At 36.6% G+C, this 72,089-nt stretch overlaps 1 protein-coding gene across 1 annotated transcript; it reads left to right on the top strand.

Moving 5' to 3' along the window:
• Positions 1-30,312: 30,312 nt before the first annotated feature.
• On the top strand, positions 30,313-64,072 carry LOC131041890 (thiamine pyrophosphokinase 1). The gene is made up of 6 exons (XM_057975120.2): positions 30,313-30,632; positions 30,762-30,858; positions 34,832-34,904; positions 62,800-62,901; positions 63,294-63,543; positions 63,697-64,072. The coding sequence occupies exons 1-6, from the start codon at positions 30,449-30,451 to the stop codon at positions 63,813-63,815; spliced, it is 825 nt and encodes a 274-aa protein (XP_057831103.1). The 5' UTR covers positions 30,313-30,448; the 3' UTR covers positions 63,816-64,072.
• Positions 64,073-72,089: the final 8,017 nt, after the last annotated feature.

Below are 72,089 nucleotides of genomic sequence, written 5' to 3'. Positions count from 1 at the left end.
ATGTGAGATTTGTGAGTATGGTGCTAGGTTACAAGACTACACATGCAAACAGGCTAAATTTAGTTTCTAGTCTTTGTATTAATAGTGCTTATGAGATGGTTAACAATAATGCAATGATAGATGTGTGTGAGTGGCTAAAAGATGAACTCATTGATAATTTAAAAAAGATTAAAGGAGATAAGAAAGGGACATTCCGCTTTGGAAATATTTTGGTATGTTTAATGTTGTATTTCACTAAGGAAATCCCCGATACAAGACCTAAAGACTTTGGATATGACGTACCGGTAGGAAAAAAATTATAGGAAGCTTTTACCAGCATGGGAACATCAAGGGACAACAACACAATTGAATACTTCAAAACTTTCCAAGCTAAAATGAAAACTAGAGAAAGGCTACCATAGAGTGTAGTGGACAAATATAACAAAGAAATTTGTTTTGTTATCAAGAGAGATGAGACATGGATGGAGGTTGTACTCCCTAGGACTATCTGGGTAACTAAAATGGGATATGAAGTAGATCTTAACATTTTGGAGACATATGCTAAAGCTTTATTGGATGCACCGAGAGAACCATCAGAACAAGTTTTTGGTAATGCTGAGACTATTGAAAGTGATGTAAATACATTGAAGAAAAGGAAGAAAAGAGAAAAGTTTATTAGAGATGCTTCTAAGCAAGTTAAGGAAATAAAGGAAAATGTAATGAACAGTAGTGGGATATCGGTCAGTGAACTTGAAGGACTTCAACCAAAGGTACATATTTCACCGGTTGGCACATCATCTGGAACCAACAATGACAAGGCAGCTGAATTCAAAAGAGTTGAAAGGAGGAAGAGAAAACCTTCACCGGTACCCTCTCCTTCACCTAAGAGAACAAGGACTTTAAGGAAGAAACAACAGGCAGTAAGGGGACCACCAAAGAAACTGACACCAAATAAGAAACAACAACTTGTTACCCCTTCCTTGAATGATTTACTAAATGAGATAACTGATGATGGAAATTTGGCCAATGTGCACCAACTGTATAACACATTTAATGATTTAGACAGAGAAAGCATTGAGAATAGTATAATTTTACATCTGGACATATACAAAAAGGTCTTAATTAAAGTTGTGGATGACCTACCAAATGATCTGTATAGGAGATTAGAGGCAAAAAGGATTGCAATGATGGAATTAGATAAGAAACTAAAGGTTGAAAAACTTCTAGCTGTACATCCTATAAATTCAAAAGAGGAAATTGATGAATTAATCTCTGAGGCTAATCAATCTATTTTTGCCAGTGGACACTGGCAAGTAAGTTTAATGGCAGGTTGAGTGAAAGAGATTGTAGATGAGACTGCTAATAATTGGGATATATTTTTTGTGGAGAAGGAAAAACAAGAGGAAATGAACCGACCAAAGAAAACATTTATAGTATATTAGAAGGATAAGGACAAGGGCAAAGGTAAAATTGGTGGTATTCCAAACATTAAGATTATTGACAACTTACTGCCACCTTTGAATACTGCACCGGTACATATTGATGATCCACCGGTTATTGACACTAAAGGTGTTACACATGATGACACTAATCCTGAATCTGAAATACTCTTCACCATGAATGTGGATACTTAGGAAGTGAATATTGTTGTAGATAAGGACAATGTAGAGGTTAAGGAAGACAATGTTGATAGTGGCAACTTGGCTGAGAAATCGGTAGAGACTGTTGAGGTTGAGATCCCAACCCAAACAGAGCAACCATTAGAAACAAAGAAACCTACTGAAGGAACAGATGTTGGCACAGGGCCACCGGAGACTGAGATACCAGCAGAACTTACTGAGAAACCTATTGAAGCAGAGAAACCTACTGAGGCAGAGGTACATACTAAGGCAAAGGTACACACTAAGGCAGAGAAACTGACAATCACTGAGACATCAAAACAACTTGAGAAACCCTTGCTAGTAGAGATGCAAACACAGACTGATCCACCGAAGGTAAACACAAGTAAAATGGTTATAACTGATGGAAGCACAGAGGTAATAAAGGCAATTGGTCAGACATCCGACACTTCAACAAGTGAATTCAGACCTACCAATGTTACAGAGGTACTTTTGGATTCAATTAAAAAGATAATGAATTGCAATGCTTTGGTCTACAAGGCAATCAATAACACTATACCTATTCTTAAATTGATTGCACCAAATTGTAATTTAGAACATATTAAGGATTCTTTAGGCAAATTGGACACATTTTTTCCAAATTTATTGCTGACAATGTAATAACGATTGATAAAGTGAATGAGGATACAATAAAGGAGAGAGTTGAAAAATAAAAGAACAAATTCTTTGATGACACCATTAAGAAGTGCACAAAACAACTGAATACATTATTTTTGACACTGAACTCTACAATTTTGGAGTACAAAGAGCTATACAAGGAAACATGCAAACCTCACCTTCTGACAGAGGACATAGACAAGGAGATCAGTAAAACACAAAAGGAAATCGATGACATAGTTGATAATATAATTGGTTCATCTGATCACATATCAGTTTTTGAGCAAGAAATGGCAAGTTTTGAAGAAAAATTAGAGAAACTTGAGAAAGAAAAGGGAAGGATAAGGTCTAATGCCAGAGAGCTTAAGAATAAACTTGGTCCTAAGTTGGAAAATCTTATTTCTCAGAGAATGGAAATATCTAAGGCATTACTTCAGGGAGAATGATAACTGGAAGATCACATGCATCATCTCACTTGCATGATCCAACAGACCAAGGCAACCCTGAATGACAAGAAAAGGTTTATGTAGAATCTAAATTTGGTTTTAGCAGATATCTTTCAGATTGTAACCAACCGGTTATAGACTTTGAGGTGAAATTTTTGCACTCATTTGACTATTTTTGACAACCTTTGTCATTGATGTCAAAGGGGGAGTAGTGGAGGGGAAAATACTTATTCAAAGGAGATCATTTGCTCAAGGGGAGCACATCTTTTTGGACCTCATTTTTTGGAACAATTTTTGGATTTTTCTCATTAGTGTTGCCATCAATGCCAAAGGGGGAGATTGTTGGCATTCTACACTCTTATGAGAATAGTCGATGTTGTCATTGATGGCAACCAACTAGGCAACCAACTGGCAACCAAATGGCAATCACCTGGCAACCCACCGACAGTTACTGGCACTGGCAATAGACTTCTACATACACTAACAGACACTTCACCGACAACGGCAATAATGCATACCGACACTCAAGACGACATGGAATAAACTTTGTTTATTGTTTTATATTGTAATTATCTTTTATAAAAGCCGACTTGGAATATTGTAAAAGACTCATATATATGTATGAGATCTTATAGGTCATTAGATGAGAGATGGATGATAAGAAATATATAGATGATATTTTGTATAAGGTGATATAGTTGATAGCGAAGGTTTTGGTAATAGACTGAGCTTAAACCGATATTGAACCTAACATAGTTGATGTTGATCTAAAGCAGTACATTGTATTGGATTTTGATAATCCATTTTGTAAGTTAGTGAGACTTATATTTTGTGATTGAGCAGTGAGCTCTAGGCTGCTAGCCTTCCTGCATGTGCAGGCCCCTCATTGTAAGTAATATTTATTCATTGGCCAGTGAGTGAATATTGTGGGTCACAAATCCCACTGAGGTTTTTCCCACACCGGGTTTCCTTGTTAAATATCTTGTGTTATGGTGTATTCTCTATGTTGTCTCTGTTATTCTTATTTGCTGCATTAATTCTTATTTACCGATACACTATTTTGGGATACAAAGTTCTTACTAAGGTTAAATATTCTGCTAACCGATTAGACACTGATTCACCTCCCCCCCCCCCCTCTCAGTGTCTTTGGGACCGTCAATGATTCTAATAGGTATGCTGTGTGGATGATCAATAGCATGACTCCCACTGGATAAAGATCTAGTCACCATATGAAGAGATGACTGACAGTGAATGTGCCCAACTAGATCATATGTGCCTATTTGAGGATATGCCTACTCAGACAAGGAAGCCATATTGGTGCATTGTTAAATGCAGATAACAAGGATCCACTCCCACTGGTAAGTGGAGCTTATCTCCTATTATGCATGGAATACATCATAGTTCTCCAAGATAAGACAAAAGAGTTAAAGGCAGGAGATTGAAGACTCACACTGGATCAACTGGTGAAACACTAAGTTGCCTTAGGTGCATGAGATCAGAGATATGCACCGAATCAGCTAGGTAGACGTGATGAGTTGTCGGTACAAAGAAGGAAGAATGGGTTTGTCACCTTGACAAACTGGTTGAGATGATGTATGGGCTAATGAAGAAAAAGGGAATGGTGAACAGTTGCAAATAGAGAATGTTGCAGGAATACAAATGGAGTTTGGTGCCACCGATATGCATGGTATGTTACCTGTATACATGCAGAAGATATCACCGGTATAGATGTCCACCGGTAAGAGAGAAAAAGGTGCAGAAGTGAAAGGCTCTTATTTAATTGAAGATGTGTATGAGGTAGGTTGGCAAGAGTGTCGACCAGTTTAGGTGTTCCACCAGAAGAGAAGCAAAGTGCAAGGTTGAAGACACACTGGTTAGGGTATAATCGACAGGATTTGTGAACCGGTAGTCGAACCTGATTGTGTGGTTGGTCGGTGATCTTGTTTAGACCAACACAGAAGACTTAGCAGAGGTGGATGTCGATAAAGGGGCCACACGGAGTTGAAGTGGCATGCATGTATAGGTCAGTGTGTTGTGTCGGTGAGATTGTTGGCGATTGGTCCAATATTTAATAATGACTGTGAAGCTTGACGAAGTATGGCAGAGGATTGCGGCTTGAGATCAAGGAAAGAACAAAGATCTAGGACATACTGATCTAGTAGATCAAAGTGGGTGAAGGAGACCACATCATGCACATGATTGACCAGACACAAGGCCAAAAATCATGCTACAGATGACTAAAGATAAAAGACGTAAGTCGTAAGAGATCATATTGGATGCAGATTCAGTGCATGGCGGAAACCCTAGCGTGCAAATGTTGAAACCAACATTTAGGTGGGAAAATCTGGCTATAAGAGTATGAGCCAAAGATGTAGTTGGTGTTGCTGCATGAGAGAGTAAGGCTAGTGAAGAGATCCAATTAGTCAAGTGCTCAATGACAATCAAAGAAGAGACTGAGTGTATGAGAGAAAATTGGGTTGAATAGTTCAATCGATAAGGGTGAGGCAATCGATAGATTGCCATTAAGTCTGACAAAGGAGTGCACCAGTAGTGATTGAGATGGCCTAGAAGATAGCAGTGGAGATTGCAGTGAAGAATTGGTTTGATGAGAACTAGCAGCAATCAGATAGTAGACAACTAACTGAGAGAAGAAGGTCGATGGTGGCTAGCAATAGTATGACAGAGAAAAGAGAACCGGTAAAGAGCAGAACCTGCAGAGAAGAAGAAGAGGCTGCACCGATAAGGTTGCAGTAGAGAGTGAGTTGCAGAAGGAGATAAGGTTACAGCAATGAGAGGGTGAGCAGAGAACCGACAAAGAATTGGAGAGAGGATAACTGGTGGAAAGACTTGCATAAGAGTTACAAAGTTCTTTTGTAACAAGGATATTACTTTTGTATTTGATATATGTTTATTGTAGATCACTGAGTTGGAGCTCGGTGCAAGGGTTGGTACTGCTTGGTTTGGTGCCCAAAAATTTGGGGTTGGTGCTCCTTGGGTTGGTGCCCTAAACCAGGAGTGGTACTCCCTGGGTTGTTGCCCTAAATTTTGTAACTGAGATTTTCATTGTGAGGTTGGATTGGAGCAGTAGACTCCAGCAGCACTTCTCACCGAGGTTTTTCCCATCTTGGGTTTTCCTCATACATTTGGTGTTATGTGATGTCCCTTTTATGTGTGGTTGCATTTGTGTCATGCTCCCATCTAACCAGTATGTTTTCTTTATGTTAGATCAGTTAACTGATGTAGTCACATAAATCTGTCCATTTTAATTAAATGAATATTTGCTATTTATTTGATTAAAAACCCACTAGCCACCAGTTAATTAAATTAATATTTAATTAATTCATCTTCAAGCATTCTCCTATTAATTAAATAAATTATTCAACTTATTTTAGTTAATTCATTAAACCAAATTCACAATCAATTAAATGAATAAATCCTATTTATTCAATTTAATCCCCTTTCCTCTTTTAAACAAATTAAATAAAACATTTATTTAAATCATTAAATCCCCCCCCCCCACTTGCATTCTCCTAAAAATGCAAGTTGCACCTATTTGTTGAAATAAATGAATTTTATTTTAATAAAAATCCTATTTTCCCTCACCCACCAAACCCACTCGCAATCCTAAATCCCCTTTCCTAATTAGCTTAATGCATCCCCTAAATATTGTCACATTCCTAAGCAACTTGGAGTCACTTCTCAAAGACTTCAAAGTCTTTGAAAAGCATTAAATGCTTTGTGTGTTCAACAATTTAACCTCTAAAGTCTTCCAAACCACTTATGGCTCTTACATGACCATTAATGGTTAAATCCACTTGCACCCATGGTTAGGGACTTTGACCCCTAACTCAACCCTCATGTGACCCATGTGGCTCCTCGAGCATTTATTGCTTTGACCATGGTTATCCTCACTAACTCTTGCACTAAAGTTTATCCATTGGGTAAAAGCATTATTCTTTGAATGATGAATTTATTCACTCAACCCAACCTTAACCTTACCTCCCAAGTTAACTCTCAGATCATGTCAAGCATTTAATGCTTCTTCCTTCTCCTCTCAACCTATCTCATATCAACACTTGTCAACCTGGGATTGGGTTGAAAGTCCTCACATGGATTGAATATCATTCAATCCTGACCCTTATTGAGATTACTCAATCTCAACCATCCATTGCTCCATTTTTCCTATAAATAGAGCTCATTTCTTCATAATCCAGATCCTGAAAACTTGTATGCATTTACATTATAGCTATTTTTAGAGAGCATTTAGCATAAATCAATCATATTCTCTCTTTTGGTTTAAAATCAACACTAGCTAATTAGGTAATCTCTCATTTTTAGCTTTTGTTCACACTTGCATAGCATTTAGATTAATCATTTTCAATCTTGAACCTCCATAAGGTATCCATAGTGCAAAAAGCTACTGAGAGATACACTAATTTGGAACTTGGAGAGGAGAGGAACAAGGAAGGAGAAGCTACCAGCATGGTAGAGAGCATATGGAGATGTTTAGTTACTTTTTGTAGATTCCTTAAGCTTTCTATTTGTTTAGTAGTGTCTTTCTTGATATGCTTGCTTAGGATAGTATTCAATCTTTGATTTGCTAACACTAATGACTAGCTCTTGTCTCTTGTGTTTCCTTGTGTGTGTTTAGCTTTCAAACCAGGTTTTTACTAATCCTTCCATTTTGCAGAGCATCAACTGGTATACACACATAGGATAGAAAAGGGTTAAGTTTGGAAATCACTAATTCACCCCCCCCCCCCTCTCAGTGGCATCTTTTGTTCAACAATTGGTATCAGAGCCTAGGTTACCAATTGATAAGCTTTCTCTAGCTTGGGTAGATTCTGGTATTTGAACATAATGGTTTGTTTAGTGTCAACCCCTACTCCAGTGTTTGATGGTTCAAATTTTTTTGTTTGGAGTTATAGGATGGAAGTCTACTTGTCCTTCCTTGGGTTTGATGTATGGATGTTAGTAGTAAATGGTTGCCCTAGTAAAGTTAGTCCTCCCATCGATTTAGATGCAGGAGGAAGAAACTGGTGTAATGATGTAGCAATGAAGGCTATATTATGTGGGCTCACAGATGATATCTTCTCATAGGTGGACAGATGCAAATCAATAAAGAGCTTATGGGACAGATTAAATAAGCTCTATGGAAATGAGCCTAGCACTACAGAACCGGTTTGTGGAAGCAAGAAGGGAAATGCAACTCATGTATTTGTAGATGATGAAGGCAGATATGTTAGCAACCGCAACAATGATGAAGAAGGAACCCACCTCTTCATAGCTAATAATCAGAAGATGAGAGGCACACATCTGAGAATGATCATGCAAATCATTCCTATCGGCAAGATGTGGTAGTGATAGTGAAGATGAAGAAGAAGAAGATGAAACAGAAGTTGATCTTGAAGGAGAACTTGTAAGTGCACTCTAAGAGCTTAGTAGAGTGAGGAATGAATACAAGTTATTCAAGAATGCTGCGGTTGTGGAACAAATTCGCTTGATCAGATGCCTTAAAGAATATGAGAAATGTATCTCAGAGTTGAATACTCAACAAGAAAGCACCGAGGAGTGTCAGTGTAATGATCTAGCATCTGAGCTAGAGGCAAAAGATAAAGAATATCAGCAGCTAGTAGGAGAAACAGAGAGTCTTCAAAATGACCTTGAGAAATGTCAGGATGAGCTCAAGGTGAGAATCTAGTTTGATAGCAGCAGTGATGCCTTGGATAAGATGTTGAAAAGGCAAAAACACTCCAAGGACACCGAAGGATTAGGAAGTGGTGCCGGTGAATGCTCCACCAACAAGAATGTCCCCCACAATGACATTATATTTGTCTCCTCAAATGGAGGTAACAAGGGATAGACCTTCATTGTTCAGAATTCACTCCAGAAGAAGGTTGATCTAACCACAACTGGTGAAGACATGGAGTCAAGGATGAAGACCGGTGCTGTAAGAAGAAGGAACAATGCAGATCCCAAAGGAAAAGGAAAGATGGGAGAAGGCAACCTCACCAAAAGCAAGAACAAAAGAAGACAACATAGAAGACCCCCTACCAATAGAAGGCAAGGAAATGCTACTGCCCACAAGAAAAAGCAAATGTGGGAAAAGAAGAGATCGGATGGAAGAGCTGCAGAACATGGACATTCTAAGATCCATCCCCGGAGAAGAAGAAATGGAGATACTAAACCAACAAAATCTCCACAAGCATGGAAAAACAATTTTTTTTATGTGCCCCCTTTCACCGGTTACTATTTAAATGCAAAGAATATGGCCATAGGGCAAATGAATGTCTAATGAAGCCTAGGAATAAACAGTTTGCTCTTCCTAGAGACAATATTGTTGTCTGTTGGAGGTGTAATGGTTTTGGCCATAAAAGTCATGATTGCAGAAGGATGAACGTGAAGTCATATAGAGACCAGTATAGCATTTATGCTCAACATGGAAATGGATATAGAGCATATGAGAGACAAAATGTTGCATGGAACAAAAGGAGAAGAGGTTTTGCTCGTACAAGTTTAAGAGGTCCACCAGTTTTAGTAACTAGTTACAACAACATGACCAGAAAAAGATGGTCTAATCGGTTGGACAGAAGGTCCTCCAATCATGAGTATGGTAGAGCAAGGACCAATCAACAAAATAAGGAAATACCTGCTCCCAAGATTGAAAATGGGGAGAAGAATGAGACCAAGCAAATTTGGAGGAAGAAGCAAGAGGATGCAACCATGGACCGACACTGTGCATTCAATGCACAAGTGATATCTCCTAAGGCTTAAAGGAGATGCAGTACCTTAGGAAGAGTTACTCATTGATCACATTATTCACCCCCTTAGTAAAAACAAGCAGATAAAAGGATTATTTGTTGTCGCTATATAGGAAGAAAATGAGATGACAAGTGTGTGTAGTGGTTGCCTTGGCTACACAACTACAAATGAAAGATGGATCACCATTGCATGTGTCAATGGATGGAAAATTTGTATTTGGGATCGAAAGCTAATTGAAACAAGAAGGTAGGAGTTAGAGGAAGGTGCTCCAGTAGAGATGATGGATCGGTGCAAGAAACTAGTATTTGCAAGTTATATAAGACAATGAAGTTCAGGATCATTGCATTAACTTTGGTAGCATGGATTGAAGTGATTATGTCTCAGGTGGTATTGGAAAAGACCTGAATGACATATGTTGGCCCGATTGTTGATCATGTAAGCATGCATGTTTTTGGGCTAACTGGATTTGATTTATGGCATGATAAAGATATTGTATGGCTTTGTGTATATTTAGGATCATGTCATATGTTGTGGTGGAAATTGTAGAGTTGATAGATCATTAGTTGATCACATATGCATAGCTCAACCGGTATATGGTGCAACTAAACTTCGGATTTGGACCTGACAGGCAATAAGAACCTGATAACCATATCTTATGATTGTTATCAAACTTGCTAGACAGAGAGGGTGTGCAAGTGTCTATGGTTGTATCGGTAATGATTATGTCTTTGGAAGTGTCCGGGGTTGTGAAATATTTCAATGCCTATCCAATTGAAATCACAACTGGACCACTAGGTGAGTTGCCTGAAAAGAAGGAGAGTTACTTGCAAAGGAGAACATACAGTTGGTATTAGAGAAGATACAATTGGTATCAGTGTCAGCTTCAACAGTTGATATTGGCAAATTGGGGTTAGAAAGGATTTTGCATATCAAGGGGAGATGATGCAGTCTGACCAGCGGGTATGTTGTATTCACTGACACATGTGCCTTCAATTTCTTTTAGACTTGTATATGCATGTGTTTCTGGTTTGCATATACAACTTGGCTGTTGAGCAATTGGTGTCAGTTGGTGGTTGAGCCCTCCATCTCAAGTGTTCTAATTTGAGAGAATGCAAAGTATGAAGGTAAAAGGAGGAGAAGTGCCCGATAGAGAAAAAGGGAGAGAGAAAACTGTGTCAGTGCCCGGTAGACACAAGGAGGAGAGAAACCCTATCAGTGCCCTTTGCCATTATTGTCAAAGGGGGAGAGAGATTCTATAGTATGCCACATACTACATGTGTGAGAATCCATGGATCACACAAAGGGGGAGAGAGAGAATCTTTAGTATACCGGATAATACATGTGTTGACATCAATGCCAAAGGGGGAGATTGTTGGCATTATGTTGTCATTGATGTCAACCGGTATAGGATGGCAACCGATATGGGAGATGTATGTGCAATATTGTCATTGATACATATAGGATGTGATTCTTTGATGTCACCTAGCCTAGCAGGTCATTGGTAAGGAAGAGAGTGTCATCCAGCACAATGGCCATTGCAGTCACTGATACACAAGTTAGTGTTGACTTGTGTTGAAGACATAAGGACTGTAGATTAGTAAGTGACATGTTGGCAATGCATTGTTGCCAACCGACAAGAGAGAAAGATGTTGGGTTGTTGATTGTGATGAAGAGGCAAAATATTACAAAAATCACATCAACACAGAAGGTGAAGTATGTGCAAGCCATCGGTATGCTGTGTGGATGAGCAACATCAGGACTCCCACCGGATAAAGATGCAATCACCATATGAAGAGATGACTGATATTGAATGTGCCCAACCAGATCATATGTGCCTGTTTGAGGATATGCCTACTCAGACAAGGAAGCCGTATTGGTGCATTTCTAAATGTAGATAATAGGGATCCACTCCCATCAGTAAGTGGAGCTTATCTCCTATTATGCATGGAATGCATCATAATTCTCTGAGATAAGACAAAAGAGTTAAAGGCGGGAGATTGAAGGCTCACACTAGATCAATTGGTGAAACACTAAGATGCCTTAGATGCATGAGATCAAAGATATGCACTAGATCAGTCAGGTAGACATGATGAGTTGTTGGTACAGAGAAGGAAGAATGGGTTTGTCACCTTGACAAACCGGTTGAGATGATGTCCGGGCTAATGAAGAAAAAGGGAATGGTAAACAACTGCAGACAGAGAATGTTGCAGGAATACAGATGGAGTTTGGTGCCACCGGTATGCATGGTATGTTACCTGTATACATGCAAAAGATATCATCGGTATAGATGTCCATCGATAAGAGAGCAAAAGGTGCAGAAGTGAAAGGCTCTCATTTGATTGAAGATGTGTATGAGGTAGGTTGGCAAGAGTGCTGACCGGTTTAGGTGTTCCACCATAAGAGAAGCAAAGTGCAAGGTTGAAGACTGTATACACCTAAAAATGGTATGAAGATAATTAATTAAATAATAATTAATCCCCTTTCCCAATTTAATTGAATTCACTATCAATTTGATTAAATTCCCCCATTCACCTGCTTATTAATAAATCTAAGGATTTATTTAATAAGTTCATTTCAATAGTCCCCTTTGATTAATTAATCTGAATTAATTAATCCTCCCCCCATTTAATTCATTTCTTCTAATCCCCTAATTAATTAAAATAGATCAATTTATGAGTTGTTGAAAGTTAATTAACCTTTTCCTATTATTTGAATTTTTAAATTCAAATTCCCCACATGCCTCCTAACTTCTAACCACCTAACCTAATCACCCCCTAATCTAACCCATTCCACCTAATCCTGGGTTTATCTAACCCTATCCTATCTTGCACATCCTAACCTCCTTATCCTAACCTCCTATGGGGTGGATATCCTCCCCTTGAGACACATGACACTTATGCTACATGACTCCTCCTTTGGACACTTGCCCTCTTACGAGCAAGGCTCCTTGCCACTTGCCACCACAAAGATGACAAGTGTCCCTCCCTCCAACCTCTTCTCCAACCTCCTCCAATTTGACCCTTGATATCTTTAGACTCAATTTTGACCATTGATTCCTGCCACCTCACCCCTGGCCTTGGAAATCCTATAAATATCCCCCATTTTGGAGCACAAAGGATCTCATCTCATTTTCATCTCAAGCATTGTTATTATAGGCATATAATTTATAGCATTCTAGTTTTAAGCATTGTTATCATAGGCAATTGCATCTTAGATTTAGCTTAATTTGATCATCCTCTAGCATAATTGTTGAATCATATGGCATAATCAATCTCTTCATCTAGCTTAATTGCATCTATCATTTAGCATAATCATGCCTCTCATTAGCATAATTAGCATCTTGGATCAATCTAGCATAATCATGCATTCATATAGCTTGCACATCATATCATTTTAAATCCTCCATCTAGGTGTAGTCAAGTCACTGAGATTGCTCATCTAGATATGAGAGCAAATCCACACTCGCATCTCTTAGGAGGCGATAGGTCACTTTGTCATGGTTTATCTCTCATTTGATTTCAATTTTCTCACCATGCTTGTAATGATTTATCGAGTGTTTGTGTTGCAGCTGCAGGTATCCTACTTCACACATACGACAAAGATAGACTGGTTAGGGTATAACCGACATGATTTGTGAACCGGTAGATGAACCCGATTGTGCGGTTGGTCAATGATCTTGTCTAGACTGACACAGAAGACTTAGTAGAGGTGGATGCCGATAAAGGGGCCACGTGGAGTTGAAGTGGTATGCATGCACAGGTCGGTGTGTTGTGTCGGTGAGATTGTTGGCGACTGATCCAACATTTAATAATGATTGCGAAGCTCGAGGAAGTATGGCAGAGGATTGCGGCTCGAGATCAAGGAAATAACAGAGATCCAAGACAGACTGATCTAGTAGATCAAAGCGGGTGAAGGAGACCACATCATGCACATGATTGACCAAACACAAGGCCAAAAATCATGCTACAAATGACTAAAGATAGAAGACGTGAATCATAAGAGATCAGATTGGATGTAGATTCAGTGCATGGTGGAAACCCTAGCTTGCAAATGTTCAAACCAACATTTAGGCGGGAAAATCTAGCTATAAGAGTATGAGCCAAATATGTAGTTGGTGTTGTTGCATGAGAGAGTAACGCTGGTGAAGAGAGCCAATCAGTCAAGTGCTCAACAACAATCAGATAAGAGACTGAGTGTGTGAGAGAGAATTGGGTTGAATAGTTCAATCGACAAGGGTGAGGCAATCAATAGACTACCATTAAGTCTGACAGAGGAGTGCACCGGTAGTGATTGAACCGGCCTAGAAGATAGAAGCAAAGATTGCAGTGAAGAACTGGTAAGCTAAGAATTGACAATAATCAGATAGAAGACAACTGACTGAGAGAAGAAGACTAGTGGTGGCTAGCAACATTCTGACAAAGAAAAGAGAACCGGTAGAGAGAAGAACCTGCAGAGAAGAAGAAAAGGCTGAACCGGTAAGTTTGCAGCAGGGAGTGAGTTGCAGCAGGAGATAAGGTTGTAGTAGTGAGAGGGTGAGCAGAGAACCAATAGAGAATTGGAGAGAGGATAACCGATGGAGAGACTTGCATAAGAGTTACAAAGTTCTTTTGTAACAAGGATATTACTTTTGTATCTGATATATGTTTATTGTAGATCACTGAGTTGGAGCTCGGTGCAGGGGTTGGTGCTCCTTAGGTTGGTGCCCTAAAGTAGGAGTGGTACTCCTTGGGTTGGTGCCCTAAATGTTGTAACTGAGGTTTTCATTGTGAGGTTGGATTGGAGCAATAGACTCCAGCAACACTTCTCACTAAGGTTTTTCCAATCTTGGGTTTTCCTCATACATATGGTGTTATGTGATGTACCTTTTATGTGTGGTTGAATTTGTGTCATTTTCCCATCTAACCGATATGTTTTCTTTATGTTAGATCAGTTAACCGGTATACACACATATGATAGAAAAGAGTTAAGTTTGGAAATCACTGATTCACCCCCCCTCTCAGTGGCATCTTGTGTTCAACATGTGAAACCATAGCTTCACCATTTTTACATGGTGAAGTATTTTACAACATGACAAACAACATTTATTAATGCTTTTAGGTGGATTTTATAAAATCAAACAAAAAAATAATTTTTACATTGTTTTATGCATTGGCAAAAATTCGAGGGGGGCCGATGGCGGGGCCACTACTAATGCCACCCCAACTAGCGATAGTTGCTATGGACAAGGCTTATGGATACTGTCACCCTTGCAAGGGTAACAATACTTATAGGTACCGTCAGTACCCTACACAAGGGTGATAGGGGTACGGGGTTTGCGGACCCCCCAAATTTTTATTTTTATTTTTTTTAACTTTTTTCCAATCGACCCCCAAATGATTTTTTTTTCTTGTTTTTCAAATTGTAGGTAAAACATTTTTTTTTGCTCAACGAATTTTTTATTTTTACTTCCCTTCTCTGCAGGCCTATAACTTTAACAATCGTACAATGGTTGAGCTAAATTGTTTTGAAAATTTTCAACTTTAACCTACCATAGGTCAAATTATATATCAAAATTTGTCTCTTGATCATCATAGATCCTATGGTGAGGTCTGCTTTTTCCTAGGACCTCATTTTTGCAAACTCCCTATCAAAACCCTCATTTGAATGCACAACCAAGAAACCTATTTTTAACAAACATTTTTTGAACCCCAAATTTGCAAACAACCCATTATAGATGTAAACTCAAAATCCTCAAATTTATTATAAAAGTTCCATACCTTGTAATGTCTCAATCATTTCATGCATAGCCATGGCTTTAACTTTGCACCTTATCTACTCAAGCTAGGGTTAAGATTCCAAATCAACCATGAAAGCTCTGATACCAATTGTTAGGGAATAATGCTTGACACCCAATTAAGTTTAATCCATTTATTAAATAACCCATGAGAGAAAAGAATACATACAATATTACAACCACTAGATAACACGAAATACATCTTGAGAAAACCCTTGCGAGAGAAAAACCCAACCTCCAAAAGCATCCATACTCGATGTATTATTCAATTGTAAAGAAATACAAATCACTTAAAGAGTTATAATGAACACTCCTAAATTTTCAAGCCTCTCCCATGCTCCTCCATATGTCCAAGCATAAATCCATGTATCTCATGTCATGCTTCAGATATGCAGTCCTCAGAAGAACCCAATAATGACAACCGACTCAACCAACCAACCTAAACCTCTAATATGTATTTTCTTTCACAAACACAAGCTCACACAAAATACAACTAGTAGTAAAGCAAATTCACGTGAATACAATACCATTGATCCCTCATTTAATACCGGGTACTAAGTTTTCACTTTATTAAATTACTTTCTCCAATATTAAATTAATACAATATAATATATCAACATGATAGCCACATTAAATATAACTCTCAATGCTGCAATTTAACACATAAAGTGGCCCCACGAATCTTAACTCTTAGTGATGCACGTCCATCTAGGTTCCCCTGGGTGCAACACACATAATAATAAAGTAATTTATTATAAATAATATGAAAGGTGAACAACACCTTATCTTAACATAGCCTACAAATCTTACATAATTATAATTTATTGTTTCTCTAGATCTTTGGTGAGCCTAATTGGTCTTACACAATTCAATTTGCTTCTCAAATTTTCTTATTCACACTAGGGTTGCCCATACTCATTTTCTAATTTGAAATTCTATTTCCCCTTGCATGCTATTTTTATTTATTTTTTTGAAGCTTTATTGTGCTATCTTTTCCGTCCACCCATGGCCACCACATTAAGGTTTCACTTTTAGGTATGATAGCTCATTTATATTTCTATTTTTTCAATCGAAAAGTGAACCTATGAGTTTTATTTTTATTTTATTTTTTCACACCACTAGTTTCTCAAGATCCCAATCTATCATTGTGTGGGAGTGCTCATCTTAACTTTAATATGGCCCAAACCAATGAGAATGAACACTATTGTGATGGACATAATGAGAAAAATGAGAAGTGTTATTGTGAATCATTAATCTATTTCTAGCTTTCCTACTTTAACATTAACTCATTATCATGTCTTCCTTATACATTGGCTTATAGTTACGAGTCTCACTCAAAGCACAAGAAGAGCTTGGTGCCTTCTCAAGAAAGTGTAGGGAATCAAGTGTTTGTATATTAATCTTTATGATCGATTGCAGTCTCATGTATTCATTTAATGAATGTTGTAACGCCTCTGCATTTACATTATATCATTTGCTTTATTGTGATCCGAGTTCAACTTTGTATATGTTACATTTTGACTGTGTGTATATCATTCTTTTCCATTAACACCCATGTGTTGCATCTTGCTTGCAAATATATTCTTTTGGTCATATTGATATCATTGTGGATGTGGATAGTAGGTTATACTTGTAGTTTCAGTGATGACTCTACGATGATGTGACATGATGTTATATGATGATGTCTGGATTATATTATGAGGATATTTTGATGACATTGATTATGATGTGTTTAGATGATGCTTTGATGAGATATGATGTTACTAATCATGATTTAATTTGACCGTAGTTGAGGAATGATTATTTATGCTTTCAATTATAGTATTTGATATATGTATGCACAAGTATTTGTATGTTTTAGTTGGTGCAGGTGCAGGGCACCAACTCCACTTGGATCTATATGTCTGAGTGTGCCCATATCCTAGACCAGTGGTTACAAGAGATATCACAATGGCCAATTATGTCACCCAGCCTTAGGTATCATTCCTAATTTGGATAATTTTCATTTATTACATGCGATTACACCTTTGGTTACCATCCTGGTAATGTTCGGTTACCCTTATGCATTATTGTGAGACACTAGCAAAGATTGTATGTGCATAGTTAGTTAGTTGTCAATTGTCACTATTATAATATTTATATTAATGATATTTAATTACTATAGTGGCCATTTATTATTTAAATGTGTAATGTACCTTATATGTATTTGATTGATTGAGATTTGAATGATTTAGCTTGGGGGTCTTTTGGGAGTTTAATTTGAATTTTATTATTTTTATATTCCCACTCTAATAAGTGAGTTATAATTTGTAATTGGATTTTATATTTACAACACTTAGTTTTATTTTCCTACATTCTTACTCTCAAAACCCTACATATTGATTTTGATTTGATGAGATTAGGAGTTTGCTTGGGTATAATTTTGTGGGTAGAGGCTCAAAAGGATTGTGTTGGTCGACTCTACAAGCTATCCAGATTTCATAGCCTATCTTGGTGTGTGTGAATTTCATTTCAATTTTGAATTCTTCTCCAAATTCAAGGTATTTGAGTGTTTAAATCTTGTTTTAAGTGGTCCGTGGAATGATTTATAACACTTCCATCATTTAAATTTGGTATTTTATTTGGTTATTTGGATTTCTTATTTGAATTTTGAAATTATGTGTTTATATGGGGAAACTCTGTCCAAAGTTTCATGGATGGGTGTGTAGACACCTAAATTTGATCATTAACATTTGATCAAATTAATTGCCATAATCCCTTTCTTCTATAGTCGCACTGGTAAATAAATAATTTAATTATTTGGTTAATGTCTATTTTCTCTACAGTACCCAGGTGAATTAATTAATTTAATTTACCTATATTTCTTGGTCAAATTTGAATTAAAATAAATACCCATGTTCATTTATTAAATATCCTTGACCTTTTCTTCTAATTATGAAATTAATTTAATTCAAAATCCTCTCTTTTCCCCACTTGGAATTAAAATCAATTTTTATATCCCCCACTCATTCTCTCCCCAAATTTTAAATCCTCCTACATTATCCACTTGCACTCTAGTCCACCTTTATTAGCTTAATCCCCTCATCTAATCATGTGCACACCTTTAATAAAAAATATTAAGAAAAAAAGGTCAACTCATGCCATAAAGGGCTTTCTTCTCAAAGCCACCTCAATCTTAAATGCCAACCACTTTTTGGAAAGGATCCACATGGTGTTGGAGATTGTTGATAACTGAGCTTGTATGGTTGTCATTGATGTCAAACTTGGTTATTCGGATGGATGTTGGTCTGGATATGCTATCGGTTATTACAAAATTATGTCTCGTGGTGCACTTAATGTTTTTGGTGTTGGTTGTGTCATCATATATTCAGGGTGGTCCGAAAAGCTTTTGGTGCCATCTAGATATGTTGCTAATTGTGTTGCGATTTAGTGGATCATATTCTTTTGGTTGGGATATGTCGTTGGAAAATATTTTGAGATGTTCATTTGGATCTCACCATGGCGTGTGGAGATGCACATTAAGTATTTTGCATCAAAAGTGGTTATATGATCGACTACTTGATTATGTCTACACGTTAAGTTTGGTAATGCCTTTGGAGTATGTGTTAGCATGTGCAGATTGTTGGATCAATCATGGAAGAATGTTTTGCAATATGTTTTGGTTCCCTCTTTCTCCTAGAGTGGACCGATTTAAGTATTTTAGGTCTGGGTAGCTTATTTTGTGTAATATTGCTTATTTTACTTTGGTTGACCCTTAATTAGGATTTCAATGTTGTATCTCATATTGAAGATGTGCAGATGGATGGATTGTAGTGTGGATGGAAAGTGAATATTGTGAGAACTACATGTGAATGACTTGCAAGCAAATTTGAGTTTGTGTTGATGCAAAAGTCAATTTGAGAAGAGTTTTGAAGGTGATATATTTTGCAAGACAATGTGTTGTGACAGTGAAGATTAACATAGATGTTTTCCATGATGTTGGTCGCTTGATCTAGTTGTTCAAGGATAATTTCATGTTTAAGAGAATCCTTCTCAATTTCAACTCAGTTATTTCATTTGTTGTTGACTGACAATGAGTCCTTGAGTAGCAGTTTGCATATTCTCTCGAAGAAGTGATCTTTAGTTGAGAAAGTCCTCTTTATATCTTTCCTAAGGTTGTGCAACTTAGTTTTGTAAGTCCTTCAGGTGTTGGTGCTCCTTGGTAGTAAGCCTAAAATATTGTAAACATTGTTATTCATATTGTGAGTTATATTATCACCGTGATTTTTCCTTGTTTGGATTTTCCACGAAATTTTGGTGTTCATGTGTTGATGGTGTTGCAAGGTTAATCAGAATGAGTTGCTTATGCATTGTCATTTATGTCAACATTCTTTGGTTGTCATTAGTGACTGCTTGGTGTAAGTGTTATTGAGTTTTCTATGCAGTTGTATTGGATAGTTTTCTCCATATATCTTCTATGTTGCATATCTATTCTTACAGTTTAGACATGTTGTTAAGATATGTTTGGAGATGTTATATTCTGGATTTGGTGCTCTGAATTGCTACGATGAGGAAGTTGTGTTTACCAGTATGACTGATAGTGTTTATGTGTGAAATGCATGCTCCACATTTCTCCTTGTTATGGTTTTTGGCATTGTGTTTTTGGAGTTAGGATAATAATATCCTTAGCTTCATTCTATCTAGTCGGCACGTGTTTTTGGGCTTTAGAAGCATGATTTTCAAGTTTGGTGGTGTTTACTCTAGATTTGGGCGACCTTAGGTCTTTACAGTATACTTTGTTGCTTCGATGATTATGGACTTTTGTATAATGTGTTTGATGATTATTTTGGTCCTGATAAAGATGTGTTATGATCTACTCCTAAACAATGTTTATCAATTTCACTCCCTTTGGAGTATCAAGTCTAGACATTAAGGTGAGAAAGAACATGATGTTTATTTATGAGCTAATAATTTGCACATGTATATTTTAGATTTATGGGTAGTGTTTAGATCCATGGGTGTAGAAATTAGTTTTGCAAGTAGAGAAGTCAATTAGAGAAACATGCATAATTTTTTGGGTACAAGATGATTATTTGACATCTATTATGAAATTTTCAATTTGATGAATCAATTAATGACATCTATATTAAAATATTTTCAAGTTATGTTGTTTGATTTATTTAAATTTGAATATTTATTTTAGTACAACTATTATTCCAACTCATTAATTCTACAATTAAATGGTTGTATTGGTTAATTATTTATTTACTCTAAATTAATTTAAAATTAAATGGTTGCCTTGATTAATCATTTCTTTATCATATATTATTATTATTTTTTAATATTACATAATCATCAACAAAAACATGTTATAGTATGAATTGAAAATGTTGATAATAATTTGTCATATCAATACATATAGTAAAGAATATAAAGGAGAACAATAACAACACCAATACTACAAATAATACCAATTATTGAGGTTTTCAAAGTTTGCATTCTACTACAATAGTATTGATAGTCACATAAACTACTTGAACTCAATCCATGAATATAAAAAATATTTTTGAAGCTATTTTTAAGTATACTTAGGAGTTTCTTGATTTCCAAACCACCATCAAAATTTAAAAGTGTAGGTGTTGGTGCATCAACAACATGATTGCCAAGCTTGAATGCTTATGGATTGGATTGAGAGCTAACATAAACATTACAAAGCATGTTTATAATGAGAAAAATATTACCAACATCATTGGTAGGTTCAACATCTAGTCAATCATCATCATTATTTTTCTTCAAACCAAATGTTATTTTTTATCATGTTAGGCCACCATTCCACATAAGTCACATTCTTTTTATGTAATATTACTTTTCCAATATCTAATAACTAATAAAATTTACTTTTAGAAATATTAAAAATTAGAGTAACTTGTAAAACAATGCAAGAGAAGGTGAATTTGTTATAAGAGTCTTAAGGAATCTTGTCCTTTTTTAAAACACTTCGTTATTCCTTTCTCTCTAAAAGGGCAACAAGATTATAATAGAAAAAATTAATTAGTCAAGTCAAACTATTTTACAAAACTAGAGATGATTTCACACCATGTAATACCATTTGTCACCCCACACGTTTCTCATAAACATAAGCCAAACATTATTATAAAATTTATATAAAAGAGATAAACAATGGACCCATCACAGTTATAGAAAGGACAAAGATACAAACAAACATACAACCAAACTCCAAATGTGACATACATATAAACAAACTTCAAACATGACAAAAATAAAAACAAACTCCAACATTCATAAGAACAATATCAACAATAATCACTTTTAGAATTAAGAACCATCTAAAACATGACTCTTTAGGCTCCAACCATTCAACCCATATATAATCTAAAAAATAAAACCAATATTTACTAAATAGAGTTGCCGATAGCAACATCATTGAAAACAAAAAAACCTAGCTTTGCAACTTAGGCCGACTTCGAACGAGCCAAAGTCTGGGTGAAGCCGACCCTCGCTGGCCCGTACTATCGACATTTAATTCTCTCTCCCATCATGTGTGGGAGTGTATTGTATGGGAGATGGTTTCATTAATGGAACTTCTTGTTCTTCTTCGGAGGCGGTGGAAGGGAGATAACAAAATTTACAAGGGCTCATCGAATCTCCAAGATCCTCAGAAGGTGATCATTTCTTGGCTGTGCAGTCGGTTGCAGATGGAGTGCAAGCGAAAGACCGCAGAAGAGGTAATGTTTCTTCCAATGTTGTTTTGACCGTCATGCCTAATTCCAAAATGAATGCTTTATTGCACAAAGAGAGCACTAGGCTAAGGGATGTTGTCATTTTCTTGGTTGTCTTAGATCACAGTAAGATCCCATCTAAAAATTATATGAATGATTGGTTGCAAAAGGTTTGGGTTAATAAGCTAGGGTTTCATTTCAGTTTCTATTGAATGGTTCAGAAGCCGAATAGTCAGAAGGAAGGTGTCAAAAAAGAATTTTGGTCTGTTGGTAATGGATGCTTTCAAGCCATATGATGGACTCCCAAGACTAATAATGATGAAATCCTTGCCCTATCGTGCCCTAGATGGCTCAAAATGAAAAATGTTCCTCTAGTTATGTGGAATTGGCTTCTCAAGGTCCCAACTTCCATTGGCAATGTGATAAGTATGGATAATTCCTCCTCTCTCCTCCCTCGCATGAATTTTAGACTACCCATTTCCATTAAACTTGGAGTTGATATTCCAAGCGAACTTCGGTTTGAGTTGGAAGAAGAGGCATTTGCATGTCCAATTGAATACCTAAGCGACATTAATGCTTTCTTTTGTGTAAAAAAGAAGGGCACATCTAGAAGAACTACCCACTTCTGAGAAAACCTAGAAATTTGTCATCTGATGGTATAAAAACTCCCTCCTATGTCTTAGAAGAACATCCCTAATCAAGGTGATGAGGTGGATAATGCCCTGACTCAAATGGGCCTATGAAGATCCCAGTTTTCTTCCCTCCCTCTGGTTCTCAAGGGAAAGATGAGTCCTCACCTAAAAGAGACTTGACTAATAAAGCTGATCCTTGGCTCTCCTCCTCTATGTGTGAAGATAATACTCTATCTATGTTAGATGCTCTTCATGTTGCGGTTAAAGCAACTGTTAGAACCCCTCCCCATCCCATTCTAGATGATGTCGGTGAAGTCATGAATGGCAAAGAATCCTGAGAATCACTCTCTAAATCGATAAACTTGAATGCTCAGCAAACTGTGATGGAATTTTTTTTTAAATGATGGATACCAAGAAAAGAATTGAAGATCAAATTAATAATTTTGATCTGGTAGTTATCCCTGCCAAACATGTGGGCAACACCTTAGATAACCCTTCCCCTAAACCTATTTTTTGTGAACAGTGCAAGGATGCTAGTGAGGGGAATGACATCCCAGACAATAGGTGTAATTCTCAAAATAATTTTGACTCCATCAAAGGTTCTAAAACTGGCTTTGGAACCCTCAGTGTTTCTCCTGATTTGAATTTTGGGGATGTCAAGGCTTGTCCCCTCACTCATACCCTTGCTGGGAAAGAATTGGAAGGAAATAGGGGAAATGTTACCCAAGGTGTTGGGGCAAGTTTGGGAGGTTGTGTGGAAGCAACTAACTGCAAATATTCTCTTGAGAAGGGTCATGATGGCATTGAGCCTAGGGAAGACAAGAGATTCTCTTGGGTAATTGTCCCATACACTTAAGATCCCAACCAAGAGATTTTAGTTGAAGAAATGAAAGCCCATGACATTCAAAAAGTCAGTTTTAAAAAGGTGAAAAAAGAAGAAAGACAATAAAAAGAAGGTTGTCTCCTAGGACTTAGGAGCAGAGCAAATGTTTGTATTCAAAAGGAAGAGGGGTAGGCCAAATAACTCTATTGCCTCCTTGACTAACAAGAAAGGTGATCCTAAGTAGTTTCCTGAGTGCTATAAAACCTTTAGGGCACCCATGGTTACCTCTTCTTAATCCTTTATGATGAAGCTAAATAGTGTATCCTAGAATGTTAGGGGATTGGAATCCACCGATAGGAAATATGTGGTTAAGAGATTCCTCAAACTCTATAAGAACATTGATGTACTACTCCTCCAAGAGATCAAGGTAGTGCAATTCTCTCTAGACATCAGCCTAAAATGTATTTGGAGAGATGCAAAATATTTCACAACTAAGCATCAAAAGGGTAAGGGAGGGGCAACCATCCTGATCATTCATAGATGGAGGAATGCTATAGTGAGATGGAGGTGTTCTCCTTGCAATAGGTTGGTGTGGACGATTCTTAAGGTTAAGAAGGTTGAATTTGGAATCGACTTAGTCTATACTTCTAATGATGTCAGAGAGAGGATTGAGCTTTGGAGATTGGCTTCTCAGAGGGAAGTGATTCCTTGGTTGTTTGGTGGTGATTTCAATATGATAGAAAGGCCCTCTGATAAAATGGGAGGTAGCAAATAAGGGGATGAAAAGTTCTATTGGAACAGAGTGACTAACAAGCTCAAGCTATTTGATCCCATGGCCAATAAGAAGAGTGAATGCAATGATATTTGGTTTTCATGGTGTAACTTCTAGAAAGGTAGCAAAATAATATATTCCAGACTGGACAGATTTTATGCCAACAAAGAGGTGTTCCAATTCAATAAAATAACTCAGGATTTGGTGTTAGGGTGGTATCTTACTCCCTTTCAAACCACCACCCTATCCAAACTATGGTTTATCTAGGAAGTGTTGAAAGGGAGTCAAAGTGCAAAAGAGATTACTTTATCTTAAACTCTAGTTTACTCCTAGATGATGGTGTTGATCATGTGGTGCTATTAATTAGAATGTTCAATGAGCATAACACATTGCTAGTCTCTGAGATAGATAAGTGCAACCAAAATGTCAGTAGTTGGAGGAAGCCTTTTTAGACTGTTGAGAGGAAAAAAGCCAAAGACTCCAGGAGGTTAGAATCTGAGTGGCATGACTCATTATCAGCAACAAAAGGACAGTGTCAAAGAAACTCTAGCAATGCAACCCTTGTTGAAGCTGTATGGCGCCCCAGAGATGCCCTTAGAAGGTTACAACACCACAAGATACAAGGTCTTAGGACTAGGTCTAGGATTATTTGGGTGGATCAAGGGGATAAAGGCTCTAGATATTTATCCCAGCTCCTAAAGAGTAAAGAAGGGAAAGAGAATACTGATGATATTTGGGTGGAAGGCCATACCATCTCAGACTCTAATGACATCCTTAATGCATTTAAATAGTTTTATTCCTCCATTTTCTACTCAGAGGACAATGACTCCCAGAAGGAGAATCATAGGATCATAATCAAATCAATCATTCCCAACATGATGAATAAGGAGGGTAGTAACAGGCTAGGAAAATATATTTCAATGGATGAGATATTGAGTGCCATCTCCTTTCTTAGTAATGACAAATCCCCCATACTAGATGGGCTTACAGTTGAATTCTATAAGGTAAATTATGAATGGTTTGGTGAAGTTCTATTGAAGGTCTGCAAGGAGGCCATTTCCTCTGGCTCATTGGGTAAGGAGATCAACACTGGTCTCATCAAACTACTTCCTAAGGAAGGGGATAGATCTCTACTAAAAAAATAGAGACCTATCACTCTCTTGAATGTATCTTATAAAATCTTAGCAAAGTTACTTGCTAGAAGGTTGAAAGATAATCTTCCCAAAGTGGTAAACCACTCCCAAACTAGTTTTGTCAAGGGGAGATATATTATGAAGAATTAAGTTACTTGTTGGGAGGCCATGAATTAGGCCAAAGACTCAGGGCAACTCATTGCTATGCTCTTTCTTGATTTCAAAAATGCCTATGACATAATTGAATGAAACTTTTTCTTCATGATGTTGGAAGGTCTAGGTTTCCCTGAAGGTTTTTGCAACATGGTTAGAACACTGCTGACTGATGCTAGTGCATGTGTTGAAGTGAATGGGCTCAGATTTGAAAGGTTTGGGCTCTCCAGATCTATCCAACAAGGATGCCCTTTAGCCCATGCCCTCTTTATTATTGCAGTTGATGCAATGCACTCTTTTTTGAGAGATGATAAGTTATCTCCCAGGGTGAAGGGATTATCCTTGCTGGACAAAGAGGAGTTGTCCAATGTGTAATTTATGGATGGCACAACTATTATTATTGATCTCTTTGAAGTTAATTTTGTAGCCTTGATGGAAAAGCTGGATATATTTTGTGGAGCATCAAGGAGCAAGATTTCTATGATCAAGTCAACTATGCTTGGTTAGGATCTCCAAACTCCCCCGTGATTTGGCAAGTACTCTATCTCATTGGGGGTCCAGATCATCAGGTTAAATATTTGGGGATCCCTTTTTCAGTGAATCCCAACCTCAGAGATATGTGGCTTTGGATTAGAGAGAAAATTGACTGCAATTTCAGAAAATGAATAAATATTTCCTCTCTCTAGCAGGTAGGGTGCAAGTTTATCAAAAAACCCTATCTTCATACAACATCTACTATGCTTCTACTTGGATTTTTAACAATTATCAGTGGAGCCATATTCATAAACAAATAAGACATTTTCTTTAGTTAGATGGTAGAGGTAAGAAGAAGGTTCATGCTGTCAAATGGGAATGGTGCACTATGGTCAAATCCAAAGGGGGGCTAGGCCTGAAAGATCTTTGTTTGCAAGGCATGGCACTGACTTTTAAATGGATCTTCAAAGCTTTAGAGGGTAAGGAACCATGAAAGGTGCCGATTAGAACTAATATTGCCCAGTCAGTCCCTAAGCAAGGTAAAACATGGAGATTTTTGCCCCTAGATGATCTGGTTGCAGGATATTTTGTGGTCAAACCATTGGGGTCGGTGGTTTTCAAGGCCATTTGGAGAGCCTGGGAAGGGGTGAGACACCTCATTACTAACAATAAAATCATTAGTGAAGATTATATGGTTTGTGGAGTTTGTTCAATTCAGTGGAATCTGTATAGTAAGGACAAACCACTTGCTCTCACTCAGGGATGTTCGACTAAGAACCGAGACACTAAAGGTATTAGATACTTCAAGGACATCCTAAGAAATGGTTACCTTATCTCTTGGCTTGATCTTTGAAACAAATTTGGCATTCCCCATTCTCAATGGAGAACTTACACTATGCTGAGAGAAGCATGTTCTACTCTCTCCATTCCTAAAGACTGTGTTAATGAGGACAAGTTTAGTTAGTTTGAATGACACAATGGCACCCCTCTTAACCAAATGAAAGCCAGAGACATTTATACCCAACTTGTTGACATAAAAGATATTTTGAACCACATAAATAAAGGTTGGAATGTGAACCTAGAGGTCTCTAAGTGGAACAAGCTCCTTGGTCATCTTTGGGCCAAGCTAGTTGAACCTAAACATAAATACTTTTCTGGGTGCATTCTCCTGCACAAATTGCCTATTTATTTTTCTGATGGTGGTCCTATTCTTTGCTCTTGCTGTAGAGTTCTTGAGGCTGTGAATCATATTTTCTTTGAATGTTTATTTGCTAAGGAAATATGGATTATGTTTGGAATATATGTTTATCCAAATATCATTAATTGGGAATACGCTATTGGGTATGTGTCAGGATTGTCAAAAATAATTAATGTCTTTTGGTATGTGCTCCCATCTGTTATATTGTGGTCAATTTGGAAATCTAGAAATAGCATTTTTTAATGACATTGAAAGAATCCTTATAGAGTCTCTCAGGAGACTCATATTCTATAATGTCTCTTGGCATGTTACAGTGGTTATGAGGATATCCAGGAAGAAGTTTGAACAACTGCTTGGGGATGGACATGCTAGGATGTATTCGAGCAAGATTTCCCATGGTTATAACTGGCAGAGATCCACAGAAGAGAGGAATGCTTTTGAGATAGGGCTTGCTAACTTCATTGTAAAGTTGGAGATAAAGAGGAAACCATCAGTTGCTGTAGTAACAACCCCAATTGCGATTGCAGTTCTAGGCACTGCAGTTGACATTCTAGAAGCCATCCCTCTCCTGGACTTTGCAAGGAGGAGACAAATTTGGATGGAGGGCCAACAAGGATGGGTTGCTTGGACAAAAGATGAAGACTTCAACTATCTCTTTGATTAAGCTTTGCATTAGTTATCTGTAGCAGTTTGGTGATTATACCATTTTTGTATAGCAATTTTGTTATGATACTTCGTCGGGTTGTAACCCCATAGTGATACTGTTACTGTTATATTATTTTGGATATACTATAATTTGGCAGGTTTTTCTCTTGTAATACTCTATTATCTTTAATATAAAAAAACGTCTTTACTAAATAAGGAAAGATTTCATAACAAATTAAACATATCAATAACTTCATGACTAATAATTCAACATTTTGTATTTTGAAAAAAAAACAAAAGAACAATATTTTTCCCATCTGATTTTTATATGCAAGGAATGTTCTCCTTTTTTAAAATTTTTTTTTATTTATTACTCTCCAAAAGTTTCACAAGATTATAGTAGAAAAAATTAATTAGGTAAGTTCCTTTTCAAACTATTTTACAAAACTAGAGAATTTTTCACACCATGTATTACCATTTGTTATTCTACCCCATCATGTTTCTCATAAACATAAACCAAACATTCTTAGCAAATTTATATAAAAAGATAAACAATGGACTCATCACAATTATAGATAAGACAAACATACAAACAAACTACAGATATGACATACACATAAGTAAACTTCAAATAGGACAAAAAAAACCAAAAAACTCCAACATTCATAAGAACAATATCGACAAAAATAATTTTTAGAATTAAGAACCATTTAAAACACGACTTTTTAGATTCCAACCATTTAACTCATATATGACCTAAAATAAAAAATCCACTATTTACTGATATGGGAAGATTTCACAACAAATTAAACATATCAATAAGTTCATGATTACTAATTCAACATTTTGTATATATCCTTAATTTTGACAAACATACAAAAAATGCCAAATATGACATACATATAAACAAACTTCAAATAGAACAAAGATTATAACAAACTCCATCATTTATAAGAACAATGTTGATAATAATCATTTTTAGAATTAAGAACCATCTATAACATGATTTTTTAGGGTTCCAACCATCTAATTGATATATAACCACTCATTACTAATATGAGAAGATTTCAAAACAAATTAAGCATATACATAACTTCATGATTATTAATTCAACATTTTATATATATCCTTAATTTTGACAAACATAAAATTAAACTCAAAATATGACATACATATAAACAAACTTCAAATAGGACAAAAATAGACAAACTCCAATATTCATAAGAATAATATGACAATAATCATTTTTAGAATTAAGAACCATCTAAAACATGTCTTTTTAAGTTCTCACCATTTAATTTGTATATAACCTAAAACAAAAATCCACTATTTACTATTGCGAGAAGATTTCACAATAAATTAAACATGTTTTTAATTAATAGAAACTAACGAGCACATTCATCCAAAAAAACAAAAGAATGCTATTTTTCCATATAATTTTCTTGAAATTATTCTATTTTATATTATTTATGACTTCCATTTTATATAAAACAAAGAAATGTCATTCTTCTAATTAATATTGCTTGATATTGTTTAAGATTTCCATTTTATCTAAAACAAAGGGTGCCCTTTTTCTATTTAATTTTGCGTATAATTTATACATTGCACTGCTACACATATAACCTTTTTTAAGAACATGACAATTTTTTTCTACACTATACATCAAGCAAGATTGAATTACCACCACTAAAAATATCACTAGATCTTTTGCATAAGTGTAGATTAGTTAGAAAAGAGAACAAGTTATTAGATCATGCCATAGAATTATAGGCAAGAGGTTGTATTTATTTATTTGAGTGTGATGTCAAATATCAATTTAAAAATTGTGTAGTCAAAATTAAAAGAAACACAAGTACAACAAAAAGCTATCATACATGTACTTCATAAAAAATAGAAAACTCAAGTCCACTAAATTATTTATTATTTCTTTTCACAACATAATTAATAATTTAATTTATTCCTAGAGAACATTCAAAATATCACTAGATGTTTTACATAATGAATATTAGGAAAGAAAACAAGTTATTTATTTGAGTATCAATTGAAAAATTACATAGTTAAAATCAAAAGACAATAATTGAAGAATATATTTAAGTATCAATTGAAAAATGCATACTAAAATCAAAAGACAATAATTGAAGAATAAATTTGAGTATCAATAAAAAAATGTATTACTAAAATCAAAAGACAATAATTGAAAAATATACACTATTAAAACAAAAGACTATCATACATGCACTTTATCAAATATAAAAAACTCGAATCTACTAAATTATTTATTATTTCTTTTCAAAACATAAATAAATAATAAATTAATTAATTTATCCCTAAAGAACACATTAAAATAAAATTGACACATAATTAAATTGAGAAAATTGAGAAACATGTTCTTCAATTTTCATTTATTAAAAAAATAGTATTAAAATTGGCAAATTGAGAAACATGTTCTTATAATGGAGGATTTGGTCCTCACAATCTTATAATGGAGGAGTTGACAAATATCCCGATCCTGTCGTTATTCCACGTACGAAAGGCATGTGTGCTCAGTCAAACACGTAATGGGGGCATTTTAAATCAAGTTGACGACTTATAACTGCACATTTCATGGATGAGAGTCGGCGATTTAATTTCCATTTGAATAACCAGAAAAAGAGTCTGAAATTATGCCCACTCCAATTAAATCAGAACGGAATGCGATTTCACCTACCATAGCAGAAATGGAAGTGATGGAACACAGCGCCGACTTTCTCAAGCCCGCGGTCACATGCACCAGCGGTGGGCGGTCATATGCGCTGATTGTTCTGAATTATGAGCTCCCTGCATTCACTCCAGCTCTCTGGGATCGAGGTACAAACCCCATGCAGAAATAGTTTAGTTTTGGTTTTGTTTTGAGTGTGAGGGGGGAATAAATTTCTGGTGAATTCGAGGTTTTTCTTTTTAGAGTTTTGAGTTGGAAAGAGAGTTTTTGTGATGCAGCGCAGCTACGGTTATGTGCCGACGGCGGAGCCAATCGCCTGTACGATGAAATGCCCAAATTTTTTCCGCAGGAAGATCCTGTACTGGTTCGTCAGAGGTACGCTTTTTTCTGAGGATTTGCCCTGGTATTGAATGCCTTTGCAAAATGTAACCCTGGAGAATTTAAGCCCGTGTGAATTGAACCTGAGACCTCTAGAACATCTTGCTTGCATTTACTTTGTCAATTAATTTTACCGTTCTCTAAATTTGACGGTCAGCCCTGCCTGTCAAGCATAGTTTTTGTGACGGTTATCTATTTGAATTTGCCCTTCAAAATTGTAATTGTATTTTATGGCTGAAATGAGTAAATTCCAAGTGTAATCTGAAACTTTAATGTTTTTAAACCTTTTTATGCTGCTTCTTATCCAGAGGTGTTTTGTGGAATGGAGTGAGGAGGATCATGACTTTGTTTTATGCGGCGGAGTGGAGCTATAGGGCATTTTTGTATTCAGTTGATTTAGGAGCTCAATTGGTTCAGGAACTGTAAGAAAGTGGTGTAAGGTTTGGTAAATCCCTCCTCGCCCTTTAGATACTAAGCCAATAGCCCACTTCTTATGTCGAGGATTTTCTTTGATCAACAGGAGAGGACTGAGCGTCGGCAAACCCCTCAACTAGCATAATGGGCCCTGGGGATTAGCCGATAGAATGTTTATTTGATCGAAAGTTTGTTTTGAGCGCATCTGGAACCTTGATACTGACATTATGGTCACTAGGTGGTAATCCTAAAGACAGTATGTTTATTCGAGGATTTCCTTTGATTGATAGGGAGAGAGGTGAGTGACAACGTTTATTTGGTTGTGGATTTTCTTTGATTTACAGGGAGAGGAGTGAGGGCCAACAAACAGTTTATTTGGTCGAGGGTTTCCTTTGATTGATAGAGGAGGAGTGAGTGCCAGCGTACACCAAAATGGCATTATGGCCATTAAGCACTAGGCCTTTGGACCATTTGTTTGGCCAAGGATTTCTTTAGCCAATAGGGAGAGTACTGATCATGAGGGAACTGCTTTTGCTGCTGATCGAGGTCTAATGTTACATGTAAATTTGCCCAAATATTAATATCTTTGCCATATTTAGCGGAAAAACATTTGATGCCGTGTGAACTGATCCCGAGATCCCAAGAATTGTTTAGACAGATTTTTTTTCATCAATTTTTAGTACGATTCATGAACCATGATCTGAACCGTTGAAGCTTTTCAGACATTTCGACACACTCTTTAACTTTTTATCCAGACATGTTTTTAGCAACTTTAATGTACTTAGCAGGTCAAGGACTTCTCTTGAGTCTTGACCACGGAAAGGAACAAATGAGCATTTATGCACTCAAGTGATTGATAAATTTAGGTGATATGTATGTTGGAGAACACTCCACCCAAAGGGAGAGAAGTGAGCATCGGTCAACCCTTGAACTGATCGAGGAATTTAAGTGATCTGTAGGATGAAGAACACTCCACCCAAAGGGAGAGAACTGAGCATTGGTGAACCCTCGAACTGATGTCAAGGGCTAAAGGAACTAGGCCTATTTACCATTTTTCTGGTTGAGGACTTCTTTCAATTGATAATGAAGGGAGTGAACATTGGAGAAATTGCTTTCTCAAGATCTTTCAACCAATGGAGAAGAGCTTTAAGAGAACCCTGGAAGTTAGAAGTCTCTAATTATCCTTTACTGTAATTATTTACAAAAGTGTGATTTTCATCTTGGTTTTGTCGGATTTTCTATGGACTGGCTAGGACTCAAACCAAGGGTAAATTAGCCTCATTCCAACAGGTTTTAATTCTGATGACGACAATAACGTTTGGTGATAAGTATGAGGTATTTTCCGCAGTGAGTCAAATTATGATATTTATACCAAGATTCAACTGCATAGTCTGAGTCAAACTCATTGACATATATTTAAATAATGTTTATGCTTTTTTTTGTCTTGTAAGTACTGGAAACAAGAATAATTGAATGCATCATTGTGATATACTTTAGGTTTTTGGCTATTTATTGCTTTATTTCCTTGTCTTTTATGTCATTTTAGTTTTCCTTACCATCCATTGATCCTGCTATTGCAAACATAATAAAGAATCATTTTGGTGCAAAGAAAAAATCTCTTTTCATTTGTCTGGTACTAAGAGATTAGGTAATACCTCTTTAATTGATAATAAATATCAAATTTGAAGTCTTCAAGCTTTAACAGACAATAATTTTTGAAAGAAGTTATATCCAAAAATTTCTTTCATTCAATAAAAATGCAATTTTGGCATCCCAAATTGGATATGGAGGGCTATATCAAACATTACAATGCAACAATGCAAGTAAATGCAACCTTCTATCCAGAATGTTATTTGAATTTTGAAGTAATAGTTGGGTGCAGGTATGTTGCCATAAAGCTGGTGTGGATCTGCATAGCTCCATGCAAACAATTTGCTCGATAAATGTGCACCCAGTTGTATTGTATCCTCTGTTTGATCTGTCAGTTGCCCATTGTGTTCTAGTAGTATCCGGTCATTTTCGATCCTGCAAGGACAGGAAAGTGTGTTAATTTTTTATTTCTGTGTAATTCATTGTTGACAACATGAGAAAGTAGAATAGTAATCATATTTTGTAGGATGGATCATTTTTCTTTTTCTCCAACTGTTCTCACACCATTGGAGCTGCACATAGTTAAATTGGTGTTTTTATTAAGCTATACTTCACAGCAGCAGGGTCACACACATTCCTTGTCTCAAGGTATCTGCTTGTGGTTGGTAGTCTGCATCATAGTCGAACTACTCGCCAAAAACAAAAACTCGCAAAGGCCCGAAAGAAAAACTCAAAACTTGGCGAAAACTCGGCAACTTGAAAAATTGCTTAAATTTAAGTAGAAATGTTTTTTGGCGAGTTTTGGTGGCGAGTCAATGGCATTATTACTCGCCTAAGCCAAAAACTCACAAGTTATGAAAACTTGCCGAGTAGTGCATCTATGGTCTGCATAATTCTCTTTGAAGTTATGTTTCTCTCAAGAAAATGTATTCTCTATGGCACGTTATTTAATTTCATTATTTCCTCTTTTAGGGAATAGGACGGAACCATAGAGGACTTCAAAAAAGGTTTTATGGCCTAAGAACTTTGATGAATTTTAGATGAAATAATAAAATATACAATATTGCAACATGTTATTGGTAATCTTTCCTTGAAAATCAATTTTATACATAGGAAATTTTTATTCATTTACATTGCTTACATCCATAAGGCATTCCACATCTTCATATCCACTTTTTCCATTACTTCTACATGTAATCTTGGGGACTCAGCTGTGCAGAACCAACTAGTTGACAGACTTTAATTGCTGTGCCTTTAAGTTAATTATGAAACCGCTGGTAACACAGTATCACTGTATGCTTTTCTTTTTGTTTCTGATGACTATCTGTGATTTAGTAGGTATTTTCTTGTTGGAGATAACAGCTCAACTAAAATAGCCTTCAATTGGACACATGTTTGGTAGTTGACAGATGAGCTTAGTACTACAGTACTTTGAAGCTCAGGGTGTGGAATTTATACCTAAATGTGTGGCTTTAACTATTTCTAGGATCTTTAAATTCTAAAGAATCTTTCATTGTGGGGAATGAAAGCTGATAGTAGAAACCTTGTAAATTAGCAAGTGGATAAAACTTTGTGGAAAGATCTAAGGACCACAGCACCATGAAGTTCAAGGCATGGCACTTCCATCTATGTTAGTGGCATCTGTTTCTGATTGTCACCAAAGCGATCAAATTTCTGTAACCTATTTGATGCATATTATTTTGTATTTAAGCATGTGTATTTCTCTTCTTTAGCTGCACCTTTAGAACCATCACTGTAATATATGCGTGTGCATTCAATGCATTTTCATGTCTTTTTTTGAGGTAAAAAAATACAATGTCTATTAAAAAATTTAGGAGCCACGTAAAAGTGGACAAAGGCCAAATCCCTTTCTGTGTTAATGAGTTTGTTAATGAGCAAGTCTTAGAAAGTTTTGCTAAAAGTTGCTCCTGTGATCTAAAGATTAAGACATCTTTGTTGTTATCAGGTATAAACCAGATGCAATAAAGGGAGATTTGGATTCAATTCGGCCTGAGGTTCTAGAATTCTATGATACTATGGTAGGTTTCTTTCTACGAATGATAATCTTGAGGATAATTATCGCTATTCATGAATTTGAAATTTCTTGTGAGATCAACTCAGCTATTAGTGTCATTTGATATCATGCTTTAAAACCAGATTCTGAATATGTAAGCCCACAAAAGGCTGATTGGTTTGAGTTTGTATTATCAGGATTGTAGATATTATTATGACAACTAGTATGTGCTTTCTAAAAGGGAAAAGATGTTGCTGTTTGTCAGGTTATATCATTGAGTGGGATACAAAATAGAGGAAGGTTGGTCTGTCATCTTTGTAGAAAAATACTGGCCATGCAATACAATGCATCTTTCTTGTTTTTAGATAACTGGTTGTTTTTCTTGACTTAATGTATTCTATCCCAAGATTTAAGACTAAGATATTGATTAAGTACTGCTAGTGTATTCTATCCCAAGATTTAAGACTAAGATATTGATTAAGTACTGCAAGTAAATAACAGAAGAAAGAAAATCAAAGAATTATCAAAAGAAAAATCTGAAAATATGCTGCTTTCTAAAGTCCACAAGTGCACGATAAATTCAAAACTACAGAAGGATTAATTTGTTGCCAAAAATTATGCAGCCCATGGGAAAGAGAAGATTATGATTTTTTCCTTTTTTAGGGATAGCGACAGATTGTCAAGATATAGAAGTGAAGACTTTGGCCCTTAAGTAAAGAGAAACAGCGGTTGTTGAAAGATAATGTTCTATGGGGTTTATCCCCTACAGATCCTTGGATCCTTTTACATTTGTAATGCACTCTGGGATAATTTAAAAGTCTAAATGCAAGATACAATGGTTAAATTTCAACTTTGAAAGATCTAATGATCTGTTTATTGTAGCAGGCATAGCTATCCTCATGAAATCCATAAAAGGGACTTTTTCCCTGAAATTTTTAACATAATCTTATGGAGCATGATTGCAAGTTCATAGTGTGCATAAGAGGTCTTTGGTGCATCTGTTGGAGCCTAAGTTGCTGGTTCTGGTACAGGGGATTACCGATTTTGTTTTACTTGGACTTGGTTGTCTGGGTAAGGCTGTATAAGAAATATAAAAAAATAGCCATAATTTGCACAAACTATACAAAATTAAATACAGAACAAAGCTGATAATTGATAACCGAAATGAAGAGCTTCTGAAAAAAACTGTGTATTTTTAGTTCATCAAAGTTTTGGATTGTGATTCATCAGCTGGACAAGAGCAGTCAGATGGATTCTTGAGGAAAAGCCCTCAATAACTTTCCTTTGAAGCCAAGATGGTGGAAATGTTATTTTGAGTTTACCAAGGAGCTGGAACTGAATAAACAACTTCCTCTCCCAAACATTTGCCTCCTTAAGAAACTTCATGATTCTGTAGCCCATAAGATGTATGGAAAAGTCACTGATATTGACCCCTAGCTTCCCTCTCCATCCCATCACCACCCTGGCCAAAAAAGAAAATGTCCAAAAAATTCTTGCTACGAGAACCTTCTAGGTTTGTGATGTTCATATTGACCAAGGAATCTCACACTTAACCAAGGTTTTCGATTTAAATGGGTACAAGAACAAATAATTCTCCAGGGCTTTCAGCCAAGCCAATAAATGCTACAGGATTTATGAGAAGACTGATGACTTCACCAATAGCTGCGTGGCCTTTCTTCCTTAAGATATCTCCAACAAGATCTCAAAAATTTTAAAGACGAAAGGTTTAGGATCTCATTTGAACCTCACAAGAAAATTGAGAATACGATTCTTCTTTTAAAATATAATAGAAACCTCTGTTTGACCCTCGAGCATATAAAATTGAGTGCTCTTGTGGCACACTTTACATTAGTGAAACAGTGCAATCAATTCACAATAGGATCAAAGAGTATAGTGCTGCAAACAAACACAATTGTGTGAACAAATCAGCACTTGCTGAGCATTCATTCGAGAATAGACACCATATCCATATAGATTCCACCTAGGTCCTTGCAAAAGAAGATAATTATTGGAAGAGAAAGTTAAGGGAAGTGGAACAAATCAACAAACAACCTCTCAATCTCGATATAGATGAAGGTTGAGGTCTAAGCCACTCTTGGCAACCTATCATAAACACCCTTAAATGTTAGGTTGCCACCCCCTCCCCCTTTGTGTGTTCATATTTTTTGTTTTTGTCTTTAATTTCATTATTTTATTATTTATTTTACAATCACATTTCTTACTCAGTATTATAATTACTTGTATATTACTTAATAACAAATGTTACAAATCTGATAGTATAATTTTTTTAATTAATTATATTAATATTATATTTATATTATGAAGAACATCATATTTTTCTGATTAGTAGATTGAGGGTTCTATTGGGCCAGTAACCCATTAAAAGCACAAGTGCAATAGTACAAAGAGTGGTTGCCTTGGAGACAACAAAAGTCAAGTAAATGTGTAATGTCCCCTACCTGATTAACATAATTAATCTATTTCAATACACTAAAATTGATTAAGAGACTTATCATGAAGCCAGTCATTGATATTCTTCAATTATTAGTTATTAACAATTGCCATTTAATAATCCTCATTAGATGATTAATTTCATTATTCATAGTTTTTATTATAGATATCAGACCCTGCTACTACTTCAGTTTTAAGGGAGAAGGGTCTATGTATGTTACTGTTGACGTGTATTTTGTACACAATCATACACAGAATAAAATACCCAAAGGCATCTTATCCTCTCTTGAATAAAGTCGCTAACTGCTGAAGATATCGCAAAAAGGATCAGTTAGGATGACTCCAATGTTCTTTTAGTAGGGTCTCTACGTGTGGATAAGCACCAGTGGTCGTTGTGATTGCTGTGTCATCAAGGGGCCTTACGTTGCCGAAATTTCCTTAAACTAAACAAGCTTTCAAAGAATGTCAAAAGAGTAGGGTTTGCAAGAGGTCTAATCTAGTCTAACCCTAAGAATGACTCAATGCGGACGAGACTTGGTGGGATTCTACCAACTTCAATATTGCCATAAATTAACAACTCAATTGAAATTGATGTGATCTTCTAAGGTAAAAAATGATTTTTCAATACATCAAAGATCAAGGACACTACCACGAAGGTACATATCCAAGATACAACAACGATTGAAGGTTTAAGCGATTCAAATATCTCCAGTTGACCACACAAGGCGTTCCTACAATCAGCAAGAAGCTAGTGGTTTGGATAGTGAATCCTACCAAAGATCAAGTCCAACACTTTGTTCTTTGAACTAAAATACTACTTTGATTGAGAATGATTCAAGAAAAATGAACAACCATGAAGATAACCAAGAGAATTGCAACAAAACACCATAACTTCAATATTTTATTGATCTCAAAGCCATCATGTACAACAATTGTTTGAATTCCTTTCTCAAAGCTCAATCTTGCTACAAAAGTAAATTGCTTCTAAACTCTAATTTCTCTAATTCTCTAATACATCAATAATTTCTAACTCTCTCTGATTCCTTCCAAAATGAAAAGAAATGAGGGTATAAATAGCGTCCTCAATTACAATGAATGGTCCAGATTGAAAGAAGATCAATGGCCAAGATTATGACACCTAAACCCTAACTAGGGTTTATTACAAATAGCCTCCTTTTTACTGAACAATATTAAATGCATAGCCAAATATTAAATTTGGCACAAAAATCTAGGAGACATAGACCAATGACAATTAAGGTGCCATGTCATCTATAACAACCTCTCATCTAGAATCTTATTCCCTTTCCAATGCTCCTTTTTAGCATATGCAATGAATCTTGATACGATTCCTTCGATCTCAGCAATTGGAATCTCAGGAAGATTCCTCATTCTTTCTTCCAAGTGGATGACCTGATCAAAGGCCTTGAGAAGAGCAGCGTCCCATCCAGGTTCAAGTTCCTTAGTCTTTTCAATCAGGAGCATGGTAGCAAACATCTGGTCCCGTTGCTCATCTGTGATAACATTAGCATCCTTGCAAAAGATGACCTTAATTCTATCCTCCAATTCCTGCAAATCCACATCTGTTTCAACTTCGATCCTCCTGCCAAGAATGGTACGTAGTACCTCAAATACTCTGTCCTGGATCGGGTGGATAACCTCCTCAACATGGCTACATCTAGTACTGATGTCCTCAAAGAGAACTTCCTTTATCTGGAGTAAGGTTGACCACTGAAGTAAACTGTGAGGTCCTCCATCCATGATCTTTTCCTGCGCTAAGACCTTCCTTGATGTTTGTCTGATTACTTGCAAGACAGGAATGATAACATCTTTGGTGTGAGCGAAAGCGGCTACCGTTATCATCAAGTTGTGGATGATCTCAAGAACCTGGATAGCCCTATGAATGGTCTTCATCATCCTTGTTGCAAATTCTACGGCAACTGTATGAGATTTGTCAATCCAAGTGCTCATAAGCTGGACCAAACTCCTGAATCTCTCTGCCTCACTAATTGATTGAAGGGGAAGTGCCTGTACGGGTGATCTTGCTGGATCCTGTCGTCCTAAAGGCTGATTGAGATGGCTGAAATATGTTCTCCATGCACTGACCTCTCTCTCAAGCTTTCTATTCTTTTCCATTTCTTCTCTAAGCTTGTCTTTCAATGCCTCAAATGAATCGGTGGCATCATCCATCGTCTGTTCGGCTGTGGATGGACCTAGCTCAAATGTCTCTACATCATATTCCTCTGCAAGGATCTCACCTTCATACTTATCCACTGCCGGTGTAGCTATCTGCAATTTTCTGGATCCAGTCTCATCTCTAATCATCTTGGACATCTTGGTAGCCTTTCTCTTCTCTGTCACTTCCTGGGAATGTCCAACAAGGCTCTCCAAATCAATCACATTGTCCTCGTCCTCGATCACAATCACCTTCGTTAATCTTTCCTTCAACCAATCTGGGATGACAGATCTTGTCTCTTTAACCTGTATTTCCTTAAGCAATTCTTCTTCTCTGGGAGGAGATGTTACTTCATTATCTTCTCTATCTTCATGCAACTCATTGTCTTGGAGAGATCCACCTGGTGCCTGTCCTTCTTTATCATTCTGTACCATTGACTCCATAGACTCCTCTATCTCAAATGTCCTCTTTTCTTGTCGAGAAGACGTGCCGGATGAACGATCTCGGTTGGCCTCTTGCTTCTTCTTGGAAGATTCTCTCTTCTCAGGTCTCTCTTTCCTCTTCGAGCCTCTTGGATGGAGATTGCCTTCACTTGCACTTCGAAGGTTGCCTTCACTTATATTTCTAGGATTAGGATTGCCTTCGCTTACACTGGCTCCACCCTCAGCTGGTCTTTCCTCCAAGGTAAAAGTCATAGCTATGCCTTGCTCTCTCAACTTCTGATGCTGCACATCAACCCATCTGTGAGTACAAGACAAGATTGGAGCCATCAAAGCATCTAGATCCACAACCTTGGGCTCATTCCAATCTAACCTCACTGTTTTTCTTTCTCGATCATAGGATGATTGGAGATGTCTGCCACTGTCCTGAGCTTGGTCGGCCACTCTGTAAATCTTGCATTTCCTGATGAAATCCAAAGGCAATCTAGAATGCATCTTTTTTTTCACTTCAAGATCGTCTAAGAGATTCATCATAAAATCTTCTATCTGAAACTCATGCTTAAATTTCCTACCGACTGTCTCCTCTATATATCCATGTGGATCAAAGCTTTCTCTCAAGGCAAAGAATGAAAATGAATACAAAGCTAACTCCTTCTTTGCGTCATCCATGGCTAAAGCATTAGGACATACCTCAACTGAATTGCCCAATATGATAGGTACAGGAACTCCATTTCCATGTCTGTGTCTGAATGCCTTCGCATAAGCTGCCAACTGTCTTGTTACCTCAAGTAACACTATTCTGTCTGTCGGATATCTTGGCAACATGTATGGAGGTGAAGGACATCCATGGACCCTAATATAAGTAAATTTCGGAAATTGGATAAACCAAGCACCGTACCTCTTTACTAGTTCCTGTGCATCCTGAGATAGACGATTGTGAATCCCACCTTGCAACGTCCTTGTGATATTCATCGTGAAGGTATCATTAATTAACTTGTAGTTGCTTCCTGGCGAATGATGCAAGTGGACATAGGAATCACAAACTTTGACCTCGCCGGGTCCTCTTCCAATCACTCCTCTGTGAGGTAGTCCTGCGTACTCAAAGCTCCTGATCAAGGCATATATGACGTATGAACTCATGTGGAAGGATTTGGTAGCCTTCAGTCTCCTCAACTGTACATCCAAGCAATGGCTAATCATCCTAGCCCAATGAATTGTTCCTTTTCCCTGAACTATCACCTGGATGAAGTAGAACATCCACTTCTCAAAATAGAAGGCTTGAGGGGCTCCTGTGACTCGGTTGAACATCGTTATCAAATCTCTGTACTCCTCCTGGAAATCGATCCTATGTGGTGTGTTCGGGATCTTGCTCAGGCGAGGACGACTCTTAAGTAGCCAATTCTTGTTGATGATGCTTAGGCAAGCATCTGGATCATCTTCGTACATGGACCTGGCTCCTTCTATGCTTTTGTAGACCATATCTCTGTGCTCTAGAAGATGGAAAGCCTCACTTATAGCTTCCTCTGAAAGATAAGCTAAAGTGTTTCCCTCCTTGGACACGATCGTTCTGGACTGTGGATCATAATGACGAGCACACTCGATCATCAACTCATGGCACTGTACTGCTGGAGGGAAGCCGGCCGCCTTAATGATGCCACTTTCAATTATCCTCCTGGCGACAGGTGATGGCTTGCCAATGTAAGGGACCTCTCGAAACTTCTTCGTACTGAAGTTGCCCAAGTTGGTATCTCCAATGTTGCTCCACTTAGAGACGATCTTGGTCTCCAGTTCTTCGTTCTTTTGATCTTCCTTCATAAGAGCTGGACGACTGGTGGATGCTCCCGTCTTCGGGGTCGCCATTGTAACACCTACACAACATTTCATAATAAGTAATAGATTTTGCAATGTATAACTATAGATTAGAGATTAATTTTAGGAAACTTCATGATAAGTCTTTGAGTTATCATTTCCTAAAAACGATTGAGCTACTTGAAATTCAAAATTTCAAAATTCAAAATTTAAGGCTATGATGATCAAAATTCAAAAATTAAGACAAGGGATCACATTGCCATACCTTACTTGAGAGCTAACTCTAAAATGCAAAATTAAGAAATTCGCCTAGGCAAAAATCAATGTTTGATGACTTCAACGTGATCCTCTTCAAACGAACGTCCTCCTTAGCAACCTCGCCACCTTTGGGGGTCTTCAATGTCTGATGGCAAGTTCGCTCCACTTGAACCAAACTCGCACCCCTTTTGATGATGTTTCGCACCTTGTATCCTTGATGAATTTCGCACTCTTAAACACAATTCGCACACCTCTTTGTCTTCTCCAAATCGCATGCTAATGAAGTTTGAATGATGATTTGAAAATGAAATAATTTACCTCCCCTTTATAGGTGCTCACCCTCTTATTTACCTCTAGGCCGACTTTGGCAATTAAAACAAATTTCAAATAAAAATCAAGGGCCAACTTTGTAAAAATATAAGATTTAAAATTCAAGCGCTCACCCCAATTTAATTTTTATTTGAAATAATAATTAATTCATTTAATGCCCTTGCAATTAATTAATTCGATTTTTTAAAGGCAAAAAATAATTAATTAAATGTCCATGCGCAAATTTTAAATGCTAACTTTAATTGAATATTCAAATTTTATCGATTTTAGCATTTAATAAAATTCAAAAATGTTATTAGCGCCAAAATTTGGGAGATGAAAAAATACAAACCATATCGCTCTGGTCCCTAGGAGAGGGACAGGAGCGAATTAGCATTTTAGCCTTGATTCTTTTGCCTTTTACGTTCAAAACTACCTTCTCCACGTGTAAACTGGCATCTTCGTTAGGTATCTCGAGCTTGATCGATTCAACTTTGTGGATAAATGCCTTTTAAGGTCAATATTGCCCTGGTCCCTTGGTGAGGGACAGGAGCGAACCTTGTGTTCTCCTTGATCCTTGTTTCTTTGATCGCCAATCTTCATCACTAGGCAAGTAACAACGTTACCCCTTCACTCCACGCATACTTTACTTGTCTTTTACAAGGCACATTTGATGTTTGAATGATTTTCGCCCTGGTCCCTTGGTGAGGGACTGGAGCGAACTTTATGTTCTAGCCAAAATTTGCCATTTTTTAACCTTAACTTCTGGTTCATCACCTTCCAAATGATATTTTCAACCTTGTTGATCTTTGTTTTGAGGTGATTTTTGAAGGAAAATGAGTGATTTAATTAATATCGCCCTGGTCCTTGCCTGAAGGACAGGAGCGATTTAGCTTCTTTGCTCAAGTTGATCACTTTTGGCGTTTGGTTTCTCGCATATCATCTTCTCAAGAACACTTTTGACTTTGTGCAACCCTGCATGTCCTTGGCTAGACGTGATTTTTGAAGGAACTGGCTAGTGTAGTGAATATCGCCCTGGTCCTTGCCTGAAGGACAGGAGCGATCCTTGGTATCTTGGGCTCATCCTTGTTTCTATCAACTCGCAATTGCCTTCACAGTGTAAAACAATGTCCTTTGGTCCTTCTTGAACATTTGAAACGTGATTAACATTCAAAACTTAAGCCTTTATAGAGATTTCGCTCTGGTCCCTAGGAGAGGGACAGGAGCGAACTTGGGCATTTCCATCACCTTTGCAGTCTTTGATACTTTACTTTCTCTTCGAGGCGTTTCAAACGTCATTGCCATCTCACACCTTGACTTGGAATGATTTAAAACTTGGAGGAAAGGCCACATAACCAATATTTTGCCCTGGTCCCTGGCTGAGGGACAGGAGTGAATTTACACTTGTAGGCTCAATCGTGCTTTACTAACTTCCAAATTTGTCTTCAACGGACTCGTTGTGCCCCCTTTCACTTATCCTTGGCATGGCATTTGTTTTATCTTGTTGAGAAATTGGTCTAAGAAAGAAATCACTCTGGTCCCTGACTAAGGGACAGGAGCGCCTAGGCAAATATGGGCCTCGCTTTGGTGTCTTGCAATCTTCAATTTGTCTTCAATGGGTCCGTTACACCTTCTTTACCTACCTCAAACTTAAAACTTACTTGATCTTCGCCCAAATTTTGCCCTATAAGGAAATTCGCTCTGGTCCCTGGGAGAGGGACGGGAGCTACCATTAAAGTTCGCCCTGGTCCCTGGCTGAGGGACAGGGGCGATTTTGCATTTAGGTCTAATTTTCCTCATGATGACATTTCCAAATTATATTCAACTGACAAGATGTACTTCCTTGGTTCTCCTCAAATCGCAAAATTGTTGAAATCTTGCAAGGATAAGGCAATGTTGGATTTTAAGCTCCGGTCCTTCAGTGAGGGACAGGAGCGATTTTTGCTCCTGGCACATTTCCATGTTTGCGAAATTCTTCAAATTATATTCAACGGAAAGAACATGCCTCCCTTTATCTCTTCCAATCCGAAAATCATCTTGATCCTGCAAGGATAGTAAAATTTTGAGAAACAAGCTCCGGTCCTTGACTGAGGGACAGGAGCGATTTGTCCTAAAACTCCAAAAATTCGCCATTTTAAGCTTCACAAATCTTCCAAATCTTTCAATTCGCATTCAAACGCATCTCCTGGCGACCCTGCACAAAACAAATGAAACAAATTAACAATCAAGATGCATAAAACATCATTTTTTCCCTGGTCCCTGGCTGAGGGACAGGAGCGATTTTGCTTTCACAGGCCAAAATATCATGATTTCAAGGGTTTAATCACTTGACAAGGCAACAATAAGACCTTTCCAATACTCGGGATCAATTATTAAAATTTTCAAAATTTGGTCAAAAAAATCACCCAGGCAAAGATTCATAATCCCATCATCAGCACTTAGGCAAAAATTGGACTTTGCATTCAAAAATTCCAACTAAAATTAGACCAACTTTTAGACCTCTGACGAATTCACTTTATTTCCAAAATTGCATCCTACGGGAGGAAGCTCAAAAAGCTCTCAAGATTGACTGGACTTTGGCCTGAAAACACAAAACAGAAACCCTAAGGCTTGACCCTAGTCCAGATAACTAACATACTAAACCAAAACCCTAAAAAGCAGAGAGAAGGACGAGCAAAAACGAGCAAAAAGAGGGGGTCCCCATTTTAATGGGGCGATGTGTGAAATGGTCACAACAGTTACCAAAGCGCTTAGAGACCAAATACAATAGGTTCCCTCAAAGTTTACAAATCCAAGCCCTTACCTATCTTGGGTCTATACCCTCAAGGCTTATGGGTTGCTGATCCCCACCCTATCTTGGGACTTGACCTATTGCTTGGATTTAGACTGCCCCTCTTTGGAACATCTCATCCCCATCTTCTTAAATACTGACAGTAATAACATGATTTAGAATATAAGTATACTAACTTCTCGTGTATTATGAATATATATGAAATTAAGTAGGATTGTCATACATATTGCAGTTTATATTAATATTACTACTAAATTCTGCATAACAACATTATCAGGCTTCATATATTAAGCACATCCCCATGCATACCACCAAGAACACACATGTTACTGCCTGTAACTTAATAACAGTTCTGATATATCTGATCAATGGTGATGTCCCTAGATGCTTTTGATTCCTTCCCTTTATATCTCTCAATGTGAGGGAGAGGTCACACCTCTTCATCATGTATGCCCTTTGGCAAGAGACACACCCTTTCACCAATAACAACCTTTGAAAGAGTGCAACTCTTCATTATTTCTGCCCTTCGAAAGGGACACAATCTTCCATAATCAGATCTGCACTTCTTATTTAAATCAGATCCACACATCTCATTTCCAAATTCTCCCCCTCCTCAAATGAGGTTCTCTTTTCCCTTTTATATCTCACGTTTGAGGGAGTCACAACTTATCATTTCATGCCTTTTGACCATTCATTAATTTTAATCAAAATATAATTATATTTAATTATATTCTGTTTAATGTAATTTTTATATTTATTCTTTTGGATTTTAATTTTATTATTATTATTATTTATTATTATTAAATTATATTTCAAAGTAGGGACATTACAAAATGTGGCTGAAATCTAACTAAACAAAAATACTATTAAAACAGGATCAAACAGGATTGAAACCACTAATAAAGCTCTACTCCCTATATAAACAATAGAAAACCCTCAGGGAATGGAAGTACTGCCCCCAACTAAAAGAAACTACATCAAAACCGTCAATAGACAAACACAGTGCTAAATTACTAAATTAGTAGTCCGACGGGCCTGAATCCACCATTAGGTTATGATTCGTCATTACCTGGATTCTAAGCTTAAGGAAGGATCTCCTTTTGGTTTGAATTACATCACCTTTGGAAAGTGCAGGCAAGATGCAATGCCCTCCAAAATCAGACAATCTTATTTTTTTTTTCAAAGGGATCACTTGTGGATGAGGATCATGCCAAGATTCTTAGAGCAAGTTCATCTCTAATGAACTCCAGGAATACTCACACATCCATAGAACACAGATTTACCAATAGATAAGCATAATATCCAATCATTTGACATCTTGTGACAGTGAATAACTTTACAAGGTGGAGATTGAAACTCTAATGACTGCACAACAGTTCTATAAACAAATTTTCCCCTTAATATTTATTACAGTAACAGGGATAACAGTAGAGAAATCCATGACAAACCTTTTTGGAAATCAATGATAGTTCTAAGACATCATTTAATGTAACTTCCTATGATCACTTGAATATCAGAGGACCCTTAACATCAATCATCTGCTATTGTCACAACAGAAACCAGACCACACAATTGTTCTTTTTACTTACATACGGTTTTCCAAATATCAGATCAAAAGGCAGATTAAGTGTTCCTAGTCCTAGTACTGTCACCACAATCACCAGAGTAACTGTTGAATGCAAAGACCATCAGGACTTTTCACTAAGTCGAGTTTCAGGCAAGTTCACAAAGGATACGAATACTTTCCATGCATAACAAAGTTAGATTCTTATTTTAATACAGTGTCAGATATGTACATATAATATTGCTGATGAAGTGACTCAGGCAGATGCTGACAAAGTCATATACCTGTAAAAGTTGACAAAGTGAGTTACCTTGCTGAAGAGTTCTCAAGTAGTTAAGTGGGTGCTAATCTCAAAGAGGACTCGCTACATAACTGGGCATCATTGTTTTGTTTCTTCTTGGTGCCTAATAGGCTTTGCATATTATAATTATCTATTTGTGTGGTGTGGTGTGAATCGAATTGGTTGTTGTTGGACATCATGTGGATAGGTGGGAGAAATTTAACCCTGCTTTGATAGTAATGTTATAAAACATCCCCCTTGATGCTTAAACCAGGAGGAAATACAGGCCAAGAGATAATTGCTTGCACACGTTTCACTCAAGTCAGTGGTTAAAACATTATTGATCTGCTAAAAGTTGAAACCATTACCAGACCATTTCTTGGGAATGGTAAACTCTTAGTGTTCACTACCTTAAGGTATCACTATTTTGAGATTCCTACCAACTTTGTCTCCATTAGCCTAGCTTAAAACTATATGGCAACTAAAGTACATTTTGTCATTTCAAAACTCATTTACATTTGATTCATCATACTGCTCTTGACATGACTGCTAGTTGATTTTGCCACTATCCCTCGTGAGATTTTTGGTTCATGTCAAAGTCACCTCTCCATCCACGGTACTCTTTGGCTCTTTGGCTCATGCTGAATCATGCTATCATCAAGTGTGCCACTTTGTACAACACTGTAATGCTAACATTTATTGTGCCACTTTCTACAGGACTGTTGGTTTGTTTTCAACCATAACATTATCTGAAGTTTTGCAAGCTAATATATTTAATTATGCTGCTATCCAAATCTTTTTTGGCTAATATTAAAGCATGCCATCACTTACAGGACTGCTAACTCTTATTCAATCATGCTACCATCCATGAGACTGTTAACTCATATATCAATAATGCCAACATTCTCATATTCAACAATGCCACCATCCAAGGGACTATGAATTTAATTCAAACATGCCACCATCTGGACTGATGGCCCTTGTTTAATTATGCCACCATCCACGAGGCTTCCGAATTGTATATTTATTCATTCTAGTCACCATACCTCTACACAACCTTGGCCAAATGTGTTTTATATGACTGATAATATGGGTTCCTGTCAATCCCAAAGTGAGTGTAAGGAGGGCTGGCTATTACACTACTATGATGATAGGGTCTAATGAAGCAAGTCAGCATTGTATAAATCAAAAGTTGAGGTGCGTTTTCTGACTGACCAATTATTGCTGATGTTGGTGGAACTGTATGGTATTCCACATCCCATTAATTTAGACAGGTCAGAAAAATGATGGGAAATGATTGTTAGGTATGTAAGCCCCTTCTAGATCCTGAGACTGCAGTTATTTCTGAGAGGAATAGAGCTGAATACTCTTGATCTAAGTAGAGAAGAATACAACAGGTTCCAATGATTTTTAGTATCTCCACTGGATATCATGATAGATTGGGCAGGATACAGTTAAGTGTTGTTTAGGTTCAATCTCTCAAATAGGTAAGGCATCTTATTTGTGAGGGATATGATGACATGTCTCGATGCAAGACTATTAAGGTTGCACTTTTGTTTGACCAAATGTGAGCCTAAACCTATGTGACTAGTAGTGCTGCAAATAGTAATAACATTGATATTTGCGTAAAACATTTGGGTTAGAATCTTAGCTTTGGGTCGAGAGGTTGAGTAGGGTAGAGCTGGCTTGTTGGAATAAATTTTCAAGACATTTTTTCTGATTGCCTGCTTTATAAACCAGCTGGGAAATCTTTAGAGAATATAGAAGAAATTGGAGACATCATCTGATTGATATTTAGCCACTTACAAAGTATAGCCTATTGCTACCTGTTTGAGGAATTCAGGTAAGGAAGAATATAGAAGAAGTAAATATACAAGACGGAGAAGGATAAATCTGACTGGTGGCATTGTCTCATCTATATGATTGGTGAGAACATTGAGAAGGAAATGACAAGTGACGCAGATGAGCAAATAGACAGGTGAGAATATCTGTCTTGTACATAGGTCGAGTTGCAACTAAATGTGTATCAAGACAAGAAATCAGCCTAAATGTAGTCTCTAGGCAAGGAAGGCAGACCTGGATATGGCATGGAAAATGCTCAAAGGGATTGGTTGGATAGGTTCCAGATAGTTTAAAGTAATCAGAAAAAAAATCGGAAAAGACTTGCTCAAATTCATCTTTTGAAGCATGGTTGCCTGGACTCTGACAGGATTCATTCAGTTTGGCTGCTCAAGTGTAGGCTTTTTAAGTCATCAATGTAAGGAACCATAGCCATAACAGTAGTGTTGAGTCTTCAATAGAGTATCTTCACAATGTTATTGTAAACGTTTTCATTCTAGCACATCTAAGAATACAAATGGTTTGCATAATTGTGATTTTGGAGGCAGGCTTCAGGCTGAATCGAGGGCCTGAAAACTGCAACCCAAGTAAATCTAAAATGTACTTATCTGCACCAGTTCTACCTAAAAGTAGAAGGAAGTGCAGAAAAAGTACCTATGGAAATATTAAAAACGATGATCTTTGTTTATCTAAGGTTCAGCACATGGTAGCAAAAATCTTTATTCACAATAACTTGGTAAACCACAAATTGAAGACTTCTTAAAAAAATTGGGATTTAATCTAGAAAAAAACAGAAATCCAAAAATTGCAGATTTTTATGGAAAAATTCAAGGTACCGATACCGGTATTGGTACGGCTAATTTTCAAAAATAGGAGACGGGGGTGCTTGGAGATGCCAATTTTTTTAATATAATTTAATAATTTCCAAAAATTGTCATGACAGAGAACTTTGAAAACAACAACAAAATTGAAATTAAATATTGCTTATACTGCTGGTGCCATAGCCAGTCTAAATGGTTAGTGAAAGTAAGGTAATATAGGTGCTTAGCAAACTCAATATTGTCGGCTAAATGGTTAAGGCAATTTCTCTTTAGACCATAACAGTGACAAGAAATCAGTCATACAACTGTTTATGTTCCTCTCAAAAAGTCTACACTTGCAGTAGATCCAATCATTATAACTTTGCATGGATTTGTGTCTTCCTGTGACGTGGTTTCCTTCTTAGTTATTTCCGTACGACTTTGCTTTACTGCAGGTTTATTTTATTTATTTGCATTTTATTGCATTTTGCCCTAAGTTTTTTGGCGGAAGACATCAATTTCTGGTTGGGAGACTTTGGAGATGGCAGCCAAAAGTTCCCTATGCATTGGGAAGTTTCCAGATATGTCTCCGGTACGGGAGACGTGTCTCCTGGTAACTATGGAAAAATTAGTATCTAAAAAAAATTTTAAAAAAATATTTTTTTTAATGCAATTGTAATTACTAATTGCTTAGAGATAAAGAGACTGAAAAAAAATGAGAGCTCAGAGTTTAGACCATGAATTTTTTAATTTATTTTTTTCAGTAATTTTCAGATTTCTGGTTACACTACACAATGCATACTAATATAGTAGGATAGTGCATTATTATATACAAACATATTGCAGGTACATATTTTGACTGGAAGTACAAAATAACAAAAAGTGGAGTGAGCCAATGAATCTTGATGTTGCCAAGTATGCTATCCTAGAGTTTTGTGGGTCTTGCTGATGAAGTTACAGGGGTGTAGCCTCTCCTAATTTGATCAATCTCAGCTTCCCCCCCCCCTGCCCCCAGATATCAAAATCTTCCTCATCCAAAACCGACTCCTCACCATTTGTGATCCATTTGGAATTCGGATCAATCTTGCCAGGGTCAATTGTTTGATCTTCCTTGATACTACTTGATATTATCAGATTGAATCATATATTAACGGCTTACACAAAATAAGCTATACAAAAACAACAATTAATTTTGGAAAATAGATGAAAACAACAATTATAAGTAATTATTAATTGCAAAACCTCTAACCTCAAGCTTTCTTCAACTCAAGGAAGATGTTGTGTCATATAAACACCAAATCATTCATCCATCATAATGCCAAATGGTTGCATTTTTCAGAATGAATGTGTTCAAACATGCTTTAAATACTCACATGCAAATGAACTGCATTGTTTTGGCTCAACATATTTAAAGGTTTTTGGCCTTTTTGCCAAAAAATCCTACCATTGTGTTAAAAAAACATTATTTATTAATATTTGGTCATCTACAATTTAGTCAAAACATCATCCCATAATTATCTCATGAACAATAAAGAGAATTTGTTAAAAGTTTTGAGACTCTACCTAGTTTGAAGGTAGTCCTACCTTCTATTGCAGACTTATTGGAGAAAAAAACCCTTGCATGCTTGTTTATAGTTGACTCTCTCATAGCTGCATGTAGCTCGTCTTCAGTGTGAAGCAATATCTCTGTGCATGCAAATAGGCCCTTGGTGACCTTTGCATTATCTTGAAAGGAGGTGCTACAGAACATTGATGGAATCAAATAGTATCTAATATTGTGGAGGGGAGAATGCTTATCATTCCCATCTATCATCAATAATTTCCCACACCATGTACTTGTCCTTGTCATTTTAATTTTTTCCAATGCAGTTTTGTTTGTTTCTTTCATTCTATCCATGACCTCGTACAAATAACCCATGTGGGATTTCTCCCCATTGACTAGTCTCAAAACTCTTACAAGAAGTGCTGAAAATTGGACAACTTTCTATTTCTCATCCCAAATGCTTGCCAAAAAAGGTAGTCTGCCCCAGTTTTCTCATCCATCTAATTGACAAAGCTACATTACATCCATTCATTTAAAATAAACATTTGTTCAAATCCATTATACAATCCATTTTTTGTTGATGTATAATTTGCATTGCAAAGAAATGAGTAGTGAACCTCATTACCCCTAGTGAAAAGAATTCTTTGTCCTCTATGAAGGTACACATCATTCTCAACACCCTCATGTTATTGTAACTTAACTTCATAATAGTGTGGGCCTTCTTTAAAAGTTCTTTATCCCCATTAAGTTTTGCAATGACCTCTAGGACCAAATCAAGATAGTGTGTTGTGCATGGGCTGCTAAACAGAGTACAATATACTTTTGTATCAGTTATTTCTTAGTAGAACACAAATAGCAACATTATTTGTATTTATTTCAACCACATTTTGTGGTCCTATGTCAATGATCACCTCATCATCAAACAAAGCATCTATAGATTATGATATGACATGACAATGCATCTAGTCATTATCCACTCCTTACAATGTTCAACAACATTGCTCACATTTTGTACCATGTAGCATCGAACAACAGACTAAAAGTGCTGGAATATTTCAAGAGTACTTTTTGCCTAATGGTAAACATTCTTCCTCCACCTTGTACTCTACATTTGGTTTGAGATTCCAATGAAATGTGAGGTACAAAGAAGGTATTAATGTTGTCCCCATATGATTGTCTTACAAGCTACAAAACTATTGAGTAGATTGAGATTTCTTTACATTTGTTGTGGTGGTTCTTGTCAGATTTTGCCAAGATCAAGGGCACAATGAAAAGCATAAAAGAGAGACAAAAAATGACAAGAACAAACTGTATTCTCATCAATATACAAATGATCAACTGGATTAACCAATACAATGAATATGGGCCTGCTTATATAGGCAAGGCCATATGGATATGTGAGCACACAATCATAACATGTGGCTCAATGAGATACAAGGGTAGGTAAGAAAAAGTAGGGGTAGGTAGGAGAAATAATATAATATTCCACAAGAGGTGGAGGACCCACCGAATGTGGAGTGTAACAGCAAGATAAAACCACAAAAGGTGGAATTTCTCCTACAAGCTACATCCCTATGCGCACACTTCCCTAAGTGTCTCATATCCAAACTACGATGAGATGCATTATCCTAAGTTAACTTAAGTAAAGTGTACTAATATCCATGATGAATATTTATTTACACCAACACCCCCCCTTAAGTGCAACTTAGGGGAATGAAGACTCAAGTCAACAATGCAAGATGGGTCCCGGCTACAAGGCCATGATAGGTACCCATGTACAAAATGCAAATGCAAATGCAAGCAAAACTATGCAATGCAATCTCTCACAAATGGAGAAAGGGAGAAAATCAGTGGGAAAAAAACTCCCCCCCAAAAGAGAGATGAATGTACAAAAGACTCTCAAAGAAGAAGGACAAAACCTCAAAGAGGAAAAAGTCCCCCCATAAGAGAGGAAGGAGAAGTCCACTGACCCCCTCTAATGAGACATCCCGCACCCCAAAGAGAGCTCGCAACTACTGGAACTTACTCTCGGTGAAAGGTTTGGTAAAGATGTCAGCAACCTGCTCCGCTGTAGGACAATACTGCAAATCAATGACCTGCTCCTAAATCAACTCTCAGATGTAGTGCATATGGATCTCGATGTGTTTGGCTTGCTGGTACTGGACCAGGTTCTTCGAGATTGCAATAGCACTTTGATTGTCACAATGTAGAATCGTTGGCCTTGGAGTGGTGAACCCAAACTTTGTGAGAATTTGCTGAAGCCAAATGGTCTCAGTCGCTGCGTTAACAGCTCCTCGATACTCAGCCTCAGTCGAAGAGAGAGCAATAGCATGCTGCTTCTTGCTCTGCCAACAAATGGGGCCCGAACCAAGGTGAAAGTTGTAACTTGAAGTAGACTTACGATCATCAAGATCGCCAGCCCAATCAGAGTCGGTGTAACCAACCAAGCGAAGTCCTGTTCTTGCTGCATAGTGAATCCCATAGTGATGTGTACTCTGAATGTAATGAAGGATGCGTTTGGTGAGTTTCCAATGAAGCTCATGTGGTTCCTGCATGAAGCGGAAAACCATGCCAACTGCAAATGAAATATCAGGGCGTGTGTGAGTCAAGTAGATGAGACTACCCACAAGCTAACGATACAATGTGGCATCAACTAGTGGAGAAGAGCACTAAGCCTCAAGCTTGACTCCTGAAAGAAAGGGAGTCGGTGCAGGCTTACAATCAGCCATATGAAAGCGTGCAAGTAGATCAAGAGCATACTTGGGCTGCGATAGTGTAATCCCAGAAGGTGATGACCCAAGTCAGTCATAGCAAATCTGTCATGCAAAGCAGATTTGACCCTGCTAATGATGGATGCGATGCTCCCTGTAATGATCAAATCATCAACATAGAGCACAAGTATCAAGTGAGAGTCATCCTGTCGCAAAATGTAGACATTCGGATCAGAATGACACCTGGTGAACCTTGTTGAGAGAAGAAAGGAATCCATCTTGGCGTACCAAGCCCTGGGGGCCTGCTTAAGGCCATGGAGAGATTTCCTTAGTCTGCAAACCAAGGAAGAACCCTGGATGAAACCCTGTGGCTGCTCCATATAAATCTCCTCATCAAGATCCCCATGAAGAAAAGCACTCTTCACATCCATCTGATGTACAACCCAACCATGAGCTTCGGCAATAGCAAGTGTCAAGTGAATGGAGTTCATCTTGGCTATGGGCGCAAAGGTCTCAGTATAGTCAACACCTGGAACCTAAGAGAAACCTTTCGCAACAAGCCGAGCCTTATATTTATCCACACTACCATCCGCTGCAAACTTGGTCCGATAGATCCACTTACATTGAACCATCTTTCTCCCCTTAGGGAGAGGGACTAACTCCCATGTGTTGTTCCTCATCAAGGAACTATACTCTTCCTCCATAGCTTGGTCCCACTCAGGAACCCCTGATGCTTCCCGAAATGTCTGTGGATCGGAAGCGTTAGCAATGTATGCATGTGGAAGGTCCTGATGCTGTGATCAAGTCCTCCGTGTATCTGAAGGATCTCCAACAAGAGAACCCGTTGACTCAAGTGTCTGTCGAGGCCAACGAGGTCTAGGTGGAGGTGGAGAACGAGGCTCCTCAACTGCAAGTGGATCCTGCAGAGGTGTAACCTTGCAAGTCGGAGTTGAAGGAGTCTCATCATCTGAATCACTGGCATCACTATCCATAATGGAGGAAGGTGGAGGAGGTAGAGAGGCTAAGCTAGGAGAGCTTTCCTCAAAATGAACACTCCTCTCAATGAACACCTCATGTGTCTCAGGATCCATCAATCGATATGCCTTAACACCCTTAGGATATCCAACAAAAAGACAAGGCCTACACTGAGGTTCCAATGCCTTGTGTTTCTACGGAGGAATGCGAGCCCATGCTGGACACCCAAAGACTCTGAAATGTCTCACAATCGATTTCCTACCAACCCAAGCCTCAAAAGGAGTAATACTTGTCAAAGCTTTGTGAGGAACCCGATTTTGGATGTGTGTGGCACAATTGATAGCCTCTGCCCAAAAGGCGGGATCAAGAGAATGTGCATGTATCATATAGCTAGCCATTTCTTTGAGAGTTCTATTCTTGCGTTCTGCAACTCCATTCTATTGTGGAGTGTAAGCAACAGAATGCTGAAGATCAATCCCCTCAAATGTACAAAAATCCTCAAGTCTTTTGTTCACATATTCCCTTCCATTATTTGTGCGAAGAATCTTGACCACTTTCCCGGATTGCTTCTCCACACGAGCCTTGAAGTCTTGAAATCTGTCAAACACTTCACTCTTATGAATAAGAAAGTAGACCCAAGTGAAGCGGGAGTAGTCATCAATGAAGGTGAGGACATAGCGGGCCTTACTAAATAAAGGTGATGGAAATGGACTTGCTACATCGCTGTGAACAAGTTGAAGAAGATCCAAAGCTCTCCAAGCTTTCCCCTTATCAAACTTCTTCAGGATGCTTGCCCATGGAACATCCTGAACATACACCCTCTGAAAAACTGATTTGAGGTAGACCCATGATCATGTCTTTAATGCTGAGCTGTTGAAGATAGTGGTAGTTGAGGTGACCAAACCGCTCATGCCATAGCTTACTTTCTAAATTTGAATGAGTAAGCAAGGCCCTAGAAGGAGAACTTGGCACAAAGTGGGAGAATGAATAAAGTCTTGAGTTGTCATTGACTTGTCCCATTGCTACCAAGGCATCATTATCAAGTTCCTTTACCACAACCGAATCAGGTGTAAACTCAACCTTTTTCCCATTCCCATAGTGAGTGATTTGGTAGATAGAGAGAAGATTGGTAGACAAGTTAGGAACATAGAGAACATTCTCAAATGTTCCATCATCCATGTCAACTGAACCTTTCCCTTCAACCTCAACTTGTGTATCATCACCTATGTAAATGTGAGGTACCTTTGATGGCTCTAATGAAGAAAGCTGCTCCTTTGTAGAACCCATGTGATAAGAGGCACCCGAGTCAAGTATCCACTACTGTGAAGAACCTGTTGTAGCCACAAATGCTTGCCCTTTTCCCTTAGACTGTGAGGAAGAGGAAGGAGATGAATCCTTCTTTGTGTAGGTGGATGGCAAATTGATGTTGTTCTTCTTAAGAAGATTTGTCAGCTCATCAACTTGCTTGGTGTGGCATCAATGCTCATCATGACCATACTTCTTGCAATAAGCACAAGTTGGTTTATCCTTCTTAGGTGGAGTCCCCTTCTTGGAAGAGGATGAAAAATCGCCTTGTGATGGAGAGGATGATTGTCCTTTTTCCTACTGTGGCTTTGACTTAGATTGCTTCTTCTTTTTGTTGGAATCTTTGCCTTGACTCCCTTGATTAGCCACCAAAGCCTTGGACTTTGAAGATTTGAGAAGCCCCATGTTCAACAACTTAGATTGTTCCAATATCAACATTTTTGTGAAAGCATCAAATGTAGGCATAGTGTAGGAACTTCCCATTGTCAAACGATGAGTTTGGAAGCTAGTAACAAATGCTGCATATTCAGGTGCAAGCTTGTCCAACAAGTTGAATATCAACTGAGCATCTTTTTTTGTCAATTCCACAGTCCTTTAGCTTAGCTCTTAGCTCATTTGCTTTGGTGACATAATCTTGGATTGTATCAAAATTCTTGGGATCCAAGTTGGTGAGCTCATTGTCAATCTTGTAACCTCTGATTTCATCAACTTGACCATACAATTTCTGAAACATTTCCCAAGCCTCTTTGATTGTAGTACACTTCTCAATGTGAAAAATGAGGTCATCTAATACATACTTACGCAAAGTTCCAAGAGCCATGCAATTCTTAGTGAGCCATTCTAACTGAGCATTAGGATCAGCCTTAGGATCGGGTGGTGCTGCTATTGTTCCATCTATGTAATGCGTGAGATCTTTTTCCATTAATTTGCTCCATGCTTTAATTTTCCAAGATGCATAATTATGTGGAGTTAAAGCTGGAAATTTATGAGGACTCATAGAAACAAAAATGAAAGAGCACAAGGAAAGAGAGGCACAATCACACAAGACACCAATCAAAGAACCCCCCCCAAAATGATGATTTGGCACTTTATACTTAGTGCGTGTACAATGAGCCACTTGCAAAAAATGACAAAGTGGACTGTTGATTTCAACTTTACAACTGCCTCAATAAGGCCAAAGGAGACTCAAACTGATTAGGCAAGAGATTGAAACTAAGATCCAAGCAAATTACAAGTACCAAGTAGGCCAAAAAAGACCAATATTTGAAAGTACAATATCCACTCAAAATCTCTGAAAACTGATCATAGATTATGAAAGTAGACGAAAAATTATGCACTTTAAAAAAAAACGGCACCTGAAAAGGAGGTCGTATGAGCTCAAACGAAGCCTTTGAAGTTGCAAAATCGAGGATTGGACAGGTATAGCTGAGAGAATCCGAAAATTTTGAAAAACTTGTGCACCAAAATCAGAAAATAACCACACCACTACGGAGAGCACGAAAAATTAGCCCAAATAAAAAAAATTGCACCCAAAAAGGAGCAAAATTGAGCAAATTATGAGCCTCCAAAGTTGACCCAAAAAACCAAACTGCTCAACGGAGAGGAGTCTAAAATTTTCAAAAAGATGATGATGCAAGCTGACGTCAGCAAAACACTGTGTTAAATTTGGCGGCCGTATGACCGTCAAAATGGCTGTCGCACCCTTGGACAAGCTGACGTGGCGGCTGATTGGGCGTTGCTAATGTGTCAAAGTGTACGGATGATGTGGCAGAAAGGTTGCCACGGGCCAGTGGCCTCCTGCCACGTGGTGGACGTGGTACACCGGTTTTGCTGACCGGTGGTTGGTGGCGGGAGGGCCCGGCTGTCGATGGGAGGCGAGGCTAGAGGAGCTGCTGCCACTGCCGGGGAGCTGCTACTGCTGCCGGTGGCCGAGGTACCGTGATCTACACGGTGGTGAAGTCAACGTAGTACGGCGGCGGTGGCCGAGGTCTGCAACCTGCAGAGTCTACGTACGGGGTACGGTGGGGGGGTGGGTCACGGGACCCCCCCAAAAAATTCGAAGATTTTTTTTATTTTTTTAATTTTATTTTTCAAAAAACACTTTTCAGAAAGAAATTTTTTTTTCAGAAAAATATATATATATTTTTTAAATCCGAAAATTCCGTACTGCCCGAATTGGGCAAAATTTTCCTCCACACCCAAAATTCGACTTCCGCCAAAATAGGTCGAGTGTATACTCGATTTTTATGGAAATGGCCTCCCGGACGCAATGGTGAGGTCGAAAACACTCTAGGATGCCTCTAAAACACACAATACCTCAGATCCGAAAATAGAAGCCTTCCAAGATGTCTCCCATGAAGCCCCAATAGCTCTAATACCATGTGAGATTTTGCCAAGATCAAGGGCACAATGAAAAGCATAAAAGAGAGAGAAAAGAATGACAAGAACAAACTATATTCTCATCAATATACAAATGATCAACTGGATTAACCAATACAATGAATATGGGCCTGCTTATATAGGCAAGGCCATATGGATATGTGAGCACACAATCATGACATGTGGCTCAATAACAAGGGTAGGTAAGAAAAAGTAGGGGTAGGTAGGAGAAATAATATAATATTTCACAAGAGGTGGAGGACCCACCGAATGTGGAGTGTAACAGCAAGATAAGACCACAAAAGGTGGAATTTCTCCTACAAGCTACATCCCTATGCGCACACTTCCCTAAGTGTCTCATATCCAAACTACGATGAGATGCATTATCCTAAGTTAACTTAAGTAAAGTGTAATAATATCCATGATGAATATTTATTTACACCAACAGTTCTGCCTCCCTTTGATAATTGACCCTACCCTCCAAAGAACTTGATTTCACTCCTGTGCTTGTGCTTGCCTTTTTGACTGACCTTGTTGAGTATGTTTTCATAGCCTCTTGCCTCTGAAATGTAACATCCGTAGGGCATTTTTGGCAAGGTGTTACATTGTGCCCTGTCTTTTGAAGCCATATATGATTCCATATGCACAGATGCCTACAAAAATTGTACTCACTCAGTTTGTGCTACCGATTTGGCATATGCCCATGCAAAGAATGATTAACATTTTTTCCACAGAGATGGTAAATTTTTTAAAATTCATAAATTAAGATTACAGAAACTTAAATTTCTCTTTATCTTGTGTGAGAGATCTTTCGGCCCACCTACATGGTAGACATAATAAGTAAACATTATTGATTATAATAGTAATTCTCCAATACCAATAATGACTGGTTAGCTGTTGACTAGTAAACCCATGTGCTTAGATGTCAGTAATGAATAGGAATTTACAAACATTCAAAGCTAATATCTATCTTTTAAAAAAGAAAATGGTTACATCTTACCACTATTCTTAATCAAATTATACAAAATGAGCGCTATTGAAATCCATCTAATTTATAATCACCAGGAACTTTATCAGTAAACCTATGGCTCTTTTGAATCTAAATAAATTTATATTTTATTTGTATCTTCTATAATTTTTGTTCAAGTGAAGTTTCACTGTTTTAGACCTGTGACCATTTTTTCCTAATATTTTACTGCAGTTCATAAAATCACTTCAAAATATTTGTACAAATTAAACCAAAAGACAAAAAATATCAACTTAGTGCATTAAACGAAACAAAATGTTTCAAAAAACTGGGCTTTCTCAAGCTGTGGCACATACACAAGTAAATTTTTGAAAAAAATAATTTCTACAAAATCACTTCAAAATATTTGTACAAGTTAAACCAACATACAAAAAATATCAACTTAGTGCATTAAACAAAACAAAATGTTTCGAAAAACTGGGCTTTCTCAAGCTGTGGCACATACACAAGTAAATTTTCTGAAAAAAATAATTTCTACACATGAATAGATAACACATTGTTAAAATGAACCTGATAATTTCGGAAAATTTGAGAGCTTACTGTTGTGTAGCTAGGTCAGATCCCTTCTAGGGCCGACCTAGTTCACCTAAGTGCTAAGTGGCCTTTGGCCTTAGCAATTTGGCATATGTTTAACTGGGCCTATTTGGACGATTGTGTAATGTATTATAATAGGACAGGCCCTATTTGGGCGCACCTCATGTGTAACTTGTAAATTCAATAGGTCAGGACTTATTAATATGTAACTTGTATCTTGGCGCCTAAATGATTAAGGCCGACCTAGGCATCAAGTGTTAAGGGCATGTATTAATTAAGAGTGCCTTGAAGTCACAAAAGGCAATCAAGTCAAGTGTCACATCTTTGCTACATATGCGAATTATGTAATTGTGATCTGCACAAGATAAGCAGCGAATCTGATCTTCTATTATCAGTGAATCTGATCTCCTTGGTGAAGCAAATCCCCTATGCATTGAGCGAATATATTCCAAGCAAGGCGAATCACGTTACAAGCCTGTCAGGGCTGCCAAATCTGGTTCTTTCAGTCAGCGAAATTGTCTTCTAGCTGGGCGAACATCTTCCTAGGTCTGCCGAGCCTGCCCCAAGGCTGCCGAACCTGCTCCAACGCTACTGAACCTACTTCAGGCTGTGCTACATCTGTTCTAGGGCAAGCGGTCTCCCTCACATGATCTTCAATCAACAATCTGGGCGATTGTTTCAAGTCTGAACTGAACTGTGATTCAGATAAGTTCTTTGTATGCCCTGGAAGGGCAGTATTGTAATCTGCCGCTATATCTAATCTAATCAGATCTGAGATCTTTGGTTGCTGGGTTTTTCCTCCAAGAGGGAGGTTTTCCTAGGGTACATGTGTGTTATGCGTATGATGGACTTTGCATTCTGATTTTCTGTTCTATACTGCTAATTTGATTGCTAAAACTAACACTTACAAAACTTGATTGCTAAAACTAACACTTACAAAGCTAAAACGAGCATCGCTTTGTAGCCGTCATTGAAAGAGGCTACAAAGCTGGAAACACTTAAAAAGTACAAAAATGAACCGTTGAGTTTTTTGATACTTCATCTTTCACAACTAAATTTATAGGAAAAAATCAGCACATAGAAATTTTAGCTTTTAACAACATGCAACGAATAAATAGATATTTCATTGGTTGTTTACAAACATATCTAAATAACCTGCAATGAATACATTTTAGTTTGTAATGATTTAATATATCATAATGAAATACAAATTGTACTGTTTTAGTTTGTAATGATTTAATATATCATAATGAAATACAAATGGTACGAACCGCAGTATGAAGCTCATAAATCATTTAGAGTTTTTAGGTTTCCTACTTCTAAGTTTAAGCTGCACTATAACTTTATTAAATTCATGGGATCACCTGCTTTAAAATACTCCTAAAAATATCAGCAGCACCCACCAAATCTTTTTAGGAATCCCCCTTTCATGAGACCACAGCTCGATTGTGATATTTTGAAGATCAATAGCACGAGCAGTTGAAGATTATCTAAGAAATCAAAGAGCTGTCTCTGAAAGCAATTTTCTCTGTAGGTCACTTGTGCTGTTAGCAATCAACCTACTATCATGTCATGAAGCTCTAGAATAACAGTAATCATTAACCGGTTATATCAATGCTACAAAGTGTTTGTAACGTGAATCAAATGCCTTTTCTAAGTCCACATTTTAGAACTTATTAATTAATGATTTCACATGGCTGTCTGCAAGATGAGTTTCTTTCTTGCATATCGTCCTGTTTAATTAGGAAAGAGGATTACTAGACTAGTCAAAATTTGAAAACCGTTGTATGAGAATTTTTTACTTTATCATAGAAATAATTGTTTGAAGGTAAAGTAGAAGGGAGCAGCTGGTCAAAAGACATATTTTAAAAGGATATGTATTTTCATCTGTTTTACTTTTAACATGCATTGTTAATTGAATATGTAATACGTTAAAATTTAAAATGCTTTGCTGAAACTTGATCATTAACTCATCAAGGAAAGGAATAATGGAATTGGAATGACCGTACTTATTTTCTTGATTTCTATGAGCTTTCGATTTGAGAACCATTCTTTTTGATAAGTAATTAATTTTCTTTTTTATACAGATGTAATTTCTTGTCGAGTCACAGAGGCTTTGACAACAGGTAGAAGACTTCTTGTTATTTGTCTGAAATTTATTGAGAGTCATACTGTAATTTAAGAAAAGTGCTTAGCACTCTTTCTCATGGATTCCTCTTTCAAAAAAATCAATATGTGATTAGTTTGATTTTGTTTTTGATTTGAGCTGTCCTTCTCCTTATGTAGTTTTCAATCAACACACCATGATCCATCATTTTAAATCAGTCACACTGCTGTGAACAGTTCACACCATGAATATAGAATTAAGTAGAATAATCTATTACTTTGTTCCAGCTATTATTTTGCATTAGCTTCTCCTGTTTGTCACAAGGTCAATTGGCTGAGGATGAACTATATGAAATGTAATTTTTCTCTGCTTGAATGTTCTGAAGATTCTTTCAATGATCTGTTTATGGAGGAGATCACCAGTCCAGGTTGCAAATGTCATTTGTTGTTTAGTAGTTTACATTGATTAAATGTATGTGGCAGGTTTTAGGTGTATTGATTATCATATTATCAGGATATCATAGATCTTGACAAATATGGAATATAGAATCTTAAGCTTCATACTGTGGTTCGTACCATTTGTATTTCGTTATGATATATCAAATCATTAATTTTGAATCTTTCAGGGATCAACTATCTTGGATGAGTCTCATGATCAGGATACGACAGATCTCCACAAGTGTGTGGCCTTCATCAGAGATTGCACTCCGGAATTGGATAAGTCTAAAGTACGTACCCCAAAATAATGTTCCAACTTTTGTCCAACTTATTCAGCACAGTAGATTGATTTTTTTGTTTTTTTCTGAAATATTCTCTATTTTATAGTGCCCTTGAAGTTCATTAAGAGTTGATCATAGAAAGGATTGTCATTGAAACATTTTTATAGTTTTGTCCTACATTATTCTTGATTATGTGTGCAATGAGATTCTATAAATGAGTTTGTTGCATATTTTAAGTTTTGGTCTGCTTAGGAGAATCATAAAACTGATGATCTTACTATGGCAACTGTAATCTTTTATTAAAGCATGTAGTTTCCACAGTCCATCATTTATTATTTATTTAATTATTTTACTTGCCATGAATTCATCATCCTATTTAAAAGTGTGCATCCTTCTTCCAGTTGGTTCTTATTGTGGTTGGAGCACTTGGAGGACGATTTGACCACGAATTAGGAAATATAAACGTTCTTTATACATTTTCAGAATTACGAATTGTTCTCTTGAGCGATGACAGTCTCCTTTTCCTTCTACCTAAGACTCATCAACATGAAATTTTAGTAGATCATTCGGTCGAAGGGCCACATTGTGGTCTGGTTCCTGTTGGAGGACCATCTCAAAGTACGACCACAAGTGGCCTGGAATGGGATCTAAGTAAGTATAGCCCAAAACTTTTGGTAGATCAGGCATAACTTTTTTGAAGTAAATTGTTGATTTTGTTGCAATTTGGAGCATCATAGAGGAGGAAGTATCTTGTTTGGAAACTTATATTCCAAAATTTCATTTGTGTTTGTCTTAATTTTACAGATAAGACTCCAATGAAATTTGGTTCGCTAATCAGCACATCAAACATGCTAAGAGGTGAGAAGGTGACAGTATGCTCTGATGTGGATTTACTCTGGACTACATCCATTCGGAAAACCTAACACAGTAGAAAATGTTGATGGAATTCATTACAATGGGCAATATCATTTGTTGTGTTCATAGCTATTTATATTTGGGTATCAGATGGCAAGATTGGAGAGCTATAATATTTCATGCCGATTTGATTGAAGGTGGAAGTGAAAATAGTTATCATCGATGAAGTCGGACACAAAATTGTAATTATAGAAATATTTATTCTTGTATCTGTATAATACTCATGACTAATTTGCAACGTTACTTATGGGAAGCAATTTTTTCATCCCCGGTATGTTTCTCTTATATCATTTTTCTCACTTTTCTTAAAAAGAAACAAATGTTTTAAAGTGTAAAATTGTTTCAAGCAGCAAATATTCATATCTATCTTCTTTGCCAATTTGTATTATTCTGAAGACCCATGGGGTTTATTAGCGATGTTGGAGAAAAACTGTTCAGGTTATCCAGTAAATCTTTGTCAAATAATAGTGTAGCTGTCCAACCATTTTATGTTAAATCTTGCTGCAATCTTAATGTTTTTTACATTGTAACTTGAAATCTCTCATTTGTTACCTTTGATGGGTGATTTATTTGAAGCTAGGTGAAATTTGCTCTCATTACATGATGGTGAATGCCCCTATTTAATAGATAAATGTTAGGAATATGCACTAAATTTTAAATTATGAAAGATCAAAGTGATTATATTTAAAATTATTTTAGAGTGTATCTAATTAAAGTTAATATACAAGAGAATTTTTTTCAGAAGTTAATTTACAATGTCTTTCAGTTGGAATTTTTATAAAGCAACAAAAGCTGTTCCTTTCATTGCTTTCTCTATTGTATTTTATATGTAATTGTTTAACAAATTTGATTTGTTTCGATAGATTATCAAAATGATATATAATTAACGAGAGCCCAAATAATTTTTCTTACTCTTCTCGTGCGCTTGGGTTGTGCTACGATGTTTTTTTGGACTAGTGGATAAATAGTTGTCTTTGCAAACAAGTGTGAATGTTTTTAGAACTGAAACTACATTTTATTAAGTTTAAACCAAAAAACATTTTAAGGCGTGACTGTATTGCTTCGCTTCATGGATCAATTATTCTTTAAATAGAAAAGAATAAATGATGGTAATTTTATTTTGTGTGTAATTAATTGAGAGATATAAATAAAATGTTTAGATTTGACACATTGTGTAATATTGTGGAAATGAAATATAGATTATTTTTCAAGCAAGTTTATTTTTTTCAACTATTTTTTTAGTCAAATCTTTATCAACTATATTTCATAAAGAATGGATTACAAGAACCTATCTCTCATGAACATGAATGGTCTATTTAGTATTCATTGTTCTTATAATTAATTGTTCAAGATCAAAGAATTTTAAAATCGAGCAGCATGTGTTGCATCTATAATAAATGGTTCATAAGATACTATTAAAGATTTTGCAAATGAAATATCAATTTTTGAACTAAACAAATGATATAAGGATGTAGACATTGAATAAGAGAAGTATAAGAATTTCATTATTATATTTATTTGCTTTTTAATTTTTCATTTATCACTCACCATTGCAAGCCATCAATATTTGTAAATTTAAAATTTTAATTTTGAAAATCTATCTTATTTTCTAAATTTTAATTAATCAAAATATTTAAACCTTTATCTTAAATAAAATTTTATTTTAATATTCTATTATTTAAATTTCATCTTTCTTGCAAAATTTAAAATTATATTTAAATTTTTTAAAAAAGATGAAATCATATTTTTATTATTTGATTCGAAATTGATAAGATTATTATATTTATTTGCTTTTTGATTTTTCATGTATCATCCATCATTATCAAGCTATCAATATTTGCATAAGTTGCGTCTTGACTTTGTGACTGGGGATGCATGACCTCCTACATGTGAGTGGTACACGCCTTCGACATAATAAAAATTGTTTAGATCAATTCAAGTGCTTGGTAAGGTAGGTAAAGTTTGTGCATTTGAAGGAAGTGATGCAACAAGATCAGACAAGTGGTTGGGATTGTAACATTGTCATGAATTTAGGGGTGGAAGCTCTAATGAACTATATAAGAAACTTGTAGGCATCCATAACCATTCTAAGTAGGTGGATTGGGGCTCCTAACACATTATAGCCACCTCTGAAGTAGGAAATTAGGCAAAGCATCATAACATAACATTAGTCAACCACGAAAACTAATAGGCTATGAAATCAAATCCTAGCACATACAACAAAGGCATGAAGACATGATTCTAAAACTGAAATACAAACCAAAATGCTGGAATCTCCTTCATTGTTCCTCCATTGTTCTTCTTTCACCTTCAAATTGTTGTGGATCTCACCTACAAGATGCAAATGAGTAGCAAGCAAGATGATTGCAAGATGAAATTCGCAGCGTAAGGATACTAGAAGCATGCTTGAAAAAGAATGCGAGAAGTGCTCAATTTATAGAGAAATTGACGAGGATATCAAATTGGCATGAATGATTCAAAAGAGGCAATTGATTCGAAATTAGTATGATTGGGGGGACAAGATATGACAAATGTTGTGCCAATACTATGATAACTTGTTATGCAATTTTCATGACACATTTCTATACAAGGAATATGACAAGTTGTTATGCAAAGTTATGACAAAATCGAGAGTGATTTATGCTTCCAAATTATGACAAATTAGCCTAAAAAGTAGGATCCCAAATTGGTGGAGAAATTAGTGGGAAATGTTAGGGGAGAAAAAGGTGGGAGGAATTAATAAATCTCATTTATTAATTTATCTCACAAAAAGGGACAATTACACAATTAAATAAATTAATTTAATTGTGACATAGGATAAATGAATAAACTCATTTAACCTAAGGGGAAGTGTTACTAGGATTAAATGATTAAATCATAAAACCCTAGGAGATGAACTAGAAATGAATTAGGTCTTGTTATATTTAAAGCCATAAACATGTGATGATGATCGCAATCGAAGAGACAAATGACAAAGACTTGATAATTGATTGACAAAGACCAATGACAATTTGGTCAAAGATGACAAAAAGATTGCATTGATAAAAGATAACTAACAAAGGATCAATGACTAATTGATCCAAAATTGACAAAGATTGATGATTGATTGAGATCGATGACAAATCAATCAAAGATTGACAAAAGGTTGATTTGATGAAGATTGATAAATATCCAAAATGATCTAAATTGACTGATAATTGATTAAAACATGATTGATACTGCAAATGACAAGGGATTAAGACAAAAACCCTAATTGACATCGATTAGGGTTACAACGATGTCCAATTGATATGACAGATTGATCACGACCAATGTTTAAGAAATGAAATTGATATTGACAAGACCTAATTCAAATTATGAGAAATTGTAATCGAATAGGAAAGAAATGCAAATAAATGACACAATATCGACAAATGATAAAGATCGAAAGCACGACATTGAGAAAGTGTTAGTGAGTACGAAAAACCCTAAAACAAGGTCATACAGACATGTTAAAAGTATGATGCATACACGACCAACTATTGATCCTCCTCTTTGAGGAGACCCTTCATTTTTTTATTCCTTCGATCATAACCACTTTTATTAAACTTCTTAATGTCCAACTGAGATTAGGATGTAGTTGTGGCTTCACCCAAATATGGAAAATAGATTCAACCAAAACTCCTACTATTACTCAAAGAACTCTCACCTGTCTACCCAAGAAGCAAAGCTAGATAGACTTCGATACCAAATGTCATCAATGAAGGTAAATAAAATATATAAAAATTTGAATTGAACCATAAAAATGTTCGTAACCATTATATAACCAAATGAAAATTACAAAAAATAAAATAAAAACCACAAGAAAAATATGGAACAAAGATAAAACACCTAACATAATGTTTACGTGGAGAAACCCTATTGGAAACTACTTGAGTTGTTGTGTTGTGTTGTCATTGATGTCAACCTATCTTGTATTGTCATTGATGTCACTATGTGTTGTAGATGGTCCGAAAGTGTTTGTTTTGGTATTGTTGTATGGTCTAATGAAGATGTAAAGGTGTTTCTAAAAGGTTGGTGTAGTGAAAGTTTCAATATGCAGGAAAAAATATTTATGTAGGAAAGAGTATTTAATGTCCCAGTGGAAGAGGGCTTTGCATTCCTTCGGTATGTGAATATTATGTGTTGTGACTCTGGATGTAATGTTTATGTTTTGTGTATATTGAACTATTAGATTTGTAGGTCCTTTGTTGCTCAAATGGTAGAGTTGGTGGTTGTTGTTTTTGACAATGAGGTTGTCTATTAGAACTGGTATGAAGAATGCTTGGTGGCATTCAGATATGTGGATTCAAGTGTTGTGGTTTGGAGGACATGTTCATTTGGTTTTGCAGTGTTCTAGTTTTTTTTTGGTTGTTAAGTTGATTGTTAAGTGAAGTTATGTTGTTTTGTGTTCGACATGTTTAGTTGTGTTGTGTTTAAGTTGGTCCAGTTGGCTTATCTTACTTGGATCATATTCTTTTGGTCTGGTTTTTCTTTGGATAATGAGTTTGGTTAGTGTTTTTTGTCTCACTATGGTGTGTGGAGATCCACATTGTGTAATTTGCATTAGAGGATAGTTATGGGCTGACTAGTTGATGTGCTTAAATGTTTATCTACACGTTTCATTTAATGTTGACTTTGGAGAATGTGTTACCATGTGCGACTCACTAGAATCAACTTAGATGGACGTGGTATGATTTTTTTGGGTCCTCTTTATCTCCTGGAGTGGACTGCAATGGTTTTGATTGGTTTGGGTGGCCAAATTCATGTAATATTGTTTCTTTTGTCTATGGCCGACCTAATCAAGGGTTTTAATGAATAATATTGTATATAAAGGAGTGTGGATGTGTGAGTGATGGTATGAGATGTGTGTAAATTGATGAGCAGTGGATGTGAATGATTTGCAAGAAGATTTGGTGTTGGAAATATTTGAAAGTTAGTTGTGAAGAGCTTTGATGATGATATCTTCAATATGACAGTGTTTTGAGATAGTGTTTGAAGTCATATGTGTTTGCCATGATATTGGTCACTTGACATAGTGGTTCAAGGATAACTTCATGATTAGGAGATCTTGTTCATTTCAATTCAGCTATTCCTTTCTCTGCCGGAAGATAGTGAGTTTCTTGGCAGCTTTCTGTACCTTGCCCTAAGAAAGCGTATCTCAGTCTTGCAAGTCGTTTGGACCTTGGGTTGTGTGCCTTAGTTTTGCAAGTCCTCTTAGGGGCAGTAAGTTTCGAAGGCAACATTGTAATAAATTATATTCATATTGTGAGTGTGATTCTTGTCATGGTTTTTCTCCGCTTAAGGTTTTCCACATAAATTTGGTGTTCATGTGTTTGTTGTGCTTTGTGCTTTCATGATTTATTAGTGTAGTAATTATATAGTTGTGGTTTGAAGTTTAAAATATTAAAAATATTAAAAATTAAGTATTTTGAGGTTTGGACCGATTCAACCCCCCCCCCCCCCCCCACTCTTAGTCTTGTGTTGTGTTCAACAAACTCTTCTAGGAAAAAAAATCACTAAGAAGACATGTCCAAATTTGTATTATCTTCAAAATAGAGATGACATGCAATCCTTCATTTCTCCTCTACACTCTTCAATCCTTCAACACCTATATAAATATATATTTTTAACTAGCAAATTGTATTACCTTACTACCACCTTAAGCATTTTTTATATAGAATTTTTACCCCTAAACATGCCATCCAGGTTTATTATCAAATCTCAATACACTTCCTTGAATTAACCAAGCATTTAAGACATACAATAATGTAGGTTGTAACCATGTTACTCTCCTACATGATCGTTTGTGAACTTGTCATGGTACATAATGAATTCAATACATGTCACAAGAGTTGAATTTGTCATGAAAACTTGTATGCTCTTTTGAAGGTTTATGAGTTATCTTTGACACTTACTTAGATGCTTCAAAACACCTTAGTCAACCATGATGTCATTAAACCCTGCTTTATTTTGAAACACATCATTATACAACAAAATCAAACTCATAACCTCATGACAACACTTCACAAACATAGAACACTATGTAAGCCCAAGGGTTCAATACACTTTAGCCCCCTTTTGTAGATTAGTTATATTCATATTTACAAGTTGCTAGATAGTATTCTCTTGACCTAGGAAAATGCATCAATGCATCATGTTTGATAATTGTAGGTAAATAATTTTCACATATTGAGAAATTTGATAAAATTAAGGTGCCATAAGCCTTGTAAATTGTATGTATTTAATTACTCCTAATATTATTTGTATATCATTAATAAGGAATGAGGGATTCACCATGAATAAAAAAATATTTTTTACCATCTAGGTTATACTAGTATAGTAATTAATTTTTACCAGAGATCAATAAGTAATGTGTTACTAGTAGTAAGTCACTATTTATTAAAAGTAAATCTTAGAAGCTATGATGGTTTTAGGAACCCAAATTCCCATGAGGTTGTTATGAGGTTTTTTCACCTTTTATAGCAATGATTAAAGTTATGTTATCCTCAATTTTGGCTTGCTCAAATTGTGGGATAACCCCTACATTTTCTTGTCCAAATTGTAACCTATATACTCTAAGTATGTCAATAGAGGTGAATTTCAATCCCCTTTCTCGACTTGGTCCTTAAAGTCGTTTTTGTTTAAAGTCTTTTCTTTTAAAAGTTTTTATTTTTCATGTTTAAGTTAGTTTTATTTCATCTTTATTGATTTTGGTGTCAAATCGGGTCTTAGACCTGATTCAACAATTGTGTAGTTAGTTTTGATTTAAATCGGACCCATAGACCCGAAATGCACCTAACTATGCAAATCGGGTCTACGGACCCGAACAACACCATCACCATGACTTTCCTAGTGTAAGTCGGGTTCATAGACCTGACCTACACCACCACAATATTATATCATTTGTGGTGTAAGTCGGGCCTATGAACCCAACTTACACGTGTTGTTCTTGCCTTAGGTGTAATTGGGTCCATAGACTTGACTTGCACCATTATGATCGATTTAACCCTTTCAAGTGCAAATTGGGCCTATAGACCCGACTTACACTTATATTTGATTTACCCTCTCCAAGGTGTCAATCAGGTCTATAGACGCAATTTGCACCTAACTTTTCATGAGTTCTATCCTAGGTGTAAATTGGGCCTACGTTCGATTAACACTAGCACTTAGTAATTTTCTAAGTGTAAAAATATTAAGAGGTACTAATATTCACTTAATTTTTTAATAAGTAATAAGAAGAAAGTCTTATACATGGAGGACCTTTGAAGATAGTATTTTGAGTCTTATTGTTTCAGTGAAGATATTTTTCTCATTAGGATCTTTTCAGCTAACTCAAGAGACTTTTCTCAAACATGTTGCAGTCACAACTACTGGATGACTTCAGCCTCTTCAAGTCAAAAAAATATGAAGTTCAAGAAGCAAGAATCCTATCCAGCCTTCCCACCATTCTCAGTGGCGACAAACATTGTGAACATAAGATGATTCTTAAATACAAGCTACCTAGAAACAATATGAAGATTGTTTGAAGAAGGATGATCATAGTAAAGATGTATCTTTGGACACTTGGTCATTTTTATGCATCTCTGGTGTCGTGGCATTTTATAATTTTAATCGACACTTGAAGTGTCATTTTGTATATACAGTTTTGCATGTAGGAGTGCACAAGGCCTAAGTCAAATCGAACTCTACATTTGTCTTAGTCATAGTTAGTTGATTTTTTCCTAAATTAGCTCATAGCTCCTCCCCTATATATATGGGGTGCTCATTATAAATGATAGAGATATTTATTTTATGCAACATAACTCTACCAAAGTGAAAAACAAAGTGAGACTTTGTGTTCAAATTGTGATTTTGCAAGCTCAATCAAAATAAGAAGAAGAAATTTTTTGGCTTTCAAACTTTGTGTTGGAATCAATTTTTGTTTATGATATAAATGTTCTTATGACATTTATGTCACATGTTCTTGAAAGTTTGAGTTGAGCAGTGTGAGTTGTGTGACATATTGAAGAGTACTTTGAATTTGCTAAGTAGACTTTATGTTACTTTAGGAATATGGAAGTAGAATTGTGTGTGGATAATAAATTAGATGTTACTACTTATTAAGTTGCCATTAGTTTTATGTCCAAAGTCATTCTATATACTCTAGTTGGTTACTACTACCGAAACATTCAGTCGGTATGCACTGAGCAGTCAGTTATAGAAGAAAATAGTCACAGAGCCCAGTATACACCGAGTTGTCTACTGAGTAACACTCTATGTCT

This window comes from Cryptomeria japonica, chromosome 1 (genome assembly GCF_030272615.1).
Source record: "Cryptomeria japonica chromosome 1, Sugi_1.0, whole genome shotgun sequence".
Classification (NCBI taxonomy): Eukaryota; Viridiplantae; Streptophyta; class Pinopsida; order Cupressales; family Cupressaceae; genus Cryptomeria; species Cryptomeria japonica.
The sequence above is the reverse complement of the archived record's forward strand: the minus strand, read 5'-3'. Positions and strand labels throughout refer to the sequence as shown.

What these genes read in the sequence shown, in the direction of transcription:
- LOC131041890 (XM_057975120.2), top strand. Translation starts at nt 30,449, where the DNA reads ATGCCCACTCCAATTAAATCAGAACGGAATGCGATTTCACCTACCATA. An exon ending in TCCAGCTCTCTGGGATCGAG is followed by an intron (nt 30,633 to 30,761) that starts GTACAAACCCCA and finishes TTTGTGATGCAG; the next exon opens with CGCAGCTACGGTTATGTGCC. An exon ending in CCTGTACTGGTTCGTCAGAG is followed by an intron (nt 30,859 to 34,831) that starts GTACGCTTTTTT and finishes TGTTGTTATCAG; the next exon opens with GTATAAACCAGATGCAATAA.